Source organism: Nicotiana sylvestris, chromosome 6 (assembly GCF_000393655.2).
Source record: "Nicotiana sylvestris chromosome 6, ASM39365v2, whole genome shotgun sequence".
NCBI lineage: Eukaryota > Viridiplantae > Streptophyta > Magnoliopsida > Solanales > Solanaceae > Nicotiana > Nicotiana sylvestris.
Genome location: NC_091062.1, coordinates 99,802,357 through 99,874,445, shown reverse-complemented (window position 1 = coordinate 99,874,445; position 72,089 = coordinate 99,802,357). Strand labels below are relative to the sequence as shown.

Sequence of the window (72,089 nt, the reverse complement as noted above, 5' to 3'; positions counted from 1 at the left end):
AGAATTCGTGGATAGATTTCAACGTGAAAGAATAACATTGCCACGTGTACCTGACAATTGGGCAGCTATAGCTTTCATAAGTAATTTGAATGAAAAAAGCTCGGAAGCTACGAGGAGACTCAAGGAAAGCCTTCGAGAATTCTCAGCTACAACGTGGAATGATATTTATAACAGGTATAGCACGAAGCTGAGGATTGAGGAAGATACTGTTCCACGATTTCAAAAAGAAGAAAAGGTAAGTTCGAGAAGTGCGAAGACTGAAAAAAGATCCGGTAAAAATAGGTATGAGCCTTACATGGGACCTGCGGGAAAGGACTCACGGTCAAAGCAGGATAATCAAAGGTACGATCACAAATCAAGAAACAGAGAATCGGGTTCTTCATCAAGATTCAGGAACGAGCGAAACAACTATGAGTCACGAGATGATGATAGAAATTTAAAAGCGAGATTCGGTGGTTACAACTTCAACGTCATCACCTCCGAGCTCGTAGCTGTTTTGAGAAGCATGGGAGATAAGATTCGATGGCCAAAGGAAATGAGATCGAATCCAAACAGGCGCAACCCTGACCATTGGTGCGAGTTTCATAATGACCACGGGCATAAAACAGTAGATTGCAGATTTTTACAAAGTGAAGTTAATCATTTATTAAAACAAGGATATCTTACTGAGTTGTTCAGTGAGAAAGGCAAGCAAGCTTACATGAAGAACAGGCAGGAGCCTCCAAAACCACCTTCTCCCAAAATAATTGTCAACGTTATAAGTGGGGGTGAAGACGTCAATGGTATATCACATACTGCAACTAACAAAATTTCCAAAGTAACAATTACCCAAGGGAAACGGGTGCGGCATGTTTTAGAGGAAGACAACATTACATTCAATGACGCAGATGCAGATGGCGTATTAACCCCTCATAACGACACACTGGTAATATCTTTAATTGTACATGATACTAATGTGAAACGAGTTTTGATTGATCCAGGTAGTTCCGTGAACATTATTTTGCTAAGAGTATTACATGAGATACAAGCTGAAGATAAAGTGATACCAAAGGTGCATACTCTATCTGGATTTGATAATTCTAGTGTCCTCACGAAAGGAGAGGTAACACTCACCACATTCGCTGAAGGAGTCGTCAAAGATACAAAGTTCCAGGTGGTAGATATGGAGATGGCTTACAACATGATTCTTGGGAGACCATGGATCCACGAAATGGATGATGTTCCTTCAACCTTGCATCAAGTTATTAAATTTCCATCACCATGGGGAATCTGTCACATTCGTGGAGATCAACATACAGTCAGGGCTATCAACTCTGTTGCAGATACAAGCACGAGAAATGAAGGTAAATAGCAATCACAGAAGGCAGTTGAGGACACCACAACACAAACCTCAACTAAACAGGGGCAAACAAATGTAGATTCAAGGCCTAATACCATTCAAGAACCAGAAGAGAATGAAAATATCAAAACAACAATAGAGGAATTAGAGCCTGTCGTGTTATTTGCTCAATGGCCTGATAAAAAAGTCTATGTTGGAGCCAATCTTAGCCAAGGTATGAGAGGTAAGTTAATTAAATTTTTGAAAACTAATGTGGACTACTTTGCTTGGTCCCACTCTGACATGACAGGAATACCACCGGAGGTGATGACTCATAAACTAAATGAAGATCCATCATACCCTCATGTCAAGCAAAAGAAAAGAAGGAAGGAACTTTTAAGAATCAGGTGATTCAAGAAGAAGTTTAAAAATTGCTAAAAATTGGTTTCATTCGTGAGGTAAAGTATCCTAACTAGTTAGCTAACACTGTTGTAGTTCCAAAGAAGAATGGTAAGTGGCGGGTTTGTGTAGATTACACAGATCTTAATAAAGCATGTCTTAAAGATTCTTTTCCACTACCACACATAGATCAATTGATTGATGCAACTGAAGGTCACGAACTATTACGTTTTTTAGATGCATATTCAGGTTATAATCAGATTAAATGGATCCGGAAGATGAAGAAAAAACTTTATTCATAACAGACGGGGGACTTACTGTTATAAAGTAATGCCCTTTGGTCTAAAGAATGCAGGTGCAACGTATCAGAGGTTAGTTACCAAAATGTTTCAAGAGCATTTAGGAAAGACTATAGAGGTATATATAGATGATATGCTTGTTAAAACTCAGTATTCAAAAGATCACATATCACACTTATCTGACACATTTTCAATTTTGCGCAAATTTAATATGAAGTTAAATCCCGAAAAATGTGCATTTGGCGTTGCATCAAGTAAGTTTTTGGGTTTTCTTGTTTCTAACCATGGTATTGAAGTGAATCCTGCATAGATTAAGGCCATTGAAGAAATCCCTGATATACTTTCAAACAAGAAAGAAGTTCAAAGATTAACAGGGAGAATTGCAGCCTTGGAAAGATTCATTTCTAAATCATCAGAGAAGTGTTTTAAATTCTTCACAGCCCTTAAGAAGCAGGATCATTTTGAATGGAATGAGGAATGTCAACAGGCACTCAGGAATTTGAAAACGTACTTATCAAATCCACCTTTGCTGGCAAAACCAAAGGCTGGGGAAAGACTACTCATTTACCTTGTTGTTTCGGAAGTTGTGGTAAGTGCTGTTTTGGTCCGAGAAGAACAAGGTAAACAATCCCATATCTATTATGTTAGTAAATCTTTGTTAGATGCGGAGACGCGGTATCCTCAGTTAGAAAAACGTGCATTTACATTAATCATGGCATCTAGAAAGTTAAGACCGTACTTTCAGTGTCATCCTATCGCTGTAGTAATTGCCTACCCTTTACATAATATATTACATAAGCATGAGTTATCAGGTAGGTTAGCTAAGTGGAAAATAGCGTTAAGTGAATACGAAATCACATACCAACCTAGAACTGCTATAAAATCACAAGTGTTAGCTGATTTCGTGGCTGATTTTAGCCAGGGGATGCAATTAGAAACAGAAAAAGAATTACAGGCATTCAATGGAGCTAACCCGGGAACTTGGACTTTATTCACTGATGGCTCATCTAATGTAAAAGGTGCAGGTTTAGGGATTGTCTTGGTACCACCTACGGGTGAAACCATTCGACAAGCTATTAAATGTCACTCCATAACTAACAATGAAGCGGAGTATGAGGCTGTGATTGCAGGTCTAGAATTGGCACGAGAGCTTGGCATAAATCAGATTATAATCAAGAGTGATTCGCAACTCGTGGTTAATCAAATGTTGGGGACTTATACAGCTAGGGAAGCAAGGATGCAACAATACTTAGAAAAGGTACGGGAATTGATAAAGCAATTTCAAACCTGGAAAGTTATGCAAATACCAAGGGATGAAAATGTTGAAGCGGACGCCCTAACTAATCTCGCATCTACAGCTGATGTGGCAAGCGATGCAAACCCCTCAGTTATACATTTATTTCATTCAGTTCTCGATCCTGATAAGAATGAGGTAAATTTTAATAATTTAACTTGGGATTAAAGGAACGAGATTGTTGCTTTTTTGCAATAGGTACCGTCCCTGATGATAAGAAAAAAGCTCATGCACTTCGAAAGAAGGCTGCTCGGTACTGCTTAAAGCAAGGCAATTTATATCGTAAAATGTTCGGTGGTCCCTTAGCAAGATGCCTCGGACCTTCGCAAACGGAGTATGTAATGAAAGAAATACACGAGGGACATTGCGGGAATCACGCAGGAGGAAGGTCATTGGTAAGAACCTTAATTAGGGCAGGTTATTACTGGCCTAAAATGGAAGAAGAAGCAGAAAGTTTCGTGCCCAAATGTGATAAATGTCAAAGGTACGGTAACAATATGTATAGACCTGCAGAGTTATTACATCCGGTCATTGCGCCATGGCCATTTATGAAATAGGGAATGGATATCGTGGGTCCATTACCACAAGCAAAAGGACAGGTAAAGTTTCTGCTCGTACTCACTGATTATTTTACTAAATAGGTGGAGGCAGGAGCATTTAAACAGGTGCGAGAAAAGGAAGTCAAAGATTTTATTTTTGCGGAATATCATATGCCGATTCGGTGTACCAAAGGAGATCGTGTGTGATAATGGCCCTCAATTTATTGGATCTCAAATCACGGAATTCTTTCAAAGTTGGGAAATTAAAAGGATTACGTCTACACCTTATCATCCGGTGGGTAATGAGCAAGCAGAATCAACGAACAAGGTTATTATCAATAATTTAAAGAAACGATTACAGGAATCAAAAGGTAACTGGCCTGAAGTGTTACCTGGAGTTTTATGGGCATATCGCACAACTGCAAAAACAAGTACAGGAGAAACACTGTTTTGATTGGTTTATGGAGCTGAGGCTTTAATTCCAGTTGAGATAGGGGAACCAAGTACACGGTTCACACATGCAACACAAGAATCTAATGACGAGGAGATGCGGGTCAATCTAGATTTACTCGAGGGGAGGAGAGAACCTGCATTAATAAGAACGACAGCACAAAAGCAAGTTATAGAACGATATTACAACCGAAAAGCACGCCTCAGATTCTTCAATGTGGGGGACTTCATGCTTAAAAAGGTTTTTCAATCTACAAAGGCAGCTAACGCGGGTAAATTAAGTCCAACATGGGAAGGACCCTATAGAGTTCGTGATATTGCAGGAAAGGGAGCATATGAACTGGAGACAATGGATAGCAAGATACTACCTTCACATTGGAATGTTGTTCATTTGAAGAGATACTATTTCTAAGGAATACCCACGGTCAGGTATCACCATTTTAAATTTAATTTTTGAATTGTAAAAATTTTACTAACGATTTTAGATGATAGGCAAAAGCTAACCCGTACTAAATGATGAGTCACGACCTGTAAGTCACACGGAATAACCTAAAATTCCTGACCTAGGGTTACAATTATTCTGACAGAAATTCAAACGGGTTAAGCAGTCTTCATCTATAATCGCACCTCCGAGTCCCATATGTTTTTTCTTTTCAGGAAAAGGACCAAATGAGAGAAACTATCAAGTACTCGAGGCTTCATACTTCAACACTCAAACACTTGGGGGACTACATAATATACACAGACATGTGTATAAAGAAGTCAAAGAAGATTGAGGAAAAATCAAGCCTAAAAGAGTCAAGTGCAGAGTAAAAGTCACAAAGTCACGAGATGGAGCCACGAGCTAAGGCCAAAGAAAAACCTCATTGTAGTTAGGGTAAAGGCTATGTACTAAAACGGGTTATAAGGAAAAAACCCGTGTCCATTATTCTTCTTTTGTAAAAATCTGTTACAAGAAAAACAGTTACGAGAAAGTTATAGATGTAATTCAAATACAACAAAGTTATTTCAAAGAAACATGTGTGTTCCTATTTCTTTTATCGTATGATAACACCATTATGAAGTTGAGACATCTTCTTCATTAAGTGTCGAAATATAAAAGGGCCCTCTTTTATAAAACTCATATTTAAATTAGTTAGTCATGAGATTAACAGAAGCATTTTCGAAGAACAAAAATGCAAATTATTCTATAAGTCCTTAAAAATAAAGGCAAGAATAAAGCAGACAGAAGTTTAAGATAATAACATGAAAAACTTCTTAATACTTAAAAACTGAAGACTAAGTACGAACTTAGTCATAAAACTATGAAATTGTTTATACAAATTGCCCCATAAAAGACTTGGGGATTTGCGTTTCCAAAACCAACCCTCAAATGAAGCTAAGGGTTTGATTACAATTTTCCAAAATAAAAACAAAAACAAAATCATTCAAATGATTAAAATTGGTCACTGAGAAGTTTGTAGAACTGAAGCAAGAGCATCAATAGCAGCGGGCTCAATTTGGGCAGGTGCATCAACAGATGCAGTTTCAACTTGGCTTACAGCAATAGGCTCGATTGGGCTTGAAAGAGTTGGGATACCCATATCAGCTTCAACATTCACGAGAGCTTCAACCATGGGAGAATGGAATACGTGAGTTTGCTGAGCTTTTTCAATGGTTTCATTGATCTTAGCTAACTCCTACTCCAGGTTGAAGTTTTCTTGGCCAGCTTCAATTAGGGTATCACGACGTGAATTCAAAAATGCCCAACTTACCTCAACAGCAGATTTTTCTTCAAGTATCTCATAATCCTTTTCCCAATCAGCAATCTCATTCTTTAGCTCTTCATTTTCAGCCAAGGCGGAGTTATAAGAAGCTTGAAGAGAGGCATGGGAGCTCTCTAAAGCACGCACCTTATCAGCAAAGACTCGAAGGTCTTCTTGTGCTTGAGTTAAGCTTTGCACGAGCTCCCCAGCGTAAACTTCTTTTGACTCAAAAGAGCCTTCAACTCTCTATTCTCTTTACTGGCCTTAGATAGTTGCTCTGAGAAGGAGGATTCAAGACGTTCTTTTTCTTTTTCTGCTTGGCTTGAGGAAGCTTTTACAACCGCTAACTCTGAAGTTAAAGCCCGCACCTGCTGCTCTAAGATACTCTTGCTCTCTTGTAAATCTTCCATATCAATTTGTGCACTCTCAAATTGTTCCTTCCAATTGATCGCCTCCAACTGAGAATTACGTGCTATCTTCTCTGAATCACGTGCTACCTTCTCCAAGAGGGAGATTTTGTTCATCATTTCTGTGCCGATAAGATTGGCCTAAAAACAAGAAGGGAAATAAGAATCCCAAAGATAAAAAAAATTTACAAAGTAAAGAAGGGAGAGAAGGAAAATACCTTCAAAGTGGCATGCACGATATCATTCATTAGAGTCAGGGAACTATGGCTCTCCAGCTTTACTTTTTCAATTAGGCCAATTAAAGGCTCCAGCCATACATCTACCTGACCTGACTTCCTCAAAAGGCTGCTATCAGCAGGAACTTCAATAGTTACCCTCCTCATAGCGACACTTCTACTTGAAGAGCCCACTTCCGTATGATGAACGATAGGAGGGGGAATTGTCAAAGGAGGAGCGGTAGAAGAAGTGAAAACAGTAGAAGAAGGAACAGAAACAGCTGGGGCTGGTAAGAAAGGAATCACAAGCACGGGAGTTGAAAAAAAAGATAAGGGTATTTCATCTAAAACAGGCCCTAAACTTCCACTATCAAAACCACTGATGAAAAGTTGATTAATAGACTCACGGGTATCATGAGGAGTGACGTCATCGTCAGGAATTATTACTGGGGGTTTCAACAGGTTTAGTAAGAGAAACAGAAAGACGAGAGGAAACTTCAGCTTCGTCATCAGAGACAATGCGTCTCCTAGATCGTGGCCTCGTCACCAGGGAGCCCCCATCTTCCTCTTCTTCAGAGTCTTCCTCTTCAACAGCTTTCCTTTTCGCAGAAAAAGAACCCAAGACTATTTTTCGGGCTCTTTCTAAAGAGATATGAGTCCCCGAAAGAGTATAGGTTCCCGAAGAGACACGAGAGGCTGCAACTGCTTCAGCAGTAACTCCTCGAATAGCAAATCCTGATAAAAAGAAGGATGAGAGTTAGAGCAATAAAGAAAAATATATATATGCGTGAAAGATGAAATAAAAACCCTTACCATGAGTCTTTACTTTCCAACCGTAACGGTTAGAAAGTGTTCTCCAAGACCTACCATCTATTGGTGCGGTCTTCAGCAATTTATCTACCCAACCACGGAAATTAAGAATATCCTCCACAACTCCCATGGTTGCTAAAAAAAAGGGGCAAAATTAGAGAAGTTGATAAACTTGAAGAAAAAAGGCACAAGAAGGATAAAAGACTTACGTGAAAAATTCCACTTCTCAGGGAAGGAACGTTATCCTCACTCACTAAGCCAATAGTGGGGACAACAACAAACCGGGCATACCAGCCACGGTCCTTGTCATCTTCAGGGCTCACCAAAACCCTCTTACTCTTGGCCACTAGGGTAAAAAAGCCATTACGAAAAAGCCTAGGGGAGTAAAGATGAATCAGGTGAGGGAAAGTAAAGGAAACGTCAGCCATATTGGTTAAATGCCTCAAACAGGCAACAACCCTTCATATGATTGGGCCAATTTAACCCAAACAGACATTAAAGAAACGGCAAAATTCAAGAATGACTAGGTCAATAGCTGGTTTGAACCCTAAAGTGAAAGGGTATGTATAAACAAAAGAGAACCCAGTCAAGTAAGAAGTAATTCTCTGATTTGGATTAGGGATAATAATGAAAAAAATAATTACTCCAATGGCATTCTTTGCGAACTACAGGAGTCAAAACTTCTGTAATTTGAGTGGGGTAAGCATCAGCACGATCTAAAGCGGAGACCTGGTTTCTAAGAGATTCCCTATCATGGTAAAAAGATAGTTCTATAGAGACTATCTCCTCTACTAAAGGCTCACGTAATGGTTCAGAAAGTTCTTTACCCCTAGAAGAAGATTTGTGAGAAAGGGAACCTCTGGTTCTAGAAAAAGGAGCAGAACTAGGAGAAGGTATAAACGAACCACCACCACGAGTAGACCCTAAGCTACGAAACCTACCTCCCCTTCTATGCCTAATGGGGGCATTGGGGAAGGTATCAACAATGGGAACTCTCCTAGGGTTAGGGTTTGGTGAAGACATGGCGAAGAAGAATAATGTGAGGAAGAAGTGAACTGAGATTTGAGAAATTAAGTGTTCAATAAGCTTTATGTGGTAAAAGACAAGGAAAGATGTTATATTTATATTAATAAGCAACCGCCAAAGGTAAAAGTGCAGTGATGGAAGGACCATAATAATGATAACTGGCATTTCGTGAATAGTGGAGCCGTAGAAAAGCCTTGAAAAGGGCTGCAAAACTGCAGAACCAATGGAAAAATGACACGTGTACGGAGCATTAAATGGAAGCGACAATTGAAACGTCAATTTTGTTATAGCATTAATGGTGACAAAAAATTCTCTTTTAATGAAATCTACTTCCCAAATATTCAACTGATGAATAAATGGAAAGTGGGGGGACTATCTGTATTGGGAAAAATTGTATTTAAATATAAAGGTGATGTGTCGAGACACGTAGACTGGTCAAATAGTCAAAGAATTACAACTAGCCAAGAGGCACAAGTTGCAACAGATACGATCAAATGGCAGAGGAAGAGGCATGAGCAGTTATTCAAATAACTCAGTGCCCGTACCTATCTAAGTCATTTATGTCCGAGAATCAAAAGGAATGAATCTGACAATAAAAAAGAGTACAGATACGGCATTTAATAGGCATTAAATGTGGAATACGTTAGAGAATTTGTATTGAATGTAATGATTATGTAACATAGCATTCAATATCTTTAATTACTCATAATAGCCTCATTATGATTTGGGCAAAACGTATATCTCCAAGATATCTATAAAAGGGAGATATCTGATCAATTGTAAGGATACGAAACACTATTGGAATAAACTTTGGTTTACTTGTTTTTCTCTTGATTACTCTCTTGCTACCTAAATTAATTCCTTTTATACATTCTTTTGATTATCAATAACCCGTGTTCTTCTAAATTCTAGCTTTGACTAAAATTTTATTTTTTGGTTAAACACTTACCCCTACCCAGATAGGGCAGAGAGGCTGTTTCCGATAGACCCTCGGCTCAAAAAGACGGAAAAGAAAAACAAAAAAAAAACAAAAAAACAAAAAAAACAAAAAAAAAACAAGAAAAGACAATTCATTAGTAACTCTAGTAGAAACCGTAATAGTAACAGAAGCATAACAACCAAAAGATAAATGACATGCAATAACAGTAACCAGTAACTAAGGCCCAGGGCTAAGATAAACAACAAGGACAATGTGGATTCAACATAAACTGCAAGGCATCTAAGATCAACCCTAATCCAACCCCGCCTCATCCCCGGTATGAAGTAAGGAAAGCTCTACTACCCCCTAACCTACAACCCTAATGTTTGACCTCCAAACCTTCCTATCAAGGGCCATGTCATCAGAAATCTGCAGTCGTACCATGTCCTGCCTGATCACCTCTCTCCAATACTTCTTAGGCCTCCCTCTACCTCTTCTCGTACCCACCACGGCCAACCGCTCACACCTCCTCACCGGAGCATCAAGGTTTCTCCTCCGAACGTGCCCGAACCATCTGAGCCTTGCTTCCCGCATCTTGTCACCCACAGGGGCCACGCCCACCTTCTTCTGAATATCTTTATTCCTAATCTTGTCTATCCTAGTGTGCCCGAACATCCACCTCAGCATCCTCATCTCTGCTACCTTCATCCTCTAGATATGGGAGTTCTTAATCGGCCAACACTCTGCCCCATACAACATGGCCAGTCTAACCACGGCTCTATAAACTTACCTTTGAGTATCGGTGGCACTTTCTTGTCACATAAGACTCCAGATGCAAGCCTCCATTTCATCCAGCCCGCCACTATACGGTGAGTGACATCCTCGAAGATCTCTTTGTCCCCCTAGATCATCGACCCAAGATACTTGAAGCTGTCTCTCTTGGGGATAACCGGTGATCCAAGCCTCACGTCCCTGCCTACTTCCCTCGACTCAGCGCTAAACTTGCACTCCAGGTACTCTGTCTTAGACCTGCTCAATTTGAAACCCTTAGACTCGAGGGTCTGTCTCCAAACCTCCAATCTCTCGTTAACATCGTCCCTCGTCTCATCAATTAGAACTATGTCATCAGCAAATAACATACATCATGGCACATCCCCTTGAATATGGTATGTCAACCAAGGCAAATAAGAACGGGCTAAGCGCAGAGCCTTGGTGTAATCTCATAACAACCGGAAAATGCTCCGAGTCACCTCCCACAGTCCTAACATTAGTCTTAGTTCCATCATACATGTCATTGATTGCTCTTATGTAGGCTACCGGCACGCCCTTTGCCTCAAGACATCTCTAAAGCACCTCCCTGGGGACCTTGCCATACGCTTTCTCTAAGTCAATAAACACCATGTGCAGATCCTTCTTCTTATCCTTGTACTGTTCCACCAACCTCCTAATAAGGTGGATAGCTTCCGTAGTGGAGCGACCCGGCATGAACCCAAACTGATTGTCGGATATAGACGTCGTCTTCCTCACCCTCACCTCCACCACCCTATCCCAGACTTTCATGGTATGGCTAAGTAACTTGATACCCCTATAATTGTTATTCCCTTTGTTTCATATTAGATGAGCTAGTTTGACTCGGCACGGAGTTTAACAAAAAAGAATAAGACTTTTAAAACTTGTGGTCTTAAAAGCTTAAGGGGTAAAAGGTTTGTGGGACTATGACATTTGTGTGGTTGTAAGAGCATATCATTAAGGGTAAATAGGTAAAATGAAAGAGTTTAAAGTTGAATTATTTCCAAATTTAGAAATGTGTCATTTGTTTTGGAACAGACTAAAAAGGAAAGTACCTCATCTAATATGAAACGGAGGGAGTACAACACTGGATATCACCTTTGTTCTTGTACAACGGTACCACTGTACTCGACCTCCACTCCTCCGGCATCCTTGTCACGCCCCAAACTAGGGGAGGCACGACTGGCACTCGATACTGTATTCGATCGAGTTGGCCACTAAACATACTAGCTAACTAAACTGGAGCCCAACAGATCGAGCAGCACAACATCTGAAATACTAAGCCTGGACTGTTAAAGTCATGACCTGAATAACAATAAGCCATATAAACAAAGGTAGACGAGCCAAAATAATAAAGTACTAATTGGCCGACGAGGCCGCGATTGGAGACATACATGCCTACACACATATATATACATGTCAAGCCTATGGGCTGGATACTGAAAGCTACAAAAAGAAACTCAAAATATTGTGTCCACAATAGTCTCTAAGAGTATCATAAGCAATGTCGGAACAAGGCCCCGACTATACCCAAACTGTACACAAAAGTAACTATCCTATGAAAGCTCCAGGAAGAGGTGGAGCTTACCAACTCACAGCTGAACCCCGAAATCCTAGCGGAGGGGTCGATCAGAGTCCCTACCTGGACTTGTACGCACGAAACAAAAATGCAGTGTCCCCAGGCAACGGGACATCAGTACGAATAAAAATGTATTGGTATGTGTAAGGCAGAAAGTAGAATCATGCATAGCTGATGTAAAAAAATAATAGTGAAACCACCTGACACTGAAACTCTTATAGCCTCCATGACCGACATCCGACCTCATAATAATCAATTATACATGGTATGCTCGTGTAAGCGTATGTCGTGAATACATATATATTGATGCAAATGCATGACATACCCAACCAAATGCTAGCAATGGCGGTCTCTCCCGGTAGTTAACCGGTATCATATTGCCAACCTATGGCCATCTGTACAATATATATAGTTTTTCGAGCAAATAGGCCCCTTACCTCCGATTATAGCTCGAAGTCCATGCATAATATGCCATGTATGATATGAACTTTGAATGCACATAATAGGCCATAACAAGAACTTAGCCTATCTTGGCTCATTGGTACTCTTATTCTTATAATCTCATAATCACCTTCGTATCTCATACAATTGTCTCGTGGAACCTCATATGTTTTCTTTGAATAAATAAGCTTGAAAACTTAACTCGACTTTTAGAAAGATAACTTAATTCTGAATATGTTCAGAAAAACTTTAAGGTGCTTCACTTAGTCCTTGTACCTGATTTCTTGATAATTAGTAAAGGAAAGTATATCAAAAATCAAGTGTTTTAATAGTTTAAACGTAAAATTTATATTTGAGATTTTTGGAAATCGATGTGTCACTTTAGAGATTTTAAAATATACTTTAATAAGGAAGAAGGACTGATCATAAATACTAAATGCCTTTATTTTGTTTAGTCACACAACCCAAAGACGAATAAGAATTCATGTATATAGACATATGGATAAGAAAGCCGACAAAATGACATATATAGATGTTGAATACCCTAATTAACCGAACGAGTGGAATATCAACCTAATAGCATCATGAAAATACTTCAGCTACGATCCCAATGCCTTTCACATAAGGTCTTTCTAGCAATAGAATAGTAAAATATCACATTTGACGTCTTAGGAATTTCCAAGAATTCGTGCAAAAAGGAAGGACAGAGCTTAGCCTTAACATACCTTTCTAACGAACGTCTGAATGCTTGTAGTTCCTTCACGAAAGTTGTTCCTTACCTCCTAAGCTTCACAAACACTATATATATGTAGCTTATACGCACCTATAAACAGTTCATAATTGAGTTTAATTCGGCAGATTTGCCATATGGCCCTAACTTGACGAAACGTTCGTAGAACTTTGTAAAAACGATCATAAAAGATTCCCAAGATGATTACCTTGGAAAATCAAGTATAAAGCCTGAAGAACCAGCAAGAACAACAAATTCCTATCTTCCAAAAATAGCTCCAAACACAGCTAATAGAAGGGGGAAACGATTGCAAAGCATAGAGATTGAGTTTCTAGGCACGGGGACAAACTTTAACGGTAGAAATCGTTAAAAACGTACCTTAATCACTCAAGAACACCATGGAACCCTCTCTTCAACTCCCTCACTGTTTTGGGACGAAAATGAAATGTTTTGGGGTCTTACAAGTCGGATTCGCCGACTTATACCACTTGTTTGACCCGACTCGGTTCGCGACCCGGTTTCAGCCTGGACAGTCCGGGGTAAAACAGTCATAACTTTTTACTCCAATATTCGTTTGATGTGAGGTTTTTTTGGTTGCGAACTAGACTTGTAGACCTTAGATTCGATAGGTTGTGGGTCCCATAACTCATTATATATTGGGAGAAATGATCTGATACATTTGACCCAAAGTTTAGAAAAATTATTAGAGAAATTTAAGATAACCTTTGTCGACCTTTATTTCGCAACTTGCTTAACTCCAAAACTTAACATGTGACCCGTGTGCTATTATAATACCTCATAACACACTATTCTTAGCATATTAGACACTCTTAGTTTTATCCCACATGTGCAAGTTAACTTAAACCTTCCGAACGCGCGGGGTGCTACCCGAGCCATTTCTTTAACCAAGAACCTTTGTTTAAGGGATTCCTTTGACCTAAAGCTTTAGTTAGTTCCTTGATATTACCACACATTTTCAGTCTTATTCTCCCAATGTGCTATACCCAATCGTATATACCTAATATAACCACGTCACGTTACGTATATTACGTAAGAGAAGAGAAAAAAACACATGGGGTCTCACAATCCTCTTCGTCCTAAAAATTACATTGAACAACTCAATCAACCACTCCAATCCTGCTCTACCCACACACTTCCAAAACTCAACCGGGATTTCATCTAGCCCGGTCGCTCTACCCCTACTCATCTTACGCAAAGCCCCCACGACCTCCTCCACCTTAATGCGCCTGCAATACCTAAAATCTCAGAGACTCTCTGAATGCCCCAAGTCCCCTAGTGTTATATCTCGGTCCCCCTCCTCGTTCAGAAGACCATAGAAATACGGCTGTCATCTCTGCTTAATCTGGGACTCTCCCATCAATACTCTAACATCCTCGTCTTTGATGCACCTTACTTGGTCCACATCCCGGGCCTTCCTCTCCCTCGCTTTAGCCAGCCGAAACAACTTCTTGTCCCCGTCTTTCTCCCCCAATTCCTCGTATAGGCGGCCAAACGCTGCATTCTTAGCCTCCGTGACCGCCAACTTTGCCTCCTTCCTTGCCACCTTGTACATCTATCTATTCGCTCTCCTCTCCTCCTCGCTTGTGCTCCCTGCCAACTTCGCGTACATTACCTTCTTCGCCTCCACTTTACCTTGGATTACGTCATTCCACCACCAATCACCTTGGTGCCTGCCAGAAAAACCCTTCATACGTTCATCTTATGGAAATATTAGACTTTGAAGGGAGAAATTCAACTACTGAATCCTCCTTTCTTCTAATACTCCATTAATTAACTCTGGGATTCCAGTCCATCTCCTCCAATTCTTCTCACAACACATGTAATGTACTAACATTAGACCTCAAAATTACACGCAATTAGCCTCAAAATGACCTTTCTTCACCATTATATGTACTACTCTATTTCAAACACAGAATTAGTTGAAGCTAAATGCATGCAAGAGTAATTTTCCCTCTAAGAAATTATTATAAATGAGTCACTGCTTTAACCAACATTCATCCTTTAGCAGCAAAAATACATACAACCTCCACCCAACAGATTTCCAGCCTAACTGAAACTACTAACTCTGCTATAAATAAACAGGACTAAACATCAAACAGATAGAGAAGACGATGGTCTGAGAGGTCAGCTAGTTGCTCCAAAGAAATGTTGACATTTTTTGAATATCTCAAGGCATGTTCATCAAAGGTTGTCAATTCACATCAAAACATAGCAGTGACAGTGCTATTGTATAATGTGAACAAAATTTTACAGAAAAGAAAGGAGTACTTGTGCCTTAGAAGCAGAGGCTGGGGAAGCGAAGGGGATACAAGGACAGGACGAAGATCACTCGACGAGAAGGACTCATTTGGGTTCAAAGAAATGACAAGCAGTAGCCCTACCCCTCGGGAGCTGAATTTATCATTATGCCAAAACGGAAGGATATCAGAGAGCAGGTCATCCCAAAAGTTTTAAGTAAACAAAAGAAAAGGAAAACAAAGAAAATGGACCTGGTGTGTAAGGGGCTGGAGGTTGTTTGTCCATGCATGTAGAAACAAGAAGAATCACTCCAGTTTAGAATCTTGTACCATTACGTGGGAAAAAAGGAATTTTCCGACAGCTCCCATATGTGTCTTCAGATTTATTGAAATAATCACTTCTAAGATATATGAGGGTGGCTTTGCACAAGGTATTTCAAAGCAGTCTTTCTCTAAGATTCCTAAAGGTGCAATTCAAGAAAATAAGAGCTGTATTTATCCCCATAAAACATTAAACATTGTCAATCACGAGTAGCTATCACATAGAAACAAAGCAGTAGTGCAACAAGTACTACCTTACCTGTTCCTGCTAAAGAATGGGACTTCAACATCAAGGTCAGCAACATCCCAAGGCAGTTGCTATCCACTCAGATAAGGTTCTTCTAATCCCATTTTCACATAAAGTTGGTACCATTCAGGGAAGATACATGACAAGGTGAAATAAAGGTCAAAATTTGAGCTATTCATTATAAAGAAAGCATTTTGATATTGCCAAGTAACCTGATATGCTGATACAGACAAATACAAATTGTTTTTTACAAAATCCGATACATGATGAACTACATTAGTATCTTCCTTTAAATTCAGTGCAAAACATTGCCGGTAGCATATAGGGGCTTTGTTAACTTGTTCTCACTGGATTTACGGCTCCTAGAACTCCTCAACGGCATCAAATAGAATGGCAACGTACCATTATCAAAGTCATTTGAAGAGCATTTGACACTCTTGTTCCTCTCCAGCACAAATGCACCCCTGCCAAAGTTTGTAGACACAACATTTTCAGCAATTTTCTTCTTACTGCGATTTAGTTCAGTCATATCCAACGAACTCCTAGGCTGATCAAAAGTGCTGCTGCAGGAATTCCTAGCAGGAACGTAAGAGCTGCTGCAGGATTTTCTAGCCCCAATTATGCTGCTGCTGCGCGTAAGCCTCCATTGAGCAGCCTCTTTTACATTATCATAACCCTTGTCCCCTTGCTTCTCACTAATATCAGTGACTGAACTGAAGGTTTCTCCTTCTCCTTTTCGGGTTTCTTGCTTGTTATTGACCTTATGCTTGTTACCAAAGAGATTGAACACCTCTCGCCATCGAGGAGACTTCTTAAACCCCTTATTGGTACCACAACTTTCAGCAACAATTCCGTTCTTGGAAAATGACTCAAACTTGGCCAAATGGTCATTGTTGATAGAATTCAAGTGCCAATCTTTCAACTCCCTCTCAGTAAAAACCAACTTGACATGAGCAGGAGATGAATTCGCCATACACTTGCCTTCATTAATCTCTAAATCCATCGTCTTCTTGCCAAAACTCCTAACAGAACTCGACCTATCAAAACTACTTCCTCCCCGTTGTGATGATGAAGAATCCGAATTGGACTGCCCTGATCCACCTGAAGAACTACTCTCATCTTCCACTATAGCCTGCATTTGCCCATCAAGTGATGATCTATGCTTATCAAACCCATTTCCGGTCCCTCCTAAAAGCACATTTTCAACAACTGATAACATTGGTGTCAACCTAGGAATAGTCCTGGCTACCATATATCCATCCCAAGAAGCTCTAGGCTCATCAATTGAAATCCTCGGCCCTTCCAATTGTCCTGCATCCACTGAAAATCGAGGTTCTATATCACAAGATCTCCTCCCAATAGTACATTCACCAATCTCAGACCCATTATCCTTTAATTTATAACCTATCAACTTGCCATTTCTGCTACTATTAAGCTTCTTTTCCCTCTGTTTTTGCCTCCATTTTTGCAATTTCTTGCTAAAGACTGAAGCTTTTTCCCTAAAATTCCCCGCAATGTCTTTAAGATCCCTTGATTTGTGATTTTTAGTATGAAATTCGAGATCTATGAACTCTTTCATTGTCTTCAGCTCTCCATCTTCAGTATCTTCTTCTATATCAGCTCGAACCCTAAGCTCTTCTCTGTTTATATGCTCAACTATTGACTTACAAACATTATCAGACAAATTCGTTAATCCCAGGTTCTTCGATTCAACATTGAAACTAGCCTGCAACCCACCCGCCACGTCATCAACTCCGAACAAATTTTCAAGGGTGTTCCGGGACGACCTATCGTCGCAAGATCTCCGACGTGGCTCCGAGTAGCTACTAGAACCTTCACACCTGGCAGTAGAAACAGACCTACAACGCCGGAGATCCGGAGAATACAATCCGGGTTCGGGTTCGGGTCCAATATTAGCATCTGGGTTTTCGAGAGAATGCAAGAATGTAGGAATAATAGAAGCTTCTGGGTCAAGACCGGAGAGGCGTTCACGCAAGCATGCGGCGCAGATGCCGGTGACCGGCTCCGATGGGTGGCGGTAACAAGCGGAGAGACGGCGGGTTCGGATACGGGTCCGGTTTTGGGAAGCGGTGCGAGTCATTGGAATGCGAGTGGGACAGCATACGATGAGCTTATTTATGAATAGGAGGAATTGGGTTTTTTCTTCCGACAAGATTTTCAGAGCACAAAGGATCCAAAGAGAAGTAGGCAAAGAACCCTTCATAAACCCTTTATTGTCATTTGATCCCCCACACTTTTACAACTTTATTTTAAAATTATTTCCAAGTACTAATAATAATTAAATAGTGGGGGGTATGTACTATGTAATGCAACAATAGTAATTTTTCATTCAGGTAGCAGTTAACGTTTAGTGTGACATTTTTATTTTTCAAGATTCCGAAAACCTCTAAACCTGTGCATAGATTAGATTCAGATCTTACTTTAATATAATTTGTTTCTATTGGTGTATGGGCCTTAAGTCTTGATTCCAGGTGGCCAAGATATAATACGAGCAACAAAAAGGGAAGAAGGTCAATGTTAATGTATAGGCACTATAGACTAGCAGGAAGACCCTAAGTATGTTGGTGTTGAAATGGTAGAGATTCTTCTATCTGTAATTAAAAGTTTTAAGTTTAAATTTGAAAAACTTTAGATGTGAAATGTTAGAGAAATATATATATTTCAGCCGCTTCAAAAAAATAGCTCACAAACTATTCTTTTGTTGTGTATATATATATATATATATATATATTACATTTTTAACTAGTAAATGCAACTAGTTTTGACCTGCCAACTAATTTTATAGTTTTCCCAAATATTTATCTTTTTAATGGATTGTAACTAGCACAAAATTGGTATTTGAACTTAGTCTGAAGCTATTTTCTCCTGAACACTATCTTAAAAGGCGTGAAGCGAGGCATTTTATCTGCTACAAGACAAGACATAAGCCTCAAGGTACTAGTCGTAAGCCGCATGATCGTTAATATTTAATATATCATAAATTAATATAAGAAAAAATAAATATTTAGATAAAATAAAACTACATAGAAATTCAAAAAATATAAAAGAAGTAGTATGTATATTTACTTCATCTTAAATCACTAATTTTGATCAGCATTTGACTTAAAAACTAATCGAAACTACTTCAAAAAAAGAAAAACTAATTAAGCTTTGAAAAAAATCAATAAAAATTACAAACTAATTTGAAAGAGCAAAATAACTTTGAAATTAAAGAAAGCAAAGAAGGAACCTACAATCAGAAGCATTGAACAAAAGTAAATCACGAAGGATAATGTATTTTTATTTTGTAATTTGTAAAATTGTTTCATTTTTTCTTTAACCCGGTAGAAGATGAAGAGAATAATAAAATTTAGGGCCAAGAATTAAAATCTTTTGACTTTCAAGTTCCTAAACTTTTCAGAATGTAATAACAAGTTGATTTTTGTGCATTTTGTATTAGATGAAAGACCTTTTTAGCAATTTTAAGTCTAAACCCAATGCCTAAGTGTACGCCAAAATAATGAAGCTTACGCCTTGCGATATTTTTGCCCCGAAACTATTCCGATGTGCTTTTTACTTTTTACTATGCCTCCCCCTAGGCTCGCCCCAAAAATGCCTTCTCAATACCATTTGGGAAGAATCTCTATCATGTTTGTATCTCACAAATAATTTCTTTATTATCTTTAATTTTGTATATATTTTAAAGAGTTCAATAAATAAATAGAATAAATAATATTGAGATTTCAAACTCGAACTCATTAATATACTATATTAAAAATACGAAGATCTTAGTGAAATATCGTTCATTTTTTTTACCCTTTAAAAATATATTATACATTAGACAAAATCGTAATTTGATTATTTTCCTAATATTTAGAACTTAAAAATCAACTAAATTTTGGTCACTAATTTTTTTTCTTATTTGAACTATGTAGAAGCTCCTAATATTGAGAAATTAAAAATCAAATAGATATTACCTAGATAACTCCTTTACTTATTTGGATTGTGTAAAGTGATTATATAAATTATTTCTTATTTGAACAATGTATTTCACGAATAGCACGAGACTACTTTTACTTCTCAATTTGACAACTAAAAAGGTTTAAAAGACAAAATTAACGGTCCTTCATCAATACTAGAAATGCTTCAAGGTTAGAAAGAAAAAAATCGAAAATTTAATTTAAAAAAAAAAAAGTCGAAATCTTATGGGAAGTACCTAGTGAGAAATAATACACCAACAAATTATATTATTGATGTTCCTTAACTGTAATACAAATACCCCTATTTATAACAATACACAATACCTACACTACTCCTATTCCATGTAGGACATAGGCTTATTTACATAACAACTAACTAACTAACACTCCTCTTCAAGCCCGTGCATATAAATTATATTTAAGGAGCTTGTTACATATATAACTAATACTAGAACCAGTGAGTGACTTGGTGAAAATATCTGCAAATTGATCATTCGACTTCACAAACTTTATAGCAATATCTTCTAAGAGTATCTTTTCTCTGACGAAGTGACAGTCAATCTCAATATGTTAATTAGTTCTCTCATGGAACAACGCATTTGATGCAATATGAAGGGCACTTTGATTATCACACATAAGTTCCTTCTGGGTGATTTCACCAAATTTCAACTCATTGAGCAATTGTTTGATCCAAACTAGCTCACATGTTTCCATAGCCATTACTCGATATTCTGCTTCTGCACTATACCGAGCAACTACATTCTGTTTCTTGCTCTTCCAAGATACCAAATTGCCTCATACTAAAATACAATATCCAGAAGTAAAACGTCTATCAGAAGGTGATCCTGCCCAATCAGCATCTGAATATCCAATGATTTGCTCATGGTATTGATCCTCAAATAATAATCCTTTGCCTGGAGCAAACTTTATATAAGAATGCGGACAATTACATCCTAATGAATATCACAGGGAGAATCCATAAACTAACTTACAGCACTCATAGGAAAGAAAATATCAGGTTCAGTCACTGTGAGATAATTTAATTTACCAACCAGCCACATATTCTCTCTGCAACCCTATTTTATTGAGAGGTATAAGGACAAGATGTCTCATTATAATTCCTTAAGAAGTCATAAACTGCTAAAACTGAGAGGATAAATATTCTAAGGCATTACTACTGCGAAAAGTGCGAATAGAAACACCAAATTGATTTTTGATTTCAGCACAAAAATTTTGGAATATAGAAAACAACTCAGAACGACCTTTCATTAAGAAAGGCCAAGTACATCTTGAATAATCATCAATGAAACTAACAAAATAACGAAATTTCAAGGTTGAACTGACTCTACTAGGACCACATATATCATAATGAACTAAAGAGAAAATAGACTCTGCATGACTCTCAACACTATACGGAAAGGAGGCTCGGGTATATTTTATAGACTGACATGACTCACAATCTAATGTAGATAAATTAGACAAACTAGGAACCATCTTCTGAAGCTTGGATAAACTCGAATGTCCTAAATGTCTATGAATTATGTCTAGAGGATCTGTAACTAGACATGTTGTGGAGGGACTGAATGAGTTAATATAGTAAAAGCCTTCTGACTCAAGCCTTGTGCCAATCGTATGTCCCGTGCTATGGTCATGCATAATAAAAGAATCATCAATAAAATATATATCACAATGGAGGGCACGAGTCAAACAACTAACAAATGCAAGACTAAAAGGACAGTTAATGACATAAAGAACTGAATCTGGAGTGACAGAAGATAAGGGAATTAGCTTGTCCAACTCCTTTTGCTTTAATTTGAAACACATTGGCTAAAGTAACAGTGGAAAGAGACTGTGAATACACAATATTTAATAAAAGTGATTTATTACCAGGGATATAATCAGAAACGCCTGAGTCCATGACCCATGGTCCAATAGTACTAGACTGAAAAACACAAGCAAAAGAATTACTAGTAACAACATATCAGTCTGAGCAACAAAGGCTACTTTTGGAGATGACTGCTTACTTGCTCGGTACTGAAGAAACTCATTATGTTTCCCTTCGGATAAAAAAGCTCATGCTTACCTGGATTCTCGGTCTAAGCAACATAAGTATTTTTGGGTGGTCGGCCATGTAAAGAATAACACACTTCACGAGTGTGTCCAAGTTTATGACTATAAGAATACTTGGGTCTAGATCTTCCAAAATGACATTCTCCTCGTCTATTCTCCATAGTATGAGATGCCCAATTTTTCATTGTCTGGGATGCGAGAACAGAGGAGTCAAGTGTCTGTGATGAGATCACTGGGTGACTTGGTGCTGTATTCAGGCAAAGTAATCGAGAGAATAATTCATTAAATGTAAGGACAGTCAGACTAGCCAAAATCTGGTCACGTACTGAATCAAGGACATTAGGAAGTTCGGCGAGTGTAAGAACTAGAAATATCTTCTGTCGTTGCTCTTGTTGCTTTTCAATACTAGCAGAAACTAGCATCAGCTTCTCAAACTCTTTCATGACTGCCTGTACTTGTCCCAAGTAAGTAGACATATCCAATTTATGTTTCTTCAAACTTGTCATTCGCGATATCATATCATAAAAACGAGATATGTGATTAGTGTATAAAGTACGAGCCTTTTACCAAACTAAATAACATGCCTGGAGTGGGTGAAACAAAGGCATCAACTTGGAATCAATAGATCGCCACAAGATACTACATAATTGAGCATCGATCTTTTCCCATTCTTTTTTGGCCTTTTCATCTCACTCACTAGCCTGTTTGGTTAAGTGATCTCGAACACCTTGACCTTTATACCACAACTCCACAGACGAAATCCAAGATAAATAATTTGAACTCTCAAGTAAAGGTTCAGAAGTAATCATCAAGACTGAATTTCCAACTCCACTATTTTTGGAACCAAAAGCATCAAGTCCGAGAGACATAGTTGGATTGAAGAGAGGGCTAGCAAAATATCACCAAATAACATAAGAGCAAGCCGAAATCTGAATCTGTTGCAGGGAAAATCAGAACTAGACGCCGGAATCTAGAATTTTTTTTTGCTATGAAAAATAAAAAAAAAGTCATCGAATTTTGGTGAAACTTGGATGGGTAGGCTCGGAAAAGCCTCGCGAACAAGCTGTCTCAAAGAAAAAACTCAAAATCTCGTCGAAAAAAGGCCACACGCGCCGACGCATAAAGACTAACTCGTCGGAATTTCTTACTTCTGATCCACGCGTGAGGGCGCGTGGCGCGTGAGGGGTCGGTTGCCAGAGATCTTTTATGATCTTTGGTCGCGGAAGGGTTAGGACTCTATGGTGGTAGTGTTCGCATAACATCAACAGATACTGGTCTAACACAAATCAATCCTAGAAAGTCGTCGGAATTTGACGCACGACAATTGTCCAACTTATTTTTGGATGTGTCTCACTCACGCTCTAATATCATGTAAGAAGTAATACACCAAAAAATTATACTATTAATGTTCATTAACTATAATACAAGTACCCCTATTTATAACAATACACAATATCTATACTACTCATATTACATATAGGACTATGCTTATTTACATAACAACTAAATAACTAACATATCTTATTTCATATTATCTTGTGGAATGTGCTTATACTTTATCTTCTGCTGAATTAATTCTTTAAAAAAGAAAGTCAAAGTTTAATAAAATCGTAACAAATTTTACCTAATATTTAGAAATTTAATGTCAACTAATAATAGAACTTATTAAATTTGTAAGTCAATCTAAAGTTCTTCTCTTGAGTTTCTCGGCTGGTATGGTATCCCAATTTTCAAGTGATTGGCTATGTACACAATATTATTAGAGTAAATATCAGAGTCTACTTAAAATAAAATAAAAAAAATAGAGTTTTTGATCTTTTGTTTAGGTGTTTCAACTCTTTGAACAATTCCCCCTCTCTAAAAATTATCCAAAATAAACATAAGGGTACTAGCTGTGAAAAAAATAAAGTTAATTTTTTGGAATAATATAGAATTCTCTAGAATGTCCTAGTTTAGTATACTTGATATTTATCTAGTGGACATATCTAGATGTTCTAGAATGTTGTAGGAAGATAAGACATATCTAGATATTCTAGAGTGTTGTTAGAAGATAAGGTTGCTAGAATTTTCTTTGTACATTATCTAGAATCATATCTAGAATCATCCATAGGCTAGTATAAATAGGGGGTATCTTGTTCATTTATAAGTAAGCCAAAATCAAGAAAGCCTTCTTTCCTAAATAAGTTCTCCTATCTAAAATCTCTCTTCTTTTTTCAAGCTTCCTCTTCTTTAGTTGAATCCTCCAATCTTGGTTAACGATCTTGGGCTAGCAGAAGGTCTCCGAATAATACTCTTCTTCTGCTATTCTTTACATGGTATCAGAGCCATAAGTCGGCTACTGGATTTCAAGGTCGGGTTAGTGGTTGATTCAACTGGTTTCTCTAAATGGATTTGGGTGGTCATGCTAATGGACTGGGGATTGAGTTATTGAACCAGTCCAACTACAAGGTATGGAAGACTTGTATGGAGTCATACCTTGTTGGTGAGGATTTGTGGGAAGTTGTCAATGGGAGTAACACAAGTCCTCCTACTGACGCATCGGAAAATAGCAATGCACGTAAGAAGTGGAAGCAGATTAATGCTAAGGCGGAGTTTATCCTAAAGAGGTCCATCTCTCATAATTTATTTGATCATATTATAAGGTGTAAATCAGCTCACGAAATATGGAGGACCTTCGATCGGCTATTCAACAAGAAGGATGAAGCTCGGCTACAGATTTTGGAGAATGAGTTAGCTAACACCACTCAAGGTAATCTCTCGATCGCTGAGTATTTTTTGAAGGTTAAAAATCTATGTTCTGAAATTTCTCTATTGAATCCGGACGAGGCTATCTCTGAAGCACGAATAAGAAGAATTATTATTCGTGGCTTAAAGCCATAATATATTCCCTTTGTTACATCGATTCAAGGATGGGTTCAACAACCATCTTTGGAAGAATTTGAGAATTTGCTATCGTCACAAGAGCTATTAGCCAAACAGATGGCTGGTGTATCCATCAAAGAAGGGGAAGGAAATGCTCTTGTCGCCGATAAGAGGAACTTTAAAGGGAAATCAAGAGATAACATGCACTTTCAATCCTCAAGTAGTTCGAGCTCGCTAGGAAAGAAGGGGGAGTCTTCCAGCAACGGTAAAAAGCCTTTAAGATGTTACCGTTGTGCAAAGTCGGGCACATAAAAAGATATTGTCGAGCCAAAGAGAGCAATATAGCTCAAATCGAGGAAGTTGCTGAAGAAGAAGAAAAAGAAGAAGACTGGGGAAAGTGCTTCATAGCGGAGACTCGAGCAATAAATGTCATGGCTTCCATAAATTTTGAAAGAGACTGGATCGTGGATTCAGGATGCGGGCACCATCTCACTGGAGATCAATCCAAATTCTCCACCTTTCGCGAATACAACGGACATGAGGTCATTGTTACAGCAGATAATACAATCCATAATGTGGAGAAGGAAGGCACTGTTGTGATCAACGAGAAGCAAAAAAACACTATCACCCTCAACAGTGTCTTTCACGTTCCAGGTATGAAGAAAAATCTATTTTCAGTTGCAAATGCTGTAGATACTGGAAACTATTTGCTATTTGGCCCACGTGATGTGAAGTTCCTCCGAAATATCAAGGTACTCAAGGCAGATATCGTTCACTCAGGTAAGAGAGTTAACGATTTATATGTCTTATCTGCCTCTAATTCATATATTGAGAAGATGAGTAGCAATGATAATACACATATTTGGCATGCTAGACTTGGACATCTAAGCATGGATAAATTAAAAGTCATGGTAAAGTTGAATCTAGTAAAAGGTTTGCCTAACTTAAGAAATTTTTATGGAGGAGAGGTTTGTGAAGGATGTCAATATGGAAAGGCACATCGTCTTCCATTTGACAGATCCTTGTCAAGGTGCAATGCCCCACTAGAACTTATTCACAGTGACTTAATGGGGCCAACGAGAACTCCTTCATTTTCAGGCTACTCCTATATGCTAATTTTCATTGATGATTTTACTAGATTTACTTGGATTTATTTTGTGAAGCACAAGTCAGAAGTTTTCAGTAAGTTTGTGGAGTTCAAAGAAACTGTTGAAGGTGAACTCGATTCCAGAATAAGGCGGCTACGAACTGATAATGGCGGTGAGTTTACATTAGATGAGTTTCTTTCCTTTTGTCGTCAGCATGGCATTAAAAGAGAGCTGACATGCGCTGATACGCCACAACAAAATGGAGTGGCGGAAAGGAAGATCCGACACTTAACCGAGACATGTAAGAGTTGGCTTCATGACAAGAATCTACCTAGAGCCTTGTGGGCTGAAGGTATGAAATGTGCAGCATACGTGATTAACAGAATGCCGCTTTCTCCAAATAATATGAAGTCTCCCTATGAATTAATGTTTGGAGAAAAGCCTAGCGTGAAACACCTCAGGGTTTTTGGCTCTATTTGTTATGTTCACATACCGAATTCTCAAAGGAGCAAGTTAGATGCCAAGGCAAGGAAATGCATCTTTGTCGGATATGATGAAAGGAAAAAGGGATGGAAGTGCATGGATCCTAAAACTCATGTCTTTGTTGTCTCAAGGGATGTCATATTCGACGAAATGTCTTTGTATTATGGAGCTGCATTGAATGGAGCGAGTTCAAAAACTTTAAATAATGGAGATTCAAGCTTGTCCATTGCAGGTGCTTCTCTAGATAATACAACTGCTGAGGAGTTAAGAGAAAGGGGGAGTCCTGTACCTTAACAACATGAAACTCAACAAGAAGATGATTCAAGTGGTTCGGGAAGGCCAAAAAGAACTATTATCAAGCCAGTCCGCTTTAGAGATGAAAATTTTGTCAGTACGTATTCCTGTTTCTTTGCAGGACCAATTGATGATGAAGAACCTTCCTCATTCGAAGAAGCTAAAGGAGTCAAAGAATGGGAGCTTGCTATGGATGATGAAATGGAGGCTCTGATAAAAAATCAAACTTGGAGCCTTGTACCAAAGCCGAAGGATGTACAACCCATTTCTTGTAAATGGGTTTATAAAATCAAAAGAAGAGCCGATGGCAACATAGATAGATATAAAGCAAGGCTAGTTGCTCGGGGATTTTCTCAAAAGTATGGTGAAAATTATGAAGAAACCTTCAGTCCGGTGGCTAAGATGATCTCTGTCCGAGTTGTTCTAGCCTTGGCAGCCTCGCATAATTGGAAGTTATGGCAACTTGATGTGAAGAATGCTTTCTTATATGGAGAGCTTGACAAAGATATTTATATGGAGCAACCACCCGGGTATGTCTCTAACTTACATCCTAATCATGTATGCAAACTTAAGAAGGCCATTTATGGCCTCAAGCAAGCTCCACGAGCATGGTATGGAAAAATTGCTCAGTATCTACATTTCTGTGGCTATAATGCATCACAATCAGATCCTAGCTTATTTGTTAAAAAACAAGGAGACTTGCATATGGTTGTTCTTTTGTACGTGGATGATATGATAATAACAGGAAACAATGAAGATGAAGTTGCTAGGCTTCAAGATGAGCTTTCCATAAGATTTGACATCAAGAAGTTGGGAGAACTACACCATTTTCTTGGCTTAGAGGTGACAAACATGAACAAAGGGATCTTTGTCACTCAAGAAGGATATGCCAAGAAACTTGTTGACAGGTTTGGATTGAAGCAAAGCAAAACATGTTCTACTCCTCTTGAGATAAGCACAAGGTTAAGGCGGGACGAAGGCTCACTTCTTGCAGATTCCAAGCCTTTTCGAGCTCTTGTTGGAAGTCTCCTGTATTTGACTATTACAAGGCCGGACATTGCGTTCTCGGTGGGATATGTCAGCAGATTTATGCAAAGGCCAAGAAAGCCTCACTTAGAAGCTGCAAAGAGGATTCTAAAGTATATCAACTCAACATCAGACATGGGCTTGTTCTTCCAAAAGAAGAATAATTTGGTGTTGGCTGGTTATACGGATGCTGATTTTGGTGGTGATTTGGATGACCGAAGATCAACATCGGGCTATATTTTCCTCTGTGGTAGAACAAGTGTTTCTTGGTGTAGCAAAAAGCAAGACTCAGTTTCTTTGTCAACCACGGAGGCAGAGTATAAAGCAGCTGCTCTCACTACTCAAGAATGTGTATGGCTACAAAGACTTGCTGAAGACTTGCATCTACCTATATCAAAGTCAACTGTGATCTATGGAGATAATCAAAGTGCCATCAAGCTTGCAAACAATCCAGTATTCCATGCAAGAACTAAACACATTGAGGTAGAACATCACTTTGTTCGGGAAAAGGTTCTTGATGGAACTATCAATACTTTGGAAGTGAGAAGTCAGGAGAATATCGCTGATATCTTCACCAAGTCACTTACTAAAGCTTCGTTCGAGTTCTTCCGTGACAAGCTTGGAGTAGTTTCCAAAAAATCACTTTAAGGGGGAGTGTGAAAAAAATAAAGTTAATTTTTTGGAATAATATAGAATTCTCTAGAATGTCCTAGTTTAGTATACTTGATATTTATCTAGTGGACATATCTAGATGTTCTAGAATGTTGTAGGAAGATAAGACATATCTAGATATTCTAGAGTGTTGTTAGAAGATAAGGTTGCTAGAATTTTCTTTGTACATTATCTAGAATCATATCTAGAATCATCCATAGGCTAGTATAAATAGGGGGTATCTTGTTCATTTATAAGTAAGCCAAAATCAAGAAAGTCTTCTTTCCTAAATAAGTTCTCCTATCTAAAATCTCTCTTCTTTTTTCAAGCTTCCTCTTCTTTAGTTGAATCCTCCAATCTTGGTTAACGATCTTGGGCCAGCAGAAGGTCTCCGAATAATACTCTTCTTCTGCTATTCTTTACACTAGCCTCCAAACATCATTCACTATCTCTTTGTTTTTATCCTTCAGATTTTAATAATGGGATTACTACAAAAATATCTATGCAGACAAATTGGAACTAGGTGATCTATCCTATTCTTGATCAACTTTTGCTGGCATAGTGCAATAATCTACAGCAATTACTCTTCATGACTAATGCGTTATTTTAGTCAAAAGTAGCTTTATTTTGCTTATTAAATATCTATAAAAAATACTTAACAAAAATCAAGCTAATGTATCTTTTTAACAATATTTTATTCTTTGACACAAAATACATGTGCAACGCGCATAACATAAGACTAGGAATATTTAAATATCAAATCCGCATATGAAATTCCGTGTGAACACAATAAATGAATGTTTGAACACATATATGAGGGTAGTTGCCGAATGACGGTTACAAAATATCACCTAAAGTGTCAAGTGTCAACCCTGTGAATCTATATATCTAGATATAAAGGTGGGAATGAAAGAGCTGAGGTGGCATCTCTCTTTGGCCAATAATAATATTTTTTTAATTTCTGATTTTTGGCTTCTCACCTTATTTTTAATAAGAAATTCAACATATTCATGAGTTTATAATAGAATTTAATGTGTAATTATAACTGTAAAATAAATACCCATAAAGATTTGTGAAAGCAATAAAGAAGTGCAGTAAACTAGGATGGTCAGACTTTCAACAATTCTGTCTCTTTTTTTCCCCTTCTTCTATTCAATTACCTTTCTTTTAAATCCCTTACATAACGTTTCAATTCTAAAATTAATTCTTACCATTTAGAGTTAATTTTCAGTTACAATTCTATATACGCATGCAACAGTTATAACTGTAGAATTTAAAAGGTGTCTTCACCACTAAATTCTAAACACCTATATAAATAGAATACCATATGCATTCACCATCTCACTATTCCACAAATTAAATCCAAATCCTGTGAAGTGTGCATTAGCAAAAATGAGTGAGATATAAGGATGAGTGAAGTGAAGGAACCAAGGCATTAACAATCCAAGGCCATTTGTAATTTCAAAGAATCATCAAAACTCTTACTAGCTTGACCTCCGCTTGAATCATCACCATACCATAATAGAGATTGTTTACTCCAAGGTTGATGAATTATCATGATAGCTTGAAGCGGATTGAAAATACTATACGAATCACTCTTTCTTCACTCTTCAAGTCACCAAAAAGAGGAATCAGAAGGCTTTTGGTGAGGGGTTTAAAATATCATATCATAAGGAGAAGCAAAAAAGAAGAAAAGAAGCTAGGGTTAGAAGTTCAGATCAGAAACTATGGCCAATTTGATATATATTTGCAACATAGAGTCTGGTGTGAATGTAATTTTTGTCTTGCTATTTCTTCTTTTTTTTTCCGTTGAAGCACAACTCAAATTTATAGAAGATAATGATGAGAGTATTTTAAGGAAAAACTGATTATTGGAAAGTTTGCATAAAATTAGGAAGAGATTAAGGGGTGGAAAAGAAAACTGAAAATAAAACAATTGGAAATGGAAAGAGAAACAGAAAAGTTACAAGAAAAAGAAAGGAAAGGAAATATTCGGCCGAATCAAAGCTTAATTTCAAAATAATATTTCATTTACTTTGTTTCATATATATGGTAGGTTTTAATTACTTTATTTATCCTTTCTCTTTTACTACTTCATGCTTTGTTTAAAAAAAATTATAAAAATTACTAATAACTATCTAAGAAAATTTAAATGTACAAATAAAATATTATTCCCTTCATTTTAATTTATGTGAACTTTTTCGAGTATGAGGGACAAACTAACTAATTTCCCATGTGAATTTGGACATAGAATTTTAAAAAATTTAAAAATAACTTTACATATATTAGAAACTAAATTACTATAAATCAAAATAGTTAGTAACTCAAGATATTTAAGAAGTATTTTTTAAAAATGTGCTCAAAAATAACTTTATTAAATTTTCAAAAAGTAATAGTTTCACATAAAATGGAACAGAGGAAGTAAACATTAAAATATATAAGATCTATCTATATATGCAAACACATTTATAGAAGTGAAAGTACTCTCTATTTTAAGTAGGAATATGACAAATATCTCTTCTGTAATATAACAAAAAACATTTCAAAAGGATTATCACTATAGTCTAATTAAAAAATTTGGATGCAAAAAATAAATTTTAAAACCACGCGAAGCGCGGCCAAATGCACTAGCTAGAGCTATAATATTGATCCTTCTATGATATAGAAAGCGAATTCCTCCATCAGCAAAATGTCATAAGAAAGGCAACAGTTACAAATATTACTCTTTTAACTTGAAACAAGGGGTTTAATTAATTAACCCGTTTTGACAAGAAAAGGGTTTTAATATATAAATGACTTTAAATAAAATTACTTGCTGTATTATGTAACACAAAATAACCTATATTAGCACAAACTTGAAAGATAAACATTGATTCAAATGTTTAACACGAATTTCTTTTGATTCAAATTTGAAATTTGTAAATTTCACAAAACATGGGTGAATTTCTTCTCATTTGTTCAAGTCTTAATGGATAGCTTTACTGATACCTATTGTTGGTAAGAGGTATCTCGTGGAATTAGTGCAGGTGTGTTCAAGCTGGACCGGAGAATACAATTATTAAAAAATTGCATAATATCTTTTATTATAAATAATTGTTAGGGTTTTCCCTAATTTTCTTTTCATGTTTGGAATTACGTATTACTTGAAGGAAGGATAAAACATTTAGCATAATTAATTTTATATTTTTCTAAAATATATATATATAAATCTCTTCCATAGTTGAGATGTTCTTTTCTTGGAGGAAAATGTCGTGGACCTCTATAAATGATGATCCCTCCTTCATAGAAAGACAAAACAATAACGAGAAGAGGTAGAGGACGACCTAAGAAGTATTGGGGAGATGTGATCAGGCAGGATATGACGAAGCTTCAGATTTCCCAAGACATGACACTTGATAGGAAATTGTGGAGGTCGAGTATTAGGGTTGTAGGTTAGGAGGTAGTTGACTATTACCTTACTTAATACTTTTGTGAGACTAGTCTGGTAGGATTTTTATCTAAGATAGCTAGTGACAATGTTGTCTCTTACTATTTTTCAGTGCAGGACCTATTTAATAGCTATTGCTTTTGCTTTGCATCTTTCGTCTAGATTCATGTTGTTCCTATTTTTCCTATGATTTATCTGGTGATACTAATATTGTCTTTTTGTTCTCTTGAGCTGAGGGTCTTTCGGAAATAGCATCTCTACCCCTTCGGGTTAGGGGTAAGGTCTGCGTACACACTACCCTCCCTAGACCTCACTAATGTGATTTTACTGGATATATATATATAAATCTCTTCCATAGTTGAGATGTTCTTTTCTTGGAGGAAAATGTCGTGGACCTCTATAAATGATGATCCCTCCTTCATAGAAAGACAACACAATAACATACACAATGTACTCCTTAAGAGATTCATGTTTAAGGAGAGATTTTATACTCTTGGTAAAAGAAAAATTCTCCTTTATATTAGTAGACTGATGTAGATCAATTGACCAAATCATATTAGATATAATATGTCTATTGGTATAATTTTCTTTGTCGTCTGATTTATCGTCATTAAGATTTGCTTTGTTAGCTTTCGCATGACGCCTTATTATTTTGATCCCAACAAATAATATTAGAGCCAATAGTTGAATCGAGGTTGAAAGCAAGTTCAAGTCGAGTTTCGCTCAAGCTACGACCAATTTGACGATAATGAAGATGTTCAAAAAATATGTTCAAAGTACTACTGAGAATTTTTTTTTTAACATACTTTTAACGCATGGCTCTAACTTTTAACCCTGTGTACTTTGATGTAGTGCTCCATTTTAATCCTATGCATTTTTAATGCAGGACTCAAATATTTTTAACATGTGCTCACTTTTAATGTATAAAGCTAAATTTTCAATCAATACTTACGTTTAATCATGGCAAACAACAGTGATGAAAATTATGTGAAAAAGGCGGATCAAGTTATCAAGAAAATTCAAGCAAAGAAAAGAATTGTTAAGATTTGCTCTAATTTTCTTTTTATATTTCGATTTACATGTTACTTGAGGGAAGGGTAAAAATTTTACCATAACTAATTTTACTTTTCTTAAAAAGAAAATACAAATCTCTTCCGTAGTTGACATATTTCTTTCTTAGAAGGTTGTGGACTTCTTTAAAGAGGATTCCTCCTTCACACAAAGACAACATAATATCATCTATAATATAGTCCTTAAGAGAGTCATGTTTAGGGAATAATTTATGTAGGTCAATTGACCAATTCTTTTTAAATATAATATGTTTTTTTTAGTATAATTTCCTTTGTCGTCTGATTTAATAACACCAAAGTTTGAATCGTTATCTTCCACATGACGCTGTGTTATTTTGACCCCAATAATAATGCGGTCTTTAAGCAACATCATTTCAGACGTCTTGTCTATTCCGAATGATAATATCTAATGGTAGTATTTTAAAAAAATACGCCAAACCCGGCAAAAAAATAGAGGTGAAAAAACAATATACAGTTTATATAATCCTCTAATTTTCAAACGATAGTAAAATTAAGAGTACATAAGTCTAACTCTAATTTTTCTCATGGGTTCAAGCGTTAAAATTTTTATTATTTGAAAAATTATATATTTAAAACTATGTAAAAATATTGCTTGAAAAAGAATAGTTTAAACAAATGTCACTTTTGGACCAAGAGAGTAATATATTTGATGTCTTCTTCAAAAATATAACCTACCTTATACTTTCTTTAATGTGTTTTAAGAGGTTTAAACTAGAATTTGATTAATTTACTTAATTTTTATCTGAATACGCACATAAAATCTTAAACTTCTGAAATAAAATTGATATATTTAAAACCTATATAAAAAATAGCACAATAAGTCACGATAATTAATATTTTTAAATTTTTTGAAAGTATTCTCTTACATTGCGATCATCAAACCAACTAGCAAAAGAAGACCACAATTTTGAAAAGGAATATTTGCCGAGAGTTTTTTAAAATGTTCCTAATTTTGTTGAACTAACTTTTGCACAGGACAAGGCTTGTTTGGAAGGAACTCAATCACGCCAAGACACTGCTTGGCAAAATTACGGTGGCAATATGAATTGCCGATATCCGTGTGTAACTAGTTGTCATGATGATAATTCCAATAGGATGACCATGACAACTGTAAATATTAGTAGTAGTTTAGGATTTTGTAATACAACAATGGTTTGTGATAGGGTGCCGGTTAGGCCCCAGCCATCTGTACGCGGTTATTAAATGCTAATATATATGACAAAAAAAAAAAAATAGATTCGCCAAAATAATGGAGTATATATTTACTTGTTCATCCGTTTACTTCACGTTAAAGCCGCTAGCCCAAGAGAGACAGGTTTTCGTCCAATCTCCCTATAGTCATCACTGGTTACCCAAATTTCTCTTCTTAATCAACTTTTCACATTCATTTCTGCATTTTTATAGGAATATACTTGTTATCAATTCGTTGCAGACATAATTAGCCAAAAACCCAAGAACAATCAGGCTTATAAAATTGAGGGAAACGCCAAGATTCTACGACCAGACCGAGAAGACGAAGCAAATGAACAAAGCGAAAGCTTATCTTGAACTAACCCAGGGAGAATCGGACCGGGTTTCATCTCTTGCATTTCATCCTCACCGGGTCGGCACGGACTGTAGCTTCTATGAGTATTATGCGCTCAGAGGCATCCGAGTTGACCGAGTTGAACCGGGTCAAGTTCTTTGCACCTTCAAAGTTCCTCCTCGCCTCACTGTATGACATTCCCCAATTTGCCCTTTTTTTCCTCAGTCTGTGTTATGTGCTTCTCATTTTCAAAGTTTAAATTTTAATTAGTCTGTGTTGTTTGCTTCTCATTTTCAAATGGAATTCGACTTCTTGACTTTTGTGATAATTGTTTAGATATAATGGTGACAAACATTGTAGCACATACGAAAATGGTAAGAGTATCATGTAGATTGAGCACAAGCTGATTCAGACACGTATCATATAAATTGTGACGGAGTACGCGTTTCATTATCTGTTTGTGATGCAACTGTATGCAGATGAAGGGTTTTGAAAGTAAATGGACTTTTTCCTTCTTTTTAACTGCATTGTTGCTTGGAAATTGAATTTTTTTTTTAATGTAAATTTGTAGGATAGAGAAGGGAAACTAGCATCAGGCGCCATCGCGAATCTAGTTGACGAAGTCGGGGGTGCTGTAGTCTTTGTGGAGGGTCTCCCAATGAATGTATCTGTGGACATGTCAATTTCATTTCTTTCAAGTGCGAAGGCCGATGTAAGCCCCCTCATTCTTCCTATCGTTCAAGGATTTCGTTATTGGTTCATGAATTTTGTGAAGGAAGAAATTAAATGCTTAAGAGGAAGATAGACTGGTTCTGCTTTCATCATGCGCAAGTCATGCGAATATAGTGCGGAATAACAAAAATCGGTCAGCTATATACTTGTTATGGTTGCTAATAAACTAGCTGATCAGGGTCCTCTCTTTCAACTTCAGGAAACTAGCGCAAATATAAGATAATAATACTTCATTTAAACAACCTACGACTCTTCGAACGTTCCCAGTTCATTCCCTAACCTTCATTCCTGAAGGTTGAAACTACTAATAGTTCTTGAGTTGGGTCTTTTTGCTTGTTTTTTTTTTGTATTCGGTATTCAAAACCTAAAGTGATTTGACATGTTTAATGTTCTCTAAAGGGAAAAACACTTCATACCTGGAGTTTCTCATTCTCAACATTTAAACTTGAGAGCTCTAATTAAGGATGGGAAGAATCCGATCCATTTCACGACACAATCAACTATTTAGCAATCAGGTACGGTATAGATTCCAAGGGAACGGTCACATCTTCTAATCCGCATCCTAATTTGGTGCCATAAAACTTAGATACTTTAAGCTTTGTTTGGGTAGTTAAGTAAGAACAAGTATGAATTTGGATAAATAGAGGGAATGGAGGCATTGTGAGTTAGTAGAAGTGATGATAACAATTTGACTGCACTATAAGCACACGAAAGAGTGGATGTGAGATGCGTGGTGGTATCGGTATATTGGTATGAGGAATGTTCTGGGATGGTTTCTGCAAGGGAATATAGGGGATAGAACCACCCCCTTTCCACTACACTTAGGGTTAAGCGATTGGCAACGGCTCATGACGTAGGCTCTAAGTATTCAAGTTGTTGCTTCTAGATAATGCCTGAATGGAGTAATAGACCATTTTTATGTGACCCTTCCGTAGCTAATGCTTTTCAGCATTGCCCGTATATGGATTTTATTTGCTTATATGCCTAGTTTTGCTGCATATGGGAAAGAGTAGGAATATTCTCTCTATATTAACTTTATGTTTTGTATTTCAAGCATCAAAACAGGTTCATTTTTACTGTTGGATTGCAGAAGAGCACAGTGCAGCAAGCTCCCTCCACCTCCCCTTTTTCTTTTTAAAACTGTTTTCCTGTGTTAGTAAATGCTGCACTCAACTTTGGGGAGTGGAGTTTATATTTAAAGAAACAGGGTAATCTTAAATCATACTTAGTTACTTGCCTCTCCAGTATGAGTCTCCAATCAGTTTAGTAGGTAGTAGTGGCGGACCCAGGATTTTATACAATCGGGTTCAATAAGAAATCATGGTAGTCGATTGTATAAGTACAACGGTAAATGGAAGCTGTGCACTGCTCTTTTTTGTTAATCAGATCACTTCAAAATGAAGTAATTTTTTTTAAAAGGTAGGGCAAATTTTGGGGGAAAAAAAACAAAGAAAATTTTGCCCTTAAATTTTTAAAATTAACAAATTTGATTTCAGAAAATTTAAAAATTTAACCAAAAAGTATTTAACCTACTTAACTATCGTACTATAACTCTAAGAAATTTAACTACAAAATTGTTACTAAAAACAGACACGAAAAAAAAAGGTTATAAACTAAACTAATTTATACAAATTGTTAAAAAAGAAGAAGATATTTTACAACCAGACTAAAGTTTTTGAGTATAACACAAATTAATAATTTCAATATAAACTAAATTAAAAGATCACAAGTAATTTCGATGAAGCACCAGGAAAAAAAAATCACTTTTTAGAAAGAATTACATTTTTTTGAAGTAAAATGGAGGAGTTTAATAAGAATAGTTTTTATTGAATTTAAATAAAGATAAGAAATCATAAAGAGAAAGTAAGAAAACAAAGACAAATCGGAAACAACAAGGCTTAACAGTGCGAAGATTTGAACTGGCGACCCTGGCCTTAGTTTGAAATTTGAACCCGCTTGCCCCTGCTCCACGACCTCTGTTAGTGTCAAACGAGTTCATGTATTATATTATTTATCAGTTTCATAATTTTCTGATACAATTGCAAAGTAAAAATAATTAATTTTTCCAATGAAGAGGGTTCAACTTCATACAAGGTGGGTCCGCCCCGGGTAGGTAGTGAGGCACTTCACTTATTGCTGCTTATCCACCCAATTTGATTTGATTTTTTTCAGTCCTTTGTGATTATAAGCCAACACCATGAATTAAGCTACTAGACTTCCGATATGTTGTTTTACGTTTCATATATTAGCCCTATCTCTTCGTCAGAGCAGCCTAGTAAGTTACGCTTTGAACCAACTCAATGTGGTTTATCCTGCCTTTGATCACTACCATCTTTCGTTTGGAAATTCATTTCTGCTTTTCGTCTTTCTTAATGTGCATTGAACCTCTACTAATGGATTTCAGACTTTGTTATGTGTTTCTTTGGGTGGGATTTATGCAGGATGAATTGGAGATCATTGGTCGAGTCTTAGGTCGGAAAGGAGGTTATTCTGGAACAAATGTACTTGTGAAAAATAAAGCTACTGGGGAGCTCATTGCCGAGGGGCGGCATTCACTATTTGGTAAACATGCTAGTAAAATGTGATGAAGTATTTTTCTGGACCAAGATGCCTCTTTGAAGAGGCGGTTCAGTTTCTACTACCTGGTCCATATGTTTTCTTCTTAGATCAGTAAGTGGTAGTACATAGTTTTTTTTGTTGCTGCGATAACATGTATTGAGCAGCATTATGCCTGTGAGGAATAAGTGCGATGTAAATATTTGCTTGTTAGTGGAGATGGATACAAGATTTTCATTTGGTGCCGAGTAGCCATTGCATTTGTACTCACACACAGTTCCTAAATTGTTGGTTGGTGCATTAAAAGACAAAAAGTTTGTGATTGAGGCATAATACACACACAGAGTTCGTAAATTGTTGGTGCACTGGCATCCGCAGTCCGCTGCCATGAGATACACCATTGCTGCTTGGTTTGCATGTTTTTAGCTTTACCTTGGCCAAATTGGTCCAGCTTCTTATACGACAACTTGTTCATAGCTATATGCAAAACCTATACAACAGATATAAGTAACTGGAAAACCATTATCGTTTAACCTGTCACAAAAACTGATGAATGTTTACTACTACCAGCAGATAAAAATCAGTTAATTGAAATGGATGACTCGAGAAAAATATTGCATACCATAGAATCAAGGTCAATACGCCATATGTTATCATATAATCCTATGTACTTACTTCAGCAGATTACTGATAACATAATAAATACAAACCATATAGTTATTCTACCAGTTATGCAAGCTGAAAGAGCAAGTCCGAGGAAATGCTTGCTTAGTTACTATCACTGGGTCTTTGCACCCAACAAATACTGTAGGATTTTTTTTTCTAACCTTAAAATGAGAAAGACATTCCTTGTCCTTATTAAGTGGTAAATGTGTTTGTATAAACATTCGTATTTGACATTCATGTTTTGTTATGAGCAAGCGAACAGTTTTTGTCCATGATGTTGTTGGAAGGGTCAACTCATCTAATATTTGTTTTAAAATGTAAAGAAAGAAAAGGTGACCGTTGACCAAGATCTGTGTTTGCATATATTTCTCTTCTTCATCAACATTTCATAACGCCAAGAAGAGAGAAGCAAATGGATAAAGCAACCCAAGTAGAATCGGACCGGGTTTCGTCACTTGCATTTCCTCCTCACCGATTCGGGACCGAGTTTAGCTTCTATCAGTATTATGCGCTCAGAGGCATTCGAGTTGAACCGGGTCAAGTCTTTTGCTCCTTCAAAGTTCCTCCTCGCCTCACTGTATGACAATTCCCCAATTTACCCTTTCTTCCCCAGCATGTGTTGTGTGCTTCACTTTTTTCAACTGTTTAATATGATTAATGGATGTATTATTTAAGTTATATTTTAAGAACTAGACTGGTGTCGCCCGTGCACAACGGCCAACACGGAGAGCGAATGTTGAGGTGAAATATTTTTTATCATCTTCACATTCTAAAACCCTATATGTATAGAGGCATAAACTTGACTATAAATAATGTAGGAACAGAATAAAACTGGGTGCTAAATGGAAAACTGTTTAGAAATACAAAATCTACATAATGCACTTGGCCGTACATAAAAAATTGTTTGGCATGATCGAGTACTCTGTCACATTTATCTTAAAAAAAACGTGACATAAGACATCACACCAAATCCATCACCCACCAATATAAAAGCTAACATCAGACTGTTGTTGCTTGCGGCTTCTCTTTATCATCAACCTTACATTAGAGACACTATTTAGTGTTCTGTCGTTTTTGACGGTTGTTACAATCATGACCACCAAAGCAACTTCTTACTCTCCTTCCGTATTCCGTAGAGCTACACAGTTAATTCTATCAAATATGTAATAACAGAAAACTTTTATGTGGCAGCTTACTATATTGCCCAATATAAATTCTTTTTTTTTTTGGATGAAGTAAGGTGTTATCATTAAAAAGGCATCAAGAAGATGCATAAGCAAACAAAAGTTACAAAGAGAGGTGACTGTTAGCTCTATAAGTACAAAAAACTATGCTAGGACCAGAGAGCTAACAAAGTCCAAAAAGTGATCAGTGCTATTTACAGGGGTCATGAAATTCCAGCTAAAAAGACTAACCAAACATCTAGCCTTCATGAAGCATGCTGGAGTTGAGACACCATCAAAACATCTGCGATTTCTCTCTGTCCAGATACACCAAAAAATAGTTGATGAGATCATTTTCCATATCCTTCTGATGGCCTTATCAACTTTCCACAAAAACCAGCTATCATAGGTATCGTTGACTGACTGAGGGGTGACCCAGGATAATCCAAATATGGAATAAAAGAAATTCCATAAGTCAGCTGCAACTTAGTAGGCAGTCTGGTTTTCCATATGTGCTTCCAAGGCCAATTCTGTAATATCCCATTTTGAGAGCAAATGAGATTGTAACCGGCTTTGACTGTGTATTTGCCTTCCTTCGAGCTTCCCCAAGTGATTTTGTCTGGCTGTTGTTCTTCAATGTTGTAGCCTTCTAAAGCTTCAAAGAGTGCCAGTAGATCATTGATTTCCCAATCGTGTAGGTTCCTTCTGAATAAGGGATTCCATGTGCTTCCTTCCCTATTCTGAGCTATAGTGGAGTTCTGATTGCATGCTATCTGAAACAGCCTAGGGAATGAGTCCTTCATAGTTGAGCTTCCAATCCATCTTTCCTTCCAGAATTTCACATGCATTCCATTGCCAACTTTAAAAGTTACATTCTCAAAGAACTCACTCCAGTTTCTGCTAATATTTTTCCATAGGCCAACCCCATGGGGGGTTGAGCTATTTTTGGTACACCAATGGCTTTGCATTCCATACTTGGCATCAATGACATCTTTCCAAAACCCATTCTCCGGTTGACCATACCTCCATAACCATTTCCAGAGCATACATTTGTTATGAGCGTTTAGATCTCTGATGCCCAAACCTCCTTGTGACTTTGGTTGAGTGACCTTCAACCACTTAACCAAGGAAATTTTATGGGTTAGGCTATTTCCTTCCCATAAGAATCTCTTTCTGAGTCTATCTAATTGCTTTAAAACTGAGCATGGGATAGGAATAATGACATGTAGTATGTTGGGATGTGTTGGCCCAAGTTCATGTGAAGTTTTGAAGAATGACAAATGAACTCAGTCATGGGCCGGGTTCATCATGTGAGGCATAGCATTTATTAACCTAGACATGTGAGATACACGTGAAGGAGATAAGTCTCAGTAATCAAGCAGCAATATCTCCTGAACTGATCGAAAAGGTTGCATATTGGATGAGGAGAGAAAGTCTCCTTATAGGAAGAGGACACAATCACACAATCCGGATAAATGATAGGGTTGGAGTTTGTATTGAACAAGGACTCAACTTCGATGGAAGATCAACAATTGAGTCTCAATCAAACTCTGATTACTAACTCATTAAATAACAGTAATTGTTCTCTTTTACAGGTGTTGCACATACACAGAAGTTAAACGTGAATAGGGAGCAAAATAGCAACGCTTTTTGCAAGCAGTTCGTGTGTAATTCAAGTGTGCAAACCTGAAGCTACTTGAACGAGATAAAAGAACCAGTTCCGTTGTGTTTATTCTTATTCTAGTTCAATTATAGTAGGTGGTTTAAAGTTGTACCTTTTCAGCTTTCATAGAAGCATTTGTAATAGGTACTTTGAGTGTTCAAGTTATAGGCTAACTTAAAGGTGTCGCAACAGTTGAGGTTGTGTGCTACACAGGGATTAGAGTTAATCCTTAGGTTTACAAAGAGTTTTGTAAATGCTGTTTTGGCTCAGTGATTTTAGTGGATGTTTGGGAAAATCCTACTGAGTAGTAGGTCGTGGTTTTTTCACCTTTTGAGCCAGGTGTTTTCCACGTAAAAATCTCTGTGTTCTTTAAAGATCAACATGAGTGCACCACTTGGGAACTGGGAAGGGCAATCCACTGTCAGGCCTCCACTGTTTAATGGACAGTACTACTCTTGGTGGAAGAACAGGATGAAGGATCACATCATAGGAGAAGACTATGAACTCTGGGACATAGTCACTGATGGTCCTTTGGCAACTACAATGAAAAATGAGGAAGGAGTGGTTGTTCCAAAGACAAGAGCTGACTGCACTGTTGAAGACCTAAAAAAGTGGGAGAAAAATGCTAAGGCCAAGAAATGGCTTGTGTGTGGACTAGGTCCAAATGAGTACAGTAGAATCCAAAGTTGTACTACTACCAAGGAGATATGGGACACTTTGCAAGTGGCTCATGAAGGAACACCTCAAGTGAAAAGATCCAGAGGAACACTGCTGTATTCTCAATATGAGAATTTTACTATAAAGGAAGGAGAAACTATCCAAGAGATGTATACTAGATTCACTACACTGACAAATGAACTTAAGTCCCTTGGAAGGATTATTCTTGAAGAAGACAAGGTTGAGAAAATCCTGACAAGGGTTCTGCCAGTCTCATGGAAAAGCAAAATCACGGCCATTCAGGAATCCAAGAATATTGCTACTCTCAGACTGGATGAACTAATTGGAAATCTTACTGCTTATGAACTGAGAAGGCAAACCATGAAGATGGATAAACCCAAGAAGGAGAGAAGCCTAGCTCTTAGAATTGCTGAAGGTTCAGATTTGGAAGATGATGAGATGACTATGATCACTAGAGAATTCAAAAAGTACCTGATGAGAGGAAAGAGTTCTTCAAGAGGTACAACCTTCAACAAGTCAAGAGCTCCTGAGAAACAGACCAATGAGGGTTGCTACAAGTATGGTAAGACTGATCACATGGTCAAAAACTGCCCTCAATGGAAAATTGAGTGGAAGAAAGAAAGGGCTAAACGAAGGAACATGAAGAAGGAATAAGTTCAACCAAAAAGGAACAAAGGTTCAACCAAGGCTATGGTTGCTGCTTGGGGAGAAACTTCAGATGAAGATTCGGAAGATGAAGCTGAAGAAGAGCAAGCACTGATGGCCATCGGAGAATCAGATGATGAACAAGAGGTAAGTATCCTTCATCTCAAAAATAAGATTAAATTTTTGTCTAAAGAAAAGTTGGCTGAGCTACTACTAGACTTCATTGATGAGTCTGAGATAATTAACAATGAGAAAGAAGTTCTGTCTAGGGAATGTGTGATCCTAAAAGCTAAATGCAAAAATCTAGAGTCTAGGTCTAATGAGAGTGATAACACAAATGCTGAGTTGAAGAACCAGGTTCTTGAACTTGATAACAGTGTCCTAGAACTTAGGTCTGAAAACTTAAAACTGAAACTAGGAACAGGAAAGAAGAAAGCTGATCACACATATCTCACTCTAGAAGAAAACTTGGGAAAAATGAAAGATGAATTGTATAAGAAAGATGAACTCATCAAAGTCCTAAAAGGAAGATCTAGGAAAGGTGAAACATGAACTAGATAGAACTTGCAAGTGGAACAAGGCTTCTGATGCACTCTCTTGGCTGCAAGAGCATCACAGTAGCAACAAAAGAGGACTTGGCTATGGGACTCAAGCTCCAAAATGGGACTCTAGAAGCAAGTACCTCACTTTTCCTGAAAATAAAATCTGCACACACTGTGGCAAGACTGGCCATTACAAAAATGAATGTAACGCAAAAGAAAAGGCCAGTCAAAAGAACAAAGTCTTTGTTCAAGAGAAAAACAAGCTGCCTGGGTGGGCAAGAAGGAATCTGATTCATCATTTTGCTTATAGAAAGGGACCCAAACTAGTTTAGGATCCTAAGACTAACCCCTGATTTCTTTTTGCAGGTCCAAGTGAAAGGGAGGAGCCAAATATGAGATATGGATAGTGGCTGCTCAAAACATATGACTGGGAATAAGGACCAGTTCCTTTCACTTGAGGACTTAAAAGGAGGTAATGTCTCCTTTGGTGATGGAAAGAAAGGTGAGATCATTGGGGTTGGAAAGGTAGGCAAAATAGACTCTCATTCCATAGAGAATGTCTACCTGATAGATGGCTTGAGATATAGCCTAATAAGTGTGTCACAATTGTGTGACAGAGGTAATCTTGTAGCTTTTACCTCTATCAAATGCTTTGTGATTAACCTTACCACTGACAAGATTGTTTTGCAAGGACAAAGAGTTAACAATATTTACATTGTAGATTTGTCTACTCTCTCAGAAAATGAACTCACTTGCTTAAGTGTGTTGGTTAATGATCCCCTCCTATGGCACAAAAGACTTGGTCATGCAAGTCTAAATCAGGTAAACAAATTAGTCTCTAAAGACTTAGTGATAGGGTTACCTAATATCAAGTTCAAGGAAGACAAAGTTTGTGAGGCATGTGCAAGGGGGAAGTAGGTAAGATCTTCCTTCAAAAGCAAGAAAATGGTAAGTACAACCAAGTCGTTGGAACTGGTCCATATGGATCTATGTGGTCCAATGAGAACCATGAGCAGAGGTAAAGAAATATGTAATGGTACTTGTCGATGATTATTCTAGATTTACCTGGGTTCTATTTCTAACCTCCAAAGATGAAGCATTCGACATGTTTATTGCATTTGTTAGAAAAACTTAGAAACAATTAGGAAATCAACTTGCATCCATTAGGTCTGATCATGGAACTGAATTTGAAAATTCCAAGTTTGCTGAATTCTGTGATGAAAATGGTATAGATCATAATTTTTCTGCCCCTAGGACACCTCAACAAAATGGAGTAGTTGAAAGGAAGAATAGAACTCTGGAGGACATGGCTAGAACCATGCTGCTTTCTAGTAAATTGCCCCACAGCTTCTGGGCAGAGGCCATAAACACTGCATGTTACATAATCAATAGATTCATGACCAGACCTCTGGTAGAGAAGACTCCCTATGAGTTACTTAAAGGGAGAAAACCAAACATATCCCATCTTAGGGCATTTGGTTGCAAGTGCTATGTGCACAATAATGGAAAAGACTCCCTAGGTAAGTTTTATCCCAGAAATGATGAGGGAATATTCTTGGGATATTCTTCGAAAAATATAAAGTGTTTAATAATAGAACTCTGTGTGTAGAAGAAAATGTACATGTAGTATTTGATGAAACTAACATTCTTTCTGAGAGACAGGAACATGAAGATGAAGATGAAGCCATTTGATTGGTAAAGGAATTGACTGAATCCCCAACACAAGTCAAAGTGGCATCAAAAGAAGGAACAGATGATGGAATAGGTCCTTCAAATCAGGGCAACCTGACAGGGGGAACTAATCAAGGAGAAATTGAATCAAACCCCCTAGAGGAACTTGTTCATGAACCCGTTCCTCAGCAACAGAATATGGGAGAGACATCTAGCAGAAACCAGTTGGTTGTGAAACCTCACAAGTATCAAAGTTCTCATCCCATTGAGAACATTATTACTGATCCAACATCTGGAGTCAAAACTATATCACAGCTAAAGAATCTGTGTGCTTTTGATGCTTTCCTATCTCTTATTGAACCTAAAAATATTGTTGAGGCTTTGCAGGATGCAAATTGGATGAATGCAATGCAAGATGAACTCAACCAATTTGAAAGAAGTCAAATCTGGCATCTAGTTCTGAGACCCAAGGACAGATTAGTCATTGGTACAAAATGGGTCTTCAAAAACAAACTTGATGAAGATGGAACAGTTACAAGAAACAAAGCAAGACTGGTGGTACAAGGATACAACCAAGAGGAGGGCATAGACTATGATGAGACATTTGCTCCAGTTGCAAGACTAGAGGCAATCAGACTCCTCATAGCCTTTGCAACACACATGGAATTCACTCTTCATCAGATGGATGTCAAAAGTGCCTTCCTGAATGGCTACCTAAAGGAAGAAGTGTTTGTGAAACAACCTCCAGGGTTTGAGAGCAAGGAATGTCCTGATCATGTGTACAAGTTAGACAAGGCTCTCTATGGGCTTAAGCAGGCCCCAAGAGCTTGGTATGAACGACTATCCAAATTCCTACTGGAGCATGGTTACAAAAGAGGTAAAATTGACAGTACCTTATTTTTAAGGGAAAAAGGTAAAAATCTCCTTGTTGTACAAATATATGTGGATGGCATTATATTTGGGGCTACCACTGATAGGCTGAGTAAGGATTTTGCAAAACTAATGGCCATTGAGTTTAAAATGAGCATGATGGGTGAGTTTAACTTCTTTTTAGGCTTGAAGATCAAACAAAGTCCAAATGGAACCATGATCCATCAGCAGAAGTATACAAAAGAGCTAATCAAAAAGTTTTAAATGGAGGAATCTAAAGAAATAGACACACCCATTGCAACTGCCACCAAATTAGATATTGATGAACCTAGTTCATCAATCGATCAAAAGTTGTATAGGGGTATGATTGGTTCACTCTTGTATCTTACTACAAGCAGACTTGACATCATTTTTAGTGTATGACTTTGTGCTCGTTTTCAGGCAAATCCAAAAGAGTCCCACTTGACTGCGGTAAAAAGGATACTGAGATATCTGAAAGGCACCACTGATCTCTGTCTCTGGTATCCTAAAGGTAGTAATTTTGATCTAGTTGGATATGCTGATGTTGATTATGCAGGTTTCTTAGTGGACAGGAAAAGTACCTCAGGTATGACACATTTCCTTGGTTCATGTCTTGTATCATGGGCTACCAAAAAGCAAAATTCTGTGGCCCTATCTACTGCTAAAGCTGAGTATGTTGATGTTGTTCCTGTTGTGCTCAATTGCTATGGATCAAACAACAGCTGGTAGATTTTGGAATTGAAGTGGGATGTATTCCAATATTCTGTGATAACACTAGTGCTATAAGTATGACAAAAAACCTTGTTCATCATAAGAGGACTAAGCACATAGATGTTAGACACCATTTCTTAAGAGATAACTATGAGAAAGGATTGATTTCAATAGAATTTTGTGCTACTGATAAACAAATAGCTGACATCTTCACTAAAGCACTGAGTAGAGAAAATTTTGAGAGGAACAGGTTGGAGTTAGAGATGATTAAGATCACCTAATAGGTCCAGTTCAGAATGCACAATGAAAAAAAAATATTTTTTGGTTAGGAGTTCTAACTTTGTGTAAATATTTAGATCAATTCTTACTCAGTTTTATACTTTAATTAGTATACTCCTGTGACATGTGTACGACTCGCTGATCTCTTACAAAGTTTCTTCTATTTTGGCATTTGAGGCATGTTCAAGAGAGTTCTATATAAAGAACCTGGTTCATCAGTATGTGTTCATATAAAAAGCTCAGGTATGTTTTCTATACTCTGCACAATTAGAAAGTTTATTTTTCCAATCATGAGCAGAAGTCCTACATTCATCAAATTCCCAGAAATTCTATCTGTTGAGCATTGAACCAGTTTCGTTCCCCTATAACTCTAAAAACCGGGATTTTTGCCTAAAATCTTGCGATGCCTAATAATCACTAAGAGACCGGAATTACATCTTGATTAGACTTCTAATTGACCTCTGAAAAAGTTGTCGTTACTGCATTTAAGTCTTAATCATCTTTAAATACACGCCACACCTCTTCTTCATTAGTCCATAACCGTCAAAACTCTTCTCAAGTTCTGATCGCCCTTCTTCTCTCCAAAATTCCCAAATTTTTCTTAAGAAAAAATTCACCATGACTAACCCCCAAGATAATCCTGGCACTCCCCCACCAGTATCCCCTTCGAATACATCCTCATCTACACTCCCTAGTGAAACCCCAAAACCTAGGTTTCGTAGGCAGAAAATGTTGGCCAAAAAACTGTAGCTTCTAGAGCTCTAAGAAAAGTTCTAAATGAGAAATTGAAGGCTAGCCAGAGGAAGGAAAGTCCTACTCAAGAATCTGACTCAAGCTCTGAGTCTGAAGCTTTTATTTCTGCCAGCGAAGGAGAAGAACATGGGTCTTCTGACACTGCTAAAATTCAAGAAACCCCTGGTGAGGTAAGTTCTTGTGTGGTACTCTCTATTGTGGTTGAAAATGTAGAAAAAGGTTTGTCTTGGTTGGTCCTGTCAAATATGTAAAGGGGGCTGAATCTAGTAGAAGTGGAGGTAAAAAGAAAGAAAAGAGAGAGAGAGGGAGCAAGTGGTGATGGGAGGGGAAATGGGAAAGAAAAAGTTCTGGCTATCTGTGGAGGTGTTGAAGAAGGTGGCAACAAGTCAGGGGGAAGTGGTTCTGGGGAGGCGGTTGAAGGGCTTATGCATCTAAGCAAGCAACAAAATGAACCTGGTTCATCTGTTGAGGAAACACTGGCTGATCTTCTGAAGAGGGTTGGGGCTAGTTATGATCCAAAGAAGCGTAAAGCTTCCACACAAAAGGCTCCAACTGCTTCCAAGCCAACAAAGAAAAGCTCATCCCCAAAACCTACTATACCTTCAGTACCTAAGGGAAGAGCCACTAGAAGCAGGGTCAGACAAAGTGAAGCTGATTTATGGAAAGCTCTAGAAGAAAGCAAGAAGAAAAAGAAGGAGAAGGGAAAATCAAAGGCTGTGGAGAGTTTTGAGGTTGCAGAAGAAGAAGAAGAATAAGAGATGGAACTGGTCCATCAAGAAAGGGGAACAATTGTGGAGGTTCCTACACCCAAACCAAAAAGGGCCAAGGCTTCTTCCAAGAAGTCTTCCTCTGAACTTGTATCTGATGAACCCTCTTTAGCCAAAAGAACCAGATCTACAGTGAAAGGTAAGCAGGTAAAAATTACTAAGGAAAAAGAAGAATGGAGTGGAGAAGAAGAAGAAGAGGAATCTAAAAAGGGACAAGATAGGTTTGCCATCTTTGGCAGAAGAATTTTTTTGAAAGGAAGACTGTTGAGAGACCTGGATGAGCCAGGAATGAGAAGACCGGTGGATGCCCTAGCTGTACAAGGTTGGAAAGACATGGTCCTTGAAATGGATGGGAGGCTGGCTAGGAAAGAATTGATTGAGTTTATGGCCAATGCCACAGTGAAGAATGGGGTAGTCACCAGTATAGTGAAAGGAGTAAGGGTGCAGTTTGATGCACTCAAATTGGGTAAGATTCTAGACATACCTAGTGAGGGGTATGATGATTATACAAGGCAAAGGTGGTCATGTCTAGATTCTCTCCCTACTGCTCTTCAAATCATTAGGAATTTTTGTGATGTCGCAACTGTTGAAGATGTGCCTGAAGCCAGGTTTGTGCAGAAAAGTGAGATGAGGCTTGAGCACAAGGTCTTGTTTGAATTTGTTAACAAGTGCCTGCTACCCAGACAGGAGAGGAGGCACACTGCCAACTACATGAACCTGGTTCTTATGGAGTGCCTTGTGAGAGGAATGCAGATCAATTGGCCTGCCTTTATTGTCAAATTACTGGACAGGGTCATAAATGGCTCCAAGGCTCATGCCACCCCATATGGGTTCATATTGACTACTGTTCTGGATAGGCTGAATGTGCCTTTGAAGAAATGGGAGATGGCATCAAGCAAGGAACACTTTGGCGTCAAGACTCTTCTGGCTTGTGACTATCCAGTCAATGCCACCCCAGTTGAACCTGGTTCATCCCTGAAGACACCTGTGAACAGCAAGGTTAGGGCTTTGGTTCAAAAGTGTGGATCTAAGGATGCTGAAATTGCTCAGCTCCAGGCTCGTGTAGCTGAACTGGAAACTGAAAGAGATGGCCTTAGAACTGAGCTAGCAAAAGAAAAGGAGAAGAGTGATGGGATGCTTCAGAATATGCTCAACCTTCTCCAAACCCATCCCTCTAGTTCCTCCAAGCCTTAGGATGTCCAGTTGTTGTCTTCTGAACCAAACTAGTACCCCCAGTGACCCAGATTAGGGACTTTTTCATTTTTTTGCTCATGCTTCGGAAGTTTTTCTTTCTTTTTGTGGTTTGTTGGTGGAAACATATCTTATCAGTGACAACTGTTGTTTCTCTTGTTCTATGAAGATTTTGCTCTTAATAGTTTGAATATGTTTGTTGATTATTGATGATCCATGTTTTCACTTGCAGTTGCCCAAGTGGCCATGAGTAATTACTAAAATCTGGGATTCACAATGCATGCAACTTTTCGATGATGCCAAAAGGGGGAAGAGATATTGTGCTTTACTCTTTATTCTGAATAATGTGATATTTATAACCTAATTAAATGTGATCCTTGATGATAAGTTAAAATTCTAAGTTAATGGTCAAGCTGAGTTCCTACAGGTTCTTTGATTAGTAAAAGCACAGAGTTTGTCATCATCAAAAAGGGGGAATTTGTTGGCCCAAGTTCAGGTGAAGTTTTGAAGAATGACAAATGAACTCAGTCATGGACCAGGTTCATCATGTGAGGCATAGTATTTATCAACCTAGACATGTGAGATACACGTGAAGGAGATAAGTCTTAGTAATCAAGCAACAATATCTCCCGAACTAATCGAAAATGCTGCATATTGGATGAGGAGAGAAAGTCTCCTTATGGGAAGAGGACACAATCACACAATCCGGATAAATGATAGGGTTGGAGTTTATATTGAACAAGGACTCAACTTCGATGGAAGATCAGCAATTGAGTCTCAATCAAAATCTGATTACTAACTCATTAAATAACAGTGATTGTTCTCTTTTACAAGTGTTGCACATACGCAGAAGTTAAACGTGAATAGGGAGCAAAATAGCAACGCTTTTTGCAAGCAGTTCGTGTGTAATTCAAGTGTGCAAACCTAAAGCTACTTGAACGAGATAGAAGAACCAGTTCCGTTGTGTTTATTCTTATTCCAGTTCAATTGTAGTAGGTGGTTTAAAGTTGTACCTTTTTAGCTTTCATAGAAGCATTTGTAATAGGTACTTTGAGTGTTCAAGTTATAGGCTAACTTAAAGGTGTCACAACAGTTGAGGTTGTGTGCTACACAGGGATTAGAGTTAATCCTTAGGTTTACAAAGAGTTTTGTAAATGCTATTTTGGCTCGGTGATTTTAGTGGATGTTTGGGAAAATCCTACTTAGTAGTAGGTCGTGGTTTTTTCACCTTTTGAGCCAGGTATTTTCCACGTAAAAATCTCTTTGTTCTTTATTTTCTGTACTTTTAATTCCGCAACAGTAGCAGTTAGAACACCTAGAAGAACCAGGTTCTTCTAGATCGAAAAATTGGGTACCACACAAATCACTCCCCCTCTTGTGTGGTATTGACATTTAGAACATCAAGATGCTATTAAGAACACTGTTTATTAATGTGAGTCTGCCACCCATGGAAAGGTACTGTGAGCACGTAATTTTTGCCTTACGAAAACTACTCCAAAATAAATCAAAAAATAAAATAAATTTCTTTTACTGTGTAATTCTTGAATTTGCGTGGTGTTAAATATTTGTTGTATGTCCATAAATGTTTACTTTGTCATAATAAAATGAAAATTAAAATAAAATACATGTTGCATGCATATAGGATTTAATTATGTATTTGAAAGATAATTTAAATAGAATCACCAAAATATGCATTTTTGTTCTATTTTTTATATTCCACTGTGTGATTAATGTTTTATCTGTATGTTGAATAGTTGTTATGAAGTGATTCATATTTTGTGTAAGGTTAAAAATTGTTTTATAATTTTTGTTAGGATTTTTTTAATGATAAATAATAAAATAGAATAAAAAAAAATAATAAGTTGTAAAATAAAAATTGGACCTGGATTAAAATCCAGGCCCAAATCAAATTACCCCCCCACAGCCCAATCCAACATCCCCCTGTCCGGTCCAATTCGAACAAGCCTAAACGACGCCGCATGAGATACCTCAAATCTGAGCCGTTGATTCATTGCAATCAAACGGTCCAGTTCAGCTTCTGCATAAATGAAACGACGACGTTTAAGGGCAACTAGATCTGAACCGTTCATCCATCTTGATCCCACGGTCTTAAAAACTCACCCAAACCCGATCCATTTCAACCCCGGGTTGACCCCTTTCCCCAACTTAAATCAAACGATGTCGTTTGGATAAGTGGATTGATCTCAACCGTGCATCTTAATTGATCCAACGGATGAGATCAATCCACCCCACCCCTATATAAGGCCCAAGCCCCTACCCCGGCCCCTAACTGAACACCCCCCTCCTCTCACTGTTCATCATCGTCCCCAAACCCCACCCCTAACCCTAGCCGCCCTAGAATCCCACCGCCTGAAACCCGGCGGCATCAACGCCGCCGGTCACCAAAATAACACCCTAGAACCCCCTGAACATCCTCTACAAAAATCTGACCTTAGTTTCCTTCGAATCAGACCCCAACTCTTCGAATACTAAATCGAAGGTGGGTCTGAAAACTCAAACCTTTCCAATGGCTTCCAAAATAACACCATAGTACCCCCTAGCATGCCTCGTTATGGATCTGAAGTTTGTTTGGCTCGAATCAGTTCCGAGCTTCTCGAATCTTCTTTTGAAGATTCGGACCAAACAAGAACAAACTCAGATCTGTTCTAAACTGACACCAAATGACCCCTAGGCTACCCTCACCCTTGTGTCGTATTTGGTCCCCCTCGAATCTGACCAGAAATGGTTAAGTCCCAAATCGAACCTTCAAGAACCCTAGAAATACCAGACTTTTGGATTCTGTTCACTTCAGACGAAAGATTGAGGTTTAATCGACCTTAGTCAAAGTATTTTCAATAGAAAATACTTCGACTAAGGTCTGTTTGATTTCAAACAAAATCCGAAGCCAAGTTGAGTTCGAGTCTGATTAAAATTCAGAGGTACTTTTCTATTTCTGTTTGTGTATTCTGTATGTATTTTCGTTTGTTTTAATAACTTGTTAATTTTTCATATTTTTGTTTTGATTAATTCTGTCATCTTTGTCTCATGCCCGTCTATATGATCAAAATATGAAACTGTTTCTGTTGGTTGTGATTATTCACAATGTAAGTAATCGACTCGATTAAGTTCGTCGATTAGTTATATTATGAATTCTCATTTATGATGATGCTGATTGAAACAATCTGCTTCTATTGTTTTAAACTGATTATGGACAAATGTTGTAAATAATCAACTGATTAATACTCGTCAATTAAATCATGTTTGTTTACAAATCAGTAAATTCAAATGTATGATGTGTATGTATTGTTTTCTGAACAGGGCATTGTCAGTATATTGACAATGCTCCTGTGTGTGTTTGATCTTGGTTCAATGTTAAGTCCAGTCTGAATTGTTATAATAATTTCAGTAATATGTTGTTATGATGTTAGTTCTGAATTCAGTGTGATTTTATAAATGTTGATTAGATGTAATTGTGTTAGAAGGTTACATTCTTAGTTAGGATTCAGGCTAAAACTTTAGGATTGGTTATAGCTGCTTAAACAGATTTTAAAATCTGTATTGTTAGATTCTGAATTTAAGGCAGTAATAACAGTAATTACAGTAGGAAATTTGGGACATTTTTTGGGACAGAATAGTGAGGGTAATGTGATAGAATAGTGGACTGAAAGTGGAATGTTGGTTGGCTATAATTTAAGATACTAATGGGAAACAAAGGGTAATGGGCTGCTAAAAATCAGGATAAGAGCACTTGGATTTAAAGTGTTCAAAAGCAGTTTTAATGGAAAACTTTCTGATTTTTAAAAGGAGAAAAGGGTCCAGGCAGCACTAGAAGGGTACAGGACAGCCCTGTATAAATAGAGGGGGATTAGGACAGATTTGGGGCAGATTTTGAAAGAGAAAAATCTGATAAGAGAGATTTTTTTGAAAGAAAAAAAATCAGATTTGAGGGCACATTTTGAAAGAGAAAAATCTGATAGAGGCAGATTTTAAAACAGAAAGATTTTAAGAAGAAAAATCTGATTTTGAAAGGAGAAGAAATCTGATTTAGGAGCTCTTTTATAAAAAGAAATAGAAAAGAAAATATTCGCACACACACACACAATGAAGCTGAAACAGAAAAAATAGAAAAGAAAAGAAAAAATCCGAAACTTTGTTGTTCTTTTTGGAATCTGTCCGGGTCTGTGTACTGATACTATTTGGTCTTAAAATCTGAAGTTCTTTAAGAAGCTTTACTCTTGTGAATCTGGGTTTCTCGGGTCTTGTTATTGCTCAAATCTGTGGAAATACTGATATTCTGCCAGTATTTTGTTACTGCTGCTACTGCTGAAATTTACTTCTTCTACCTTCATTTCCAGGTACTTATCTTTTGAATTTTATGTTGAAAAGAGATTCAACATGACAAATCCATGAAGCCTGAATTGCAATTCTGTTTCCAATTGTCCAAGTTCATTAGTTTAAATTTCATTTTTTTGTTTCATGTTAGTTAACTAGTAGTGAATTCAATTTGATAGCTATGAGTTAATTGTCTTATTTTGAAATTCATATAAAGCTTTGTAATAATGTTAGCCATTCCGAAATCTCATTGGTATAGGTATATGTGAATTGTCAAAACAGGGAGTAAGGCATAAAAATGGGCCATTGATTACATCCCATAATACCATTAGCTAAATGTAAAGTAGAATGGAAATATTAAGAAGTTACATTAGTAGTATATCTTGTAACAAATATGATTTTGTTTAGATTGGTATAAGTTATTATATGGTATGATGACAGGTATAATCATATGAGTAAAGTGAGTTGGTATAGCTCGTCATGATGTTAAGAATATTATGAATGTTTAGGCGTACAACTATGTTGTATGTAATACAGTTCGAATTGAATCAATTTGAATAATAACTCTTTTCTCATCAATTTGATTATTTATCGTTATAAATAAACTGAGCAATTATAATTCTGGATCAAAAAACAAGCATGTGAGAATGAGGTGATATGTATAAGAACCAATCGCAACACTTTATATCAATGGTAAATAAAAGTAGAATTTGCACTAATTAAAATAAATAAAAATTGTTCAAAAATACTTCTTCCCTTCATAAATTATTTTTGTGAGTTTCATATGGCATTCATCCTTTGGTATATGTATATGTTGTATTTGTGAAGAATAGTATTAATCATGTTCTTATTTTACTTTGAATTTGAATAGTCTTGGGATGAACATAATTAATACTCGGAAATTATAGTCAACGGGCAATACTTAATAAATTGTGAATTCTTTTAAGAATTTAAAGGCATCCCCTAAAATATGAATTTTACAGGAATTTCATATAAAAAATGTGTAGATATAATAAACAATTTTGTGGAAAATCCATAATATTATTACAAAAATTTTACGCAATTAGGGATGCGTTCGCGTACCCTGATTATTTTTTTTAAAAAAAGCAAATTCGGATTATGCGTACGCGCAATTTCGAGCGAATATTTAAGAAAAGGATTTTTCCAAGGATGTTAAAATAATTTCATATAACCCGAGGTGTGCAGTTCATTATTTAAATAAAAAGGGTGATGATGTTCCTGATTTTATTTTAAATTTCGAACATATATTTTTTATAAAAACTATAACATGGACAATTTTATTGTGTACACGTACGCGTGGCATGATCCCCGATAATTATAAAAAGTATATAATACGAATATATGTACGCGTAATTCGTCCATATAATTGTAAACAATAAGTAAAAAGCGGTAGTAAAATCATGCAATAAAAACGTATTTAGTAAAATCAAGATAATTAAGCCAATAATAAAAACAGTTAAGCGACCGTGCTAGAACCACGGAATTCGGAAATGCCTAACACCTTCTTCCGGATTAACAGAATTCCTTACTCAGGATTTCTGGTTCGCAGAATAATAAACAGAGTCATATTCTCCTCGATTCAGGGATTAAAATTGGTGACTTGGGACGCCTTAAAATTCCCAGGTGGCGACTCTGAAATAATTAAATAAATCCCGTTTCGACTGTCCTTCAATTGGAGAAAACTCCCCCACGCGCCCCGCGGGCGCGGTAAAAAGGAGGTGTGACAGCTCTGGTGACTCTGCTGGGGACTTTACAGTGTAAACTGTAACCCAGAACCATTGGTTCAGGGTTTAAAGAATTCGAGCTTAAAATATCTGTGTTAATTGGCTTTATTTACTATATGATTTTCAACTGTTTATATGCTAATATGCTAAATGTTGCTTTTTACCGCTTTAATATTATTTGAATTGTGAATATATACAACTGCTACGAAACCCCCTTCTTTCTGAGTCTTCTGAATTTATGGTGTACACGTGCGCGTGACCCACCTTTCTGTTAAAGTCATACCAAATAAGACGGAGTTGGGACAAGTAACTAGGCCGGGCAGACTTTCGTGCTCCCGGTACGTTGCCCCCGCTTCGGCTCAAACTGTCCGTTTGGGTAAGCCAGGTTTAGAACAATCAACCTCAGGTTTTACACTTAGAATAACTCAGCCATGTACCGGATCCCTAGTAGGAACGTCTATTTGCATCATATACATTTGGCCTTGGAGACTCAACACAGGGGTTGGGTCTGTCTAGGACAGGTGAACCCGAAAACAAAAAGACCATCCTGATGCATCCTACTTGCTACTTGTGCATTCATTTGCCTCGAACATGCTTGTTGACCAGCTTAAACGAAATCATGGTGAGAAGAGAGGAATAAAATGGGTTGTTTTTTTTTAAATCTTGAAATAAAGATAATTTAATAAATAAAATGATTTTTTTAGTGTAAATTTTCAAAAATATAAAATTTTGAAAATAGTTTTTTTTTATTTTCAAAATGAGTCTTAACTTTATTAAATTAAACTTCAGATACAAAATGAGCACCACACAAAGCCCCTCATCCACGAGTACAGAAGAATTTCTCTTTCAGCTTCAAATATGGTGGTATGATTTAGGCGAAGACGGTCAAAGATGGGTCGTCAAGCATTTGGGAAACCTCACGGATATTATGAAGGTTAAACCCCGTGATGATCTGATTGCGGCATTAGTAACTTTTTGGGACCCTGCTCACAATGTCTTTCGTTTCTCTGACTTCGAGCTTACTCCTACATTAGAGGAAATAGCTGGATATGCTGGTTTTGACGGAAGTCTAAGAAATCAAAGCCTGATATTCACAAAGGCTCCTTCGGTACTTCGATTCTTCGGCCTTCTGAACATTAGCAGTCAAATCAGGAAAAGCAATGTCATCAATGGATGTTGTTCCTTTAACTTTTTGTATTCAAGGTTCGGAAAGTCAGATGGGTTCGAAATTCATGAGAAAGGCCTTACTAACAAACAAAACAAAGACATCTGGCAGATTCACCGTCGCTTTGCCTTCATGGTGGCTTTTCTAGGAATCGTGATCTTCCCAAACAAAGAGCGAACAATTGATATTCGCACCGCAAAAATTGTGCAAATCCTCACCACCAAAGAAAATCACACCCTTGTCCCCATCATTCTATCAGACATTTATCGGGCTTTGACTTTATGTAAATCAGGAGCAAAGGTCTTCGAAGGATGCAAAATTTTGTTGCAAATGTGGGTGATGGAACATCTCCAACAACAGCCCAAGATCATACAGTATGGGTCAAACAATGATAATTGCATCGAGAGCTATGAGGAAAGAACAAAAAATTATCAGGCTCCAGAAGGAATAGAAGCATGGGTATCTCATCTAAAGGCTTTAACGGCAAATCAGATTGAATGGACTTTGGGATGGCTCCCGATGAGGGAAGTAATACACATGTCAACCTCAAATAGTTATCTACTACTATTGGGATTGAGAAGCATTCAGCCGTATGCGCCACTAAGAGTCTTAAGGCAACTAGGGAGATATCAAGTAGTTCCTGATGATGAAGATTTGAGTATGCAAGTAATCGAATTACACCCAGAAGCCACTATTCCCGAGGCTCTACTTCAGCAGATGTGGAATGGATGTCGATACTTAAAAAGTGATACTCAAGTCCCAGACACTACAAAGGGTGAGATAAATCCTGGATATGCAAGGTGGTTTGAAAAATGGTCTCGCGTGGATGATGTACCAGAGCCTGAGCTAAGAAGGCCAACAAAAAGACCCCATGTTCAAAACTTCAATGATAAAATCCAAGAGCGGTTGATCTGGGGAGAAAAGGAAAAAGGGTACAAAGCAACTATCCATGCCCTAAAAGAAAATCTGAGAAGCCTCAGTTTGGAGAAAGATTTGCAAGCACAAGAAGCCGAAGGCGAGAAGAAGAGTCTAGCTTGTGAGAATGAAAATCTTCATGCTCGATTCCAAAAAATGAAAAGAGTTTCTGAAACACCAAAGAGGAGCTGGAAGGATCAAAAAACCATCGCCAATCTTTTTGAAAGAATGCAAGATTATGATTCTATTCTTGCAGAAAACGAAAGGACGTTGAGCAAAGCAAAAGAAAGGATCCAACGATTAAACGAAGAAGCCATGTCTAATAAGGAACGCCAAGATAGGCAATCCGAAAAAGACAGGGCACAATTCAAGAAGGAAAAAGACCATTGGATACGATCAGAAAACCAGCTTCGTGCACAACTAGAAGAGGCAAGAAGATGCAACAGAGAACATCAACAAACAGACCTCGACAGAGAAAGAGCGCAAGCAAGATTAGAGCAGGCCAGACTCTGAGCTCTGTTAGAATCAGCTCTAGATCGTGAAAACCGTGTTAGAGATATAGCCACCACTCGTCAGCAGCAATTGCAAGACCAAGACCAACGTCTCCAAGGTTTCAGGGCACAAATCCACGACCTGGCAGTCTTCACATCTCAAAGTTATGTAAACTGCCAAGGAATGGATTATGAAAGGTTTACAGAGCATGCACCCACTTTTGCTCGTCATCTAGCAATGGAGTTGGAAAGGATGTATCGTACGCTGGGAGGTCATCCAGGTCAAGCTCCACATTGAGCAAATAGTCTAATAATATACAACACAAGTGGAAAGTGGGGCACGTTGTGAGATGTTAAGAATTGTATCTTTTATTTTGATTTAAGTGTGTGTGTTTCAAGACATTTTCTTAAAAGTTTTCAAATGTAATTCCATCTTTGTATAATGAATAAAAGTGATTGCCTTTAGTCCGAACTACGCAAGGTCTGATTCATGTAAGGGCATGATACGTAGGCAATCTCTATAAGATTCGACCACCACGATAAAAGATATATATAATAAATAGAAGTGAATAACAATAAAAATTTCAAGAAAGCTGGGACGACACAAGCAGCCGAGCAAATGCATAATAGAAAGGGATTATTTGTCTAGGAGCATTGCATCTCAACGTGTGATTATATATGTGTTAAACTCTCAAAACTAACAAGTTTGTTCATTTTCAGAATTCAAGCAGTTAGTTTCTCTAAAGAGTATACTGGCATATTATCACTATCACACAAGATCAAAAGGACCAATACCCGAAAGTATGTCTATCCCAGATGTTGACACAGGTATGGAGCTAGAGGAGATGGATGTCGGGAAAATGAAAGAAGAGATGTTTAAACTCAAGCAGCAAATGGCTGAGATGTACCAAGCCTGGTCTACAGGACAGTTACCCCCATCTTACCCAAATAACCCTGCTCCATCAATGACCCAAACTCAGGATAATATTACCACTGAATTATCCCCAAACTTCCCCATTTACCAGCACTACCGAGGCACCACCTCTCAGACACCACAGTCTCCACCTCCGAAACCAGTTCCATACTTTCCTCCACTTATGACTCTTGTTTTCGTAGCACCTCCCCCTGCTACATTTCACAAATCTCCTAGTGAGTCTACATTCCAGGCCCAGGACAACCAATATTACCCCCCGGAACCCACCCTCAAAGCCTCCGAAATTAATTCAACTGCTCCTCGTGTTGATCTCCCAACCGAAATTGACAAGCCAGCCAAAAATGCTGAACAAGAAGAGATGTTCAGGAAGGTCAAGAGTTTAGAACAATCGTTCAGAGACATGCGAGGATTAGGTGGGCAAGTCAGTGTAGCATACAAAGATTTGTGCTTATTCCCCAATGTACAATTACCAGTTGGCTTCAAGATGCCCAAATTTGACCTATACAACGGGCACGGCGACCCAGTAGCCCACTTAAGGGGTTTCTGTAGCAAGATGCGAGGAGCTGGGGGAAAGGATGAATTATTGATGGCTTACTTCAGTCAAAGTTTAAGCGGATCAGCTTTGGAGTGGTATACACGCCAGGACCATGGGAGATGGTACACCTGGGATGACCTGGCACAGGCATTCGCATACCATTTCCAATACAATCTGGAAATCATCCCAGATCGATTATCTTTGACAAAATTTGAGAAGAAACACAATGAAAGTTTCAGAGAGTATGGTTTTCGGTGGAGAGAACAGGCAGCAAGAGTGGATCCTCCTATGAAGGAGAGCGAAATGGTAGACTACTTCCTCCAAGCCTTGGAGCCAACTTACTATGCCCATCTGGTTTCAGCGGTTGGAAAATCATTCAACGAAGTGGTGAAGATGGGAGGTATGGTGGAAGAAGGTCTCAAAACAAATAAAATTATGAGCTATTCAGCAATTAAGGCAACTACTCAAGCTATTCAAGGCGGGGTAGGAGGAATCGGAAGAAAGAAGAGGGAGGAAGCAGCGGTAGTTGATTCAGGAATTTGGTCGGGACCCAGAGGTTCACCGCTTTACTATAATCAACAACGACCTCGCTAATCAGCTTACCACCATGATTCATCCCAACACTACTATCACCCTTCGGAGCCTTATTTCTCTATTAACCATGCTCAAGCATACAATCAGCCACCTGTTCACACCAATTGGCGTGCTCCTGCCACACCAAGTACTTACCCACGAGCCTATCCCGGACCAGGTTTCAGGCCGAGGCCAGCGTTCAGGGGGGAAAGAGAACAGAAAAAGAAAACTTACACTCCATTGGGAGAGTCTTACACTAGTCTGTTCCACAGGCTGAGACAGCTAGACATGCTGAGACCAATACAATCCAAGCTACCCAATCCTCCTCCAAAGAATCTGGATTACACCATTAGCTGTGAATATTGCTCCGGTGCACCAGGCCATGATACGGAGAAATGCTGGCATTTAAAAAATGCAATACAAGAGCTGATTGATACTAATAAAATCGAGGTTCAAACCCCCGAAGCCCCAAATATCAATAGAAATCCAATGCCAGCCCATCAAGAGGCTAATATGATAGAAATCATACAAGCTGATGGGAAGACAAAGAAGCCGTCACAAACTGTCATGATGATCAAGTCTCATGAAGCCAAATCAGATAAGCAGTTAACAGAGGAGAAGCCGGTACCTAAGCAGAACAGAAATGGTGATGGACCATCTATGATAATCGAGGAGGGATCATCGAGCAAAGTTGCCGCAAAACAAGAAAGGCCGAAAGTGATAGTACCAGGGGTTGCTAACAAACCCATTGTATTCGTGGAAGGAGCCCGTACAGATCGGGTTATTATCGCACCTGTAATCCAGCTGCCGGTCATCAACAACAAAGCCATCCCATGGAACTACGAACGGGTGACTGTAATGTACAAAGGAAAAGAAGTCAAGGAAGAAGTGTGTGAGGTGCAAGGCTTGACTCGTTCGGGAAGATGTTTTACGCCCGAAGAGTTAAGAAAAACTAAAAACAATCCAACACCAATAAAGAGAGCTTGTGACGGAAGAAGAGGCGGAAGAGTTTTTAAGAAAAATGAAACTCCATGATTATTCTGTTGTGGATCAATTAAAGAAGACGCCCGCTCAAATTTCATTGTTGTCATTACTGATTCATTCAGAGGAGCACCGTCTGGCTTTGATGAAAATCCTGAATGAGGCTCATGTTCCTGAAAAGATCTCCGTAAATCATTTAGGAAGAATAGCCAACAGAATCTTTGAGACAAACAGAATTACATTTGCTGATGATGAATTACCTGTGGAAGGTACTGAGCACAACAGAGCTCTTTACCTCACCGTGAAATGTGAAAACTCCGTAGTAACCCGGGTATTGGTTGACAATGGGTCAAGTGCAAATATCTGCCCTCTCTCCACTTTAAGCAAATTAAAAATTAAAGAGGAGAGGATCCAGAAGAATAGTATCTGCGTACGGGGGTTTGACGGTGGAAGCAGAGATTCATTTGGCGACATAGTGTTGGAACTAACAATAGGGCCAGTTGAATTCACAATGGAATTTCAAGTGTTGGACATAACTGTCTCTTACAACTTGTTGTTGGGCCGACCATGGATCCATGCTGCTAAAGCAGTCCCGTCAACACTACATCAGGTTGTCAAGTTTGAATGGGATCATCAAGAAATAGTTGTGCATGGGGAAGAAAGTTTAAATGCTCGCAGCAGTACCATTGTACCGGTCGAGGGAACAGAAAATGACCAGGGACCATGGGTATACCAAGTATCCGACACAGTGTCGGTAGAGAAAATTCCAGAGGGGAAATACCTTCCGAATCCAAAGATATCCTCTGCATCAGTCATGATAGCTTATGAAATGTTAAAGAATGGTTTTATACCCGGCAAAGGCCTGAGCTTATCTTTGCAAGGAATTATACAACCAGTATCTCTCCTCGAGAACTGGGGAACATTCGGATTGGGGTTCATACCCACCGTAAATGACGTGATAAAGGCCAGAAAGTTGAAACATAAGGCATGGGATCTTCCAAAACCAGTCCCACATCTGTCAAAATCTTTTATCAAGACCGGTGCTAGAAATCGCCCGATAACAACAATTCCTAAATCCCGGGTCAATCCTGAGGAGACGTTGATTGAAAGATTCGAGAAGTTGTTTGATGATGTGAATATGTTGGAAAGCGGAGAAGGGTGTAGCAACGCGGAAGTTCAATTCGTTGGGCCAGAAACAAAGCTTAATAATTGGAAAGCCACTCCTCTCCCCATTCGAAAGGAGTCTTGGTAGTTTATTTTGATTTTCTTTCAAGTTTGTTTGGGTTACTTCAGGGTTGTAATCCCAAAGCTTATCTTACAGTTTGTTTGAAGTGTGCAAACCTTGTTATCTTTCATCATCCAATAAAAAGCAGTTTCCTTTTTATTGTCATTCCTGATAGTTTTCTTTTCTTTTTCTTTTTTCTGTACAGTTCTTTTTACGCTGGCTCTAGTGATATGGCATGCATGAGGAATCCTCAGCCCAGTCTTAAAAATCAATCTGGTTCCGAAGTAATAATTCAAGAAATATATTGTGATTATGAATCAGAATATGATGAAGATGAGGTTTTTGAAGAGATTAGTAAAGAGTTAATTCACTTTGAGGAAAAAATCAAACCTAACTTGAGTGATACCGAGGACATCAATATAGGGGACACGAGTAATGTCCGGGAAACTAAAATAAGTGTCCATCTCGAACCAAAAATCCGAGAGGAGTTAATTAAAGCACTCATAGAATTCAAAGATGTTTTTGCATGGTCGTATGACGACATGCCGGGCCTGAGCACTGATTTAGTGGTTCACAAATTGCCCACCGATCCAACGGTGCCTCCTGTCAAGCAAAGGCTGAGAAAATTCAAGCCTGACATGAGTGTGAGAATTAAGGAAGAAATCACCAAACAATTGGAAGCAAAGGTCATTCGAGTCACTCGATATCCTGTTTGGTTGGCTAATATCGTTCCTGTACCAAAGAAAGACGGCAAAATTAGAGTATGCGTCGACTACCGCAATCTCAACAAAGCAAGTCCAAAGGATAATTTCCCATTACCCAATATCCATATTTTGATCGACAATTGTGCCAAGCATGATATAGGATCTTTCGTGGATTGTTATGCCGGGTATCATCAAATTCTAATGGATGAAGAAGACGCAGAAAAGACGGCATTCATCACACCATGGGGAACTTATTGCTACCGGGTAATGCCATTCGGTTTAAAGAACGCTGGAGCAACCTATATGAGAGCAATGACCACAGTGTTTCATGATATGATACACAAGGAGATTGAAGTATACGTGGACGATGTGATCATAAAATCAAAACATCAGGCCGACCACGTTGGGGATTTGAGGAAGTTCTTCTTAAGACTTCGCAGGTACAACCTCAAGCTTAACCCTGCCAAATGTGCATTTGGAGTTCCATCTGGAAAGTTGCTAGGATTCATAGTCAGTCGACGAGGCATCGAGCTAGACCCATCAAAAATCAAAGCCATCCAAGAATTGCCACCTCCCAGGAACAAAACTGAAGTAATGAGTTTGTTGGGAAGGTTAAATTATATCAGCAGGTTTATTGCTCAGCTCACAACAACTTGTGAGCCAATTTTCAAATTGTTGAAAAAGGATGCTGCGGTCAAATGGACCGATGAGTGTCAAGAAGCGTTCGATAAAATAAAAGGGTATTTGTCGAACCCACCCGTGTTGGTCCCGCCAGAGCCAGGAAGACCTTTGATTCTTTACTTAACAGTTTTGGAAAATTCATTTGGTTGTGTATTGGGGCAACATGACCTCACTGGCAGAAAAGAACAGGCCATCTACTACCTTAGCAAGAAGTTCACAGCTTATGAGGTTAAGTATACTCATCTGGAAAAGACATGTTGCGCCCTAACATGGGTAGCTCAAAAATTGAAACACTATTTGTCATCCTACACTACTTACCTCATTTCTCGGTTGGATCCATTGAAATACATTTTTCAAAAGCCTATGCCAACGGGAAGACTTGCAAAGTGGCAGATATTGCTCACAGAATTTGACATCATCTATGTGACTCGAACTGCAATGAAGGCTCAAGCACTGGCCGATCATTTAGCCGAAAACCCGGTCGATGAGGAATACGAGCCGTTGAAAACCTATTTTCCTGATGAAGAAACAATGCATATCGACGAGGTGGAGCGAATTGAAAAACCTGGCTGGAAACTTTTCTTTGATGGAGCCGCTAACATGAAAGGAGTCGGGATAGGAGCCGTAATCATTTCTGAAACAGGGCATCACTATCCTGTTACGGCTCAATTGCGATTTTATTGCACCAATAATATGGCTGAATATGAAGCTTGCATTTTGGGGTTAAGGCTAGCCGCAGATATGGGTATCCAAGAAATCTTAGGTCATGGGAGATTCGGATCTTTTGGTCCATCAAATTCAAGGAGAATGGGAAACTCGAGACTTGAAGCTCATACCATACCGACAATGTCTACATGATCTTTGTCAGCGGTTTCAATCAGTGGAGTTCCAACATATTCCAAGAATCCATAATGAGGTTGCCGATGCATTGGCTACCCTGGCATCAATGTTGCATCATCCGGACAAAGCTTATGTAGATCCGATACATATTCAAGTCCACGATCAGCACGCTTATTGCAATATGGTCGAAGAAGAATTTGATGGTGAACCATGGTTCCACGACATCAAGGAGTATATCAGGATGGGGATATATCCCGCACAAGCCACATGAGATCAAAAGAGGACCATTAGACGATTGGCAAATGGATTCTTCTTAAGCGGAGGAGTTTTGTATAAAAGAACACCAGATCTTGGATTATTAAGATGCATGGATGCCAGACAAGCTACAACTGTCATGTCTGAAATACATTCGGGAGTTTGCGGACCCCACATGAGTGGATATGTATTAGCAAAGAAGATCCTCCGTGCTGGTTACTATTGGCTTACCATGGAGCGAGATTGTATCAGTTTTGTGCGCAAGTGTCATCAATGCCAAATACACGGAGATTTGATTCATTCTCCACCATCCGAATTGCACACAATGTCGGCACCATGGCCCTTCGTTGCTTGGGGCATGGATGTGATTGGACCAATTGAGCCGGCAGCATCCAATGGGCACAGGTTCATTCTGGTAGCCATTGATTATTTTACCAAATGGGTTGAGGCCAAAACATTTAAATCAGTGACCAAGAAAGCTGTGGTCGATTTTGTCCACTCAAATATCATATGTCGATTCGGAATCCCGAAGGTGATCATCACAGATAACGGTGCTAATCTTAACAGCAACTTAATGAAGGAAGTATGTCAACAATTTAAGATTACACATCGCAACTCTACCCCATATCGGCCCAAGGCGAATGGAGCAGTAGAGGCAGCCAACAAAAACATAAAGAAGATACTTCGGAAAATGGTAGAAGGTTCAAAACAATGGCATGAAAAATTACCATTTGCATTATTGGGATATCGCACTACTGTTCGCACTTCAGTAGGAGCAACTCCTTATTTGTTGGTATATGGCACTGAAGCAGTAATTCCTGCAGAAGTTGAGATTCCTTCCCTTCGGATCATCGCCGAAGCAAAGATTGATGATGATGAATGGGTCAAAACCCGTCTGGAACAGTTAAACTTGATTGATGAAAAACGATTGGCCGCAGTATGTCATGGTCAATTATATCAAAGAAGAATAGAAAGAGCATACAACAAAAAGGTGCGTCCACGGAAGTTTGAAGTGGGTCAGCATGTGCTGAAACGTGTTCTTCCACATCAGGTTGAGGCGAAAGGCAAATTTGCCCCGAATTGGCAAGGACCATTCATTGTGACCAGAGTATTGTCGAATGGTGCACTATGCTTAACAGATATTGAAGGCAAATGCATGGACATGGCGATCAATTCTGACGCGGTAAAGAGATATTACGCATAACTTTTGAATGTTTGTATTTAACATTATTTCAAAGATTGGAATGACAAAGGCAATTTATTCTGCTATCCAAACACTATACCCTTTGCTTCCCCTTTTGAGCCATATTTGTTTCGTTCCTACCCTCTCTTGGAATCGATGAAAATCAAATTGAAGTAACAATAATAATTGAAAAAAAAAATCACTGTTATTTAGTGAACTACGTTTGACCTGATTCCTCAAAGAAGGATACGTAGGCGCCTCACGGCTCGGTCATAGGGTGCACAACATACACAATGTGCACGAAAAGAAACATTAAGAGACCCCAATCAAGAAACTGGGGCAGGAATTGTATTGGAAATAAGAAAAGATTCCAAGAGTTGTAATTTTAAACCCATACCAAAGCTATTTAGCTTTTAATACCTTTTCCATTTCTAACCCCATACCAAAAAGACCTTTCGATCAATCTTAGAAAAATGCTGAGACAAGCAAATGAAGATGGTTCATAACACTCTGGTACAAACAAGAAAAGAAAGTAAAAATGAGAGAGTCTTATAGGTGAAAACCCACACGGGCACCATAAGGCGACGGAAGTTGAGAGAAAAGTAAAAATGAGAGAGTCTTATTGGTGAAAACCTTCGTAGGCACCATAAGGCGAAAAGGAAGTGAGAAATGAACAAATGAGGAAGGTTTATCGGTGAAAACTCTTTGAGATATTGCAAGTCCAACAGGTCTGTGAAATGAAAAATGAAGTTGGATTATGGAAATTTTGGGGAAAACGAAAATAAGACAATTGAGAGGAGATTGATTAAAAGACTGGGTTGATTAATCCGAAATGCATACCCTGATCATTGGCGTCAGTAACTCCAATCAGATAAGTTTTATTCCTTCTCCGACAGTCATCCAAATTTGGATTTTTCTTTTCATTCTATAATTGTCGAAATCAGCGCGTTTCGTCACTAATAATCTTACTTTTCTAAAGCTTTGAGATAAGTTTTATTCCAAACAAATAAGAAGGAATGTCAAGGTATACTACCAAGATTCAAGGTTACATGATGCAAAATACGGCCATGAAAGGCGGGAGATAAAAAGATATTGGTGTAAGAAAAGTGAAATCAAAAGTGGATCAGCAAAGTCAGAAGGGACATATGATTACAGTTAAAAGGATTTGAAGGAAAACATACAGAGGGAAATCCTATAGTCAAGGATCAATTACAAGGACAAAACGGTCTTTTTCAACCATTCCAAGGCAATAAAAAAGAGACGAAGAGAAGCCTCACCATCGGCAAGAATACCCCAGTTAACCACCCTGCTTTAAACTAACGAAGTTTTCTTTGATTTAAAACAGGGGCAAAGACAATATTTGTGTCAGGAAATACCTGCTAGAAAAGAAGAAGTCAGGCGTCCACCTGGAGAATGAGGATGAGAATTAAAGAAGTCAGGCGTCCACCTGGAGAATGAGGATGAGAATTAAAGAAGTCAGGCGTCCACCTGGAGAATGAGGATGAGAAAAGAAGAAGTCAGGCGTCCACCTGGAGAATGAGGATGAGAATTAAAGAAGTCAGGCGTCCACCTGGAGAATGAGGATGAGAATTAAAGAAGTCAGGCGTCCACCTGGAGAATGAGGATGAGAAAAGAAGAAGTCAGGCGTCCACCTGGAGAATGAGGATGAGAATTAAAGAAGTCAGGCGTCCACCTGGAGAATGAGGATGAGAATTAAAGAAGTCAGGCGTCCACCTGGAGAATGAGGATGAGAATTAAAGAAGTCAGGCGTCCACCTGGAGAATGAGGATGAGAATTAAAGAAGTCAGGCGTCCACCTGGAGAATGAGGATGAGAAAAGAAGAAGTCAGGCGTCCACCTGGAGAATGAGGATGAGAATTAAAGAAGTCAGGCGTCCACCTGGAGAATGAGGATGAGAATTGAAGAAGTCAGGCGTCCACCTGGAGAATGAGGATGAGAATTGAAGAAGTCAGGCGTCCACCTGGAGAATGAGGATGAAGAATTAAAGAAATCAGGCATCCACCTGGAGAATGAGGATGAGAAAAGAAGAAGTCAGGCGTCCACCTGGAGAATGAGGATAAAAATTAAAAAAGTCAGGCATCCACCTGGAGAATGAGGATGAAGAAAGAAAAGAAGCAGTCAAGGCACCCACCTGGAGAACGAGGGAATGCAATTGAAGTGTTGAAATCAAAAGCCCGCTCATATGATAAAGGAGCACATTTAGAATCAATAAAGCAGAGGAGTCCAACAAAATCCCCAGCAAGAAACAACAAGAGTCCCAAAAGAAAATACGGGACATAATGAAAAGGAATACGGAATAAGCCAAATGCCCAAGAGTCACCAAGATATCAAGACAACAAGAAACGCAAGGGCATGATCTAGATAAGATTTTTTATAATTCCTGTACCATAATCTAGTTTAGTTTTTGTATTACCTTTGAAGTAAGGTGTAATAAGGAGGTCAGCAAGCAGTAAAAACAGCACGAAGCAGCAGTAACATCACAGTCCCACGGTAGTCCCAGCTACCCAAAACTTCCCGAACTACATTGACCTGATTCCTTTATAGCCAAGGATATGTAGGAAACCTTTGAAGCAGAGGTTCGGTCAAATCTTTCAAAAAATGCTTCCCACGGAGTATTTGAACGGGCAAAAATCGCTCGTGTCCGCTCACTTTATCTTTGCACGAAAACTCTTCGAGTTTCCGCACAAAGAGGGGCAGCTGTGAGCACGTAATTTTTGCCTTACGAAAACTACTCCAAAATAAATCAAAAAATAAAATAAATTTCTTTTACTGTGTAATTCTTGAATTTGCGTGGTGTTAAATATTTGTTGTATGTCCATAAATGTTTACTTTGTCATAATAAAATGAAAATTAAAATAAAATACATGTTGCATGCATATAGGATTTAATTATGTATTTGAAAGATAATTTAAATAGAATCACCAAAATATGCATTTTTGTTCTATTTTTTATATTCCACTGTGTGATTAATGTTTTATTTGTATGTTGAATAGTTGTTATGAAGTGATTCATATTTTGTGTAAGGTTAAAAATTGTTTTATAATTTTTTGTTAGGATTTTTTTAATGATAAATAATAAAATAGAATAAAAAAAATAATAAGTTGTAAAATAAAAATTGGACCTGGATTAAAATCCAGGCCCAAATCAAATTACCCCCCCACAGCCCAATCCAACATCCCCCTGTCCGGTCCAATTCGAACAAGCCTAAACGACGCCGCATGAGATACCTCAAATCTGAGCCGTTGATTCATTGCAATCAAACGGTCCAGTTCAGCTTCTGCATAAATGAAACGACGACGTTTAAGGGCAATTAGATCTGAACTGTTCATCCATCTTGATCCCACGGTCTTAAAAACTCACCCAAACTCGATCCATTTCAACCCCGGGTTGACCCCTTTCCCCAACTTAAATCAAACGATGTCGTTTGGATAAGTGGATTGATCTCAACCGTGCATCTTAATTGATCCAACGGATGAGATCAATCCACCCCACCCCTATATAAGGCCCAAGCCCCTACCCCGGCCCCTAACTGAACACCCCCTCTCCTCTCACTGTTCATCATCGTTTCCAAACCCCACCCCTAACCCTAGCCGCCCTAGAATCCCACCGCCTGAAACCCGGCGGCATCAACGCCGCCGGTCACCAAAATAACACCCTAGAACCCCCTGAACATCCTCTACACAAATCTGACCTTAGTTTCCTTCGAATCAGACCCCAACTCTTCGAATACTAAATCGAAGGTGGGTCTGAAAACTCAAACCTTTCCAATGGCTTCCAAAATAACACCATAGTACCCCCTAGCATGCCTCGTTATGGATCTGAAGTTTGTTTGGCTCGAATCAGTTCCGAGCTTCTCGAATCTTCTTTTGAAGATTCGGACCAAACAAGAACAAACTCAGATCCGTTCTAAACTGACACCAAATGACCCCTAGGCTACCCTCACCCTTGTGTCGTATTTGGTCCCCCTCGAATCTGACCAGAAATGGTTAAGTCCCAAATCGAACCTTCAAGAACCCTAGAAATACCAGACTTTTGGATTCTGTTCACTTCAGACGAAAGATTGAGGTTTAATCGACCTTAGTCAAAGTATTTTCAATAGAAAATACTTCGACTAAGGTCTGTTTGATTTCAAACAAAATCCGAAGCCAAGTTGAGTTCGAGTCTGATTAAAATTCAGAGGTACTTTTCTATTTCTGTTTGTGTATTCTGTATGTATTTTCGTTTGTTTTAATAACTTGTTAATTTTTCATATTTTTGTTTTGATTAATTCTATCATCTTTGTCTCATGCTCGTCTATATGATCAAAATATGAAACTGTTTCTGTTGATTGTGATTATTCACAATGTAAGTAATCGACTCGATTAAGTTCGTCGATTAGTTATATTATGAATTCTCATTTATGATGATGCTGATTGAAACAATCTGCTTCTATTGTTTTAAACTGATTATGGACAAATGTTGTAAATAATCAACTGATTAATACTCGTCAATTAAATCATGTTTGTTTACAAATCAGTAAATTCAAATGTATGATGTGTATGTATTGTTTTCTGAACAGGGCATTGTCAGTATATTGACAATGCTCCTGTGTGTGTTTGATCTTGGTTCAATGTTAAGTCCAGTCTGAATTGTTATAATAATTTCAGTAATATGTTGTTATGATGTTAGTTCTGAATTCAGTGTGATTTTATAAATGTTGATTAGATGTAATTGTGTTAGAAGGTTACATTCTTAGTTAGGATTCAGGCTAAAACTTTAGGATTGGTTATAGCTGCTTAAACAGATTTTAAAATCTGTATTGTTAGATTCTGAATTTAAGGCAGTAATAACAGTAATTACAGTAGGAAATCTAGGACATTTTTTGGGACAGAATAGTGAGGGTAATGTGATAGAATAGTGGACTGAAAGTGGAATGTTGGTTGGCTATAATTTAAGATACTAATGGGAAACAAAGGGTAATGGGCTGCTAAAAATCAGGATAAGAGCACTTGGATTTAAAGTGTTCAAAAGCAGTTTTAATGGAAAACTTTCTGATTTTTAAAAGGAGAAAAGGGTCCAGGCAGCACTAGAAGGGTACAGGACAGCCCTGTATAAATAGAGGGGGATTGGGACAGATTTGGGGCAGATTTTGAAAGAGAAAAATCTGATAAGAGAGATTTTTTTGAAAGAAAAAAAAATCAGATTTGAGGGCACATTTTGAAAGAGAAAAATCTGATAGAGGCAGATTTTAAAACAGAAAGATTTTAAGAAGAAAAATCTGATTTTGAAAGGAGAAGAAATCTGATTTAGGAGCTCTTTTAGAAAAAGAAATAGAAAAGAAAATATTCGCACACACACACACACACACACACAGTGAAATTGAAACAGAAAAAATAGAAAAGAAAAGAAAAAATCCGAAACTTTGTTGTTCTTTTTGGAATCTGTCCGGGTCTGTGTACTGATACTATTTGGTCTTAAAATCTGAAGTTCTTTAAGAAGCTTTACTCTTGTGAATCTGGGTTTCTCGGGTCTTGTTATTGCTCAAATCTGTGGAAATACTGATATTCTGCCAGTATTTTGTTACTGCTGCTACTGCTGAAATTTACTTCTTCTACCTTCATTTCCAGGTACTTATCTTTTGAATTTTATGTTGAAAAGAGATTCAACATGACAAATCCATGAAGCCTGAATTGCAATTCTGTTTCCAATTGTCCAAGTTCATTAGTTTAAATTTCATTTTTTTGTTTCATGTTAGTTAACTAGTAGTGAATTCAATTTGATAGCTATGAGTTAATTGTCTTATTTTGAAATTCATATAAAGCTTTGTAATAATGTTAGCCATTCCGAAATCTCATTGGTATAGGTATATGTGAATTGTCAAAACAGGGAGTAAGGCATAAAAATGGGCCATTGATTACATCCCATAATACCATTAGCTAAATGTAAAGTAGAATGGAAATATTAAGAAGTTACATTAGTAGTATATCTTGTAACAAATATGATTTTGTTTAGATTGGTATAAGTTATTATATGGTATGATGACAGGTATAATCATATGAGTAAAGTGAGTTGGTATAGCTCGTCATGATGTTAAGAATATTATGAATGTTTAGGCGTACAACTATGTTGTATGTAATACAGTTCGAATTGAATCAATTTGAATAATAACTCTTTTCTCATCAATTTGATTATTTATCGTTATAAATAAACTGAGCAATTATAATTCTGGATCAAAAAACAAGCATGTGAGAATGAGGTGATATGTATAAGAACCAATCGCAACACTTTATATCAATGGTAAATAAAAGTAGAATTTGCACTAATTAAAATAAATAAAAAT

At 37.9% G+C, this 72,089-nt stretch overlaps 3 protein-coding genes across 3 annotated transcripts; 2 read left to right on the top strand and 1 right to left on the bottom strand.

Annotated features, from left to right (window-relative positions):
• Positions 1 to 16,081: 16,081 nt before the first annotated feature.
• On the bottom strand, positions 16,082 to 17,887 carry LOC104227549 (protein OCTOPUS-like). The gene has a single exon (XM_009779812.2). It carries the CDS (start codon positions 17,885 to 17,887, stop codon positions 16,082 to 16,084), a length of 1,806 nt encoding a protein of 601 aa, XP_009778114.1.
• A 16,154-nt stretch (positions 17,888 to 34,041) lies between these two features.
• Positions 34,042 to 37,819, top strand: LOC104232805 (uncharacterized). The gene is made up of 3 exons (XM_009786087.2): positions 34,042 to 34,472; positions 34,855 to 34,995; positions 37,457 to 37,819. The coding sequence occupies exons 1-3, from the start codon at positions 34,281 to 34,283 to the stop codon at positions 37,598 to 37,600; spliced, it is 477 nt and encodes a 158-aa protein (XP_009784389.1). The 5' UTR covers positions 34,042 to 34,280; the 3' UTR covers positions 37,601 to 37,819.
• Positions 37,820 to 41,444: 3,625 nt separating this feature from the next.
• On the top strand, positions 41,445 to 43,304 carry LOC138871015 (uncharacterized). Its single transcript, XM_070148864.1, has 4 exons — positions 41,445 to 42,240; positions 42,460 to 42,743; positions 42,913 to 43,199; positions 43,295 to 43,304. Exons 1-4 carry the CDS (start codon positions 41,445 to 41,447, stop codon positions 43,302 to 43,304), a joined length of 1,377 nt encoding a protein of 458 aa, XP_070004965.1.
• The last annotated feature ends 28,785 nt before the right edge of the window (positions 43,305 to 72,089 follow it).

What these genes read in the sequence shown, in the direction of transcription:
- LOC138871015 (XM_070148864.1), top strand. Translation starts at nt 41,445, where the DNA reads ATGAGTGCACCACTTGGGAACTGGGAAGGGCAATCCACTGTCAGGCCT. An exon ending in AGGAAAGAGTTCTTCAAGAG is followed by an intron (nt 42,241 to 42,459) that starts GTACAACCTTCA and finishes GAGAAACTTCAG; the next exon opens with ATGAAGATTCGGAAGATGAA. An exon ending in ATGCTGAGTTGAAGAACCAG is followed by an intron (nt 42,744 to 42,912) that starts GTTCTTGAACTT and finishes AAGTCCTAAAAG; the next exon opens with GAAGATCTAGGAAAGGTGAA.
- LOC104232805 (XM_009786087.2), top strand. Translation starts at nt 34,281, where the DNA reads ATGAACAAAGCGAAAGCTTATCTTGAACTAACCCAGGGAGAATCGGAC. An exon ending in AAGTTCCTCCTCGCCTCACT is followed by an intron (nt 34,473 to 34,854) that starts GTATGACATTCC and finishes GTAAATTTGTAG; the next exon opens with GATAGAGAAGGGAAACTAGC. An exon ending in TTTCAAGTGCGAAGGCCGAT is followed by an intron (nt 34,996 to 37,456) that starts GTAAGCCCCCTC and finishes GGATTTATGCAG; the next exon opens with GATGAATTGGAGATCATTGG.
- LOC104227549 (XM_009779812.2), bottom strand. Translation starts at nt 17,887, where the DNA reads ATGACTCGCACCGCTTCCCAAAACCGGACCCGTATCCGAACCCGCCGT.